We start from the raw sequence: 72089 nt of genomic DNA on the forward strand, positions 1-72089 counted from the left end.
GAGGCTGCTGGGAATGCTCAAGGTACCCATAAAGTGTATTGGGATGAAGGGCTCCTTTATTCAGAGGCTAGAGACCCCAAGCCTGGTGCTACCAGGAGGTTGGTTATACCTCTGCAATTTAGGGGCTTCCTTCTTACCTTGGCCCATGATATTCCTTTAGCAGGACACTTAGGCCAGAACAAGACTTGGGACAGGCTTGTCCCTCACTTTCACTGGCCTCATATGAATGAAGATACAAAGGGGTTTTGTCGCTCCTGTGTTACCTGCCAAGCCAGTGGCAAATCAGGTGGCACAACAAAGGCCCCCCTAATACCACTACCTGTGGTGGGGGTCCCCTTTGAAAGAGTGGGAATAGACATAGTGGGTCCCATGGATCCTCCCACTGCATCTGGGCACAGATTTATACTGGTGGTAGTGGATCATGCCACCAGGTATCCAGAGGCAATTCCCCTTAGGACCACTACAGCTCCTGTGGTGGCCAGGGCCCTGCTGGGAGTATTCTGCAGAGTGGGGTTTCCTAAGGAGGTAGTATCTGACAGAGGTACCAACTTTATGTCAGGATACTTGACAGCTATGTGGAAGGAATGTGGTGTCAACTACAAGTTCACCACCCCTTATCACCCACAATGCAATGGGCTTGTTGAGAGATTCAACAAGACCCTAAAGGGTATGATCAAAGGATTACCTGAAAAGCTCAGGCGAAGATGGGACATCCTTCTACCCTGCCTTCTGTTTGCTTACAGAGAGGTCCCACAAAAAGGAGTTGGCTACAGCCCCTTTGAATTGTTGTTTGGGCACCCTGTGAGAGGCCCACTGTGTTTGGTGAAGGAAGGATGGGAGTTACCTCTCAAAAAGCCCAAGCTAGACATAGTGGACTATGTACTTGGTCTCCGCTCCAGGATGGCTGAGTATATGGAGAAGGCATCCAAAAACCTTGAGGCAAGCCAGGCCTTACAGAAAGCTTGGCATGACCAAAAGGCTGTCTTGGTTGAGTTTCAGCCAGGACAGAAGGTATGGGTGTTGGAGCCAGTGGCCCCAGCAGCACTCCAAGACAAATGGTCTGGACCCCATACAATCCTGGAAAAGAAGGGAGAGGTCACCTACTTGGTCGACCTAGGAACTCCCAGGAGTCCCCACAGGGTACTCCATGTTAACAGGCTTAAAGCATATGTTGACAGGGAAGACATGGGCTTGCTCATGGCTACAGATGAGGGACAGGAGGAAGAGAGTGACCCTCTCCCAGACCTGTTGTCTCAGAACCCTGAAGATGGCTCAGTGGAAGGAGTGACCCTTGGAGGCAACCTCACTGCCCATCAGCAGACTGAATGTAGACAGGTTCTACAATCATTTTCACATATGTTTTCCTTGATACCTAGTCAAACTGACTGGTGTACCCATGTGGTGGACACTGGTGACAGTCTGCCTGTAAAGAACAAGCTTTACAGACAACCTGACCACGTCAGGGACTGTATAAAGGCTGAGGTACATAAAATGCTGGAATTAGGTGTCATTGAACCCTCAGAGAGCCCCTGGGCTAGCCCAGTGGTTCTGGTCCCCAAACCTCACACCAAAGATGGCAAGAGAGAGATGAGGTTCTGTGTGGACTACAGGGGTCTCAATGCTGTCACCAGGACAGATGCACACCCTATTCCAAGGGCAGATGAGCTCATAGACAAACTAGCTTCTGCAAAGTTTTTGAGCACATTTGACTTAACAGCTGGCTATTGGCAAATCAGATTAGCTGAGGAGTCTAAGGCCAAAACAGCATTCTCAACCCCAGGTGGGCACTACCAGTTTGTGGTGATGCCCTTTGGTCTGAAGAATGCACCTGCCACCTTCCAAAGGCTGGTGAACCAAGTCCTTACTGGGTTGGATGACTTTTGCGCAGCATATCTTGATGACATTGCTGTCTTTAGCTCCACCTGGGAGGATCACCTGATCCACCTGAAGAAGGCTCTTGAGGCTCTGCAAAGGGCAGGCCTCACTATCAAGGCTACTAAGTGCCAGATAGGGCAGAGTAAGGCTGTATATTTGGGCCACCTTGTGGGTGGAGGCCAAGTTCAACCACTGGAGAGTAAGATACAATCCATCAAGGACTGGTCCCCTCCAACCACCCAGACTCAAGTTCGAGCTTTCTTGGGCTTGACTGGGTACTACAGGAAGTTTGTTAAGAACTATGGGTCCATTGTGACTCCTCTTAATGATCTGACATCCAAGAAGATGCCCAAAAAGGTTCAGTGGACAGTAAGCTGTCAAAAGGCATTTGATGACCTGAAGGAGGCCATGTGCTCTGCACCTATCCTGAAAAGTCCTGACTACTCCAAAGAGTTTATTGTCCAAACAGATGCTTCTGAGTTGGGTGTGGGAGCTGTGCTGTCACAACTTAATGTAGATGGTCAAGACCAACCCATTGCTTTTATTAGCAGAAGGTTGACCCCCAGAGAGAAGAATTGGTCAGCTATTGAGAGGGAGGCCTTTGCTGTGGTGTGGGCCCTGAAGAAGCTGAGGCCATACTTGTTTGGCACTCACTTCAAGATTCAGACCGACCATAAGCCCCTCTTGTGGCTAAATCAGATGAAGGGTGAAAACCCCAAACTGCTTAGGTGGTCCATTTCCCTACAGGGGAGGGACTTTACAGTGGAGCACCGGCCAGGTACTGACCATGGGAATGCAGATGGTCTCTCCAGGTACTTCCACTTAGGACATGAAGACGAGACTGGTCAAGGCTAGTTTAATGTCCCAGCGTTTGGGGGGGGTTGTGTAGGAGAGTAGGGTCTGCTATCCTATGGTCACCCCAAATTTTTGCTTTTTGCTTCACTGGTTTTTGACATATTGAGGCTGTGGGCCTGCCAATCAGACCCCCAGCCTGCTGTTCTCTCTACTAAATTAAAACTATGCACCCTAGGTGCATAACCAATTGGAAGTGGATCACCCTGTCAGCCCCTGTACCAGTGTACACTAGGTACCCAGGGCATTGGTGTACCCAAGGCCTGCCAGGGGCTGAAGCATGTATTATGCCACCCCAGGCTTGGCCTAACAATCTGACACAACTGGCTGATCACTCAGCTGGGGTAAGTTGGTGTAATCACCTCTTACTTAGGTGTAGTATACCTATACCTAACCTTAAATGGGACACCTGGTAACCTATAAGTCACTCCTATGGAAGGCCTTAACAATCCTGAAGGCAGAGTGCTTGGTTCCATGTTAGATGGTGCTCTGGCATGAGCTGAGCCTGTCTGCAGTGGTCGGAACAACTTCCTTCTACTGTTTCCAGATATCGTCATACCATATACTCTTAAGTGCATTATGAACCTCGCGGTTAAATGCTATCTTTGGTTTGGCTTTATCAAAACATGTCGAGTAAGGTGTCATACGAATTGGAATACTAACCCCTCGCCAATTCTGGCGACGGGGTTAGCATTCCACCCTTCTAGAGGGACACGACATGTACAGTACCTGAAACCCGGGTAAAATCAGACATAGCCTCAGCTCCACAACATGGATGCTGCCACCACAGACACAAGTCTGCCCTCCTGCTGCTGGGAGTCCTTCCAGCTTGGGAGGTGTGGACAAAGGGTTTCCTGCCAGGGGAGGTGCGTGCACCACCCCAGACAGGATTTTGTGTATTGGTCAGGTAGGGCTTGAAAGAAACCAGACATGCCTGTGGCTCACAAGGAGCCTCGGTGCATATGCCAGTTCAAACCGGTCCTGGGGCACACCAGACCCGGGCCTGGGGTGAGCTGGACAAAGGATTGGGGGTGTAACCACCCCCCTTCCTGGTCCCACCCATAGGGAGGGACCTAGCAGGTAGTCCGGCCCCTAGAATCCGCTTAAAGGTAGGAGCTGTGTCCTAAGACTTCAGACATCCTGGAATCAACTTAACACTAAGAAGAAGACGGGAACTTCGACGCTCTGCTGCACAGAGGACTGAAGCCAATCTCCCCTGTGGTCAGGGAGTGACCACCTTGCTAACTCAAGCACCATCCAGCGAATCAACGTCTGCTTTGCCGCCGCCTCCCGCTGGAGCCCGAGCCCAGAGACTGACAAGACCTGGACCTCCAGACCTCTCACCGCCCGATCCACAGTCCCTGAAAAGAGGAGACCCGTGGAGGCACCGAGACACGTGGAGCCAGCCATCTTGAAACGACCACGACAAGCTGACAAGTGCAACAACCGAGGCTCCCTCCAAGTTGTGCTTTGGGATCTGAGAAGCCCAACACCCGAGCAGCATCTGCACCAAAGGTGAGCCCTCCAGCATCTCCACGATCTGCGTGGGGCCCTTCTGCATTTTGCCACTCGACGCGCCTAACTGGTTGCTGGCCCGCTGGCTAGTAGCCATCTTGGCAACGAACTCTACGAAATACACCGCTGGTCTGGTTGCTCCAGACTGGCCCTTGCTCCCCTCCAAAGGAGCAGTCCTTCTGACCTTGCTGGTCAGAACCATCAGCTTATTTCATCTCCTACAACAATTGCTTTTGCCAAGGCCTGTTTGCTTCGATCAAGTCGCCGACACCGCCGACAGCGAGAGCCTGCATGGGACAGCTCGTGAACCGACTCCTGGACGTCGTCGATCTCCAGGGACCACGTGGCTGCAGAGACAAGCTACACCTTTCTTCCTGTTTGCACCCGACATTGCCTGGTACCCACCTGGTGCCACGCCGGTCACTGGCTAGTGGCTGTGAACACTGTCCCCTCTGCTTACAGGTCTTCAACATCTCCGATCCACTCTTGGATCCACTGCATCTCTCCCGGACCGACCGCCTGCAGCATCTTTGTCTTCAGGCTCCACGGAACAGATAGAAGAAACCCGACGCACTTCGAGGCCTATGCACCCGCTTCCTGTGGGTGAGGTAAAGCTGGCACACCTGTGCCCAAGTGTAGTATTACATCTCTAGTGCCTGTGTTCCAAATCTTGAGTTCCTAGTCCATCCGGAAGATCCTCTTTGCAGTAACTTTGTACTTTTTACGCACCCATTGAAACCTATGGGAGCACGCGTGTGACTATTTGCTCTGCACACGCCACCCGTGGACCTCCTGGTCACTAACTGAAGTTAGCTCCTTGTAGGCCCAGCGATTCTAGAGGCCCTAGGCCTTTTCCCTTTTCTGTTCGTGGTACTTATACCACTATTTTAGTATATGGTTTGAGCGGCCACCAGGGCCTATCCATATAAAGTGCAACTTCTGTGTATTCTACTGTAATCTTGTTTGACGATTTGTGCTCCTGTGCTCATAAAGAGACTAGGGGTTACTTTGAGAAATAAATACATATATATTTTGAATATATATCTGTGTGGTGTCCTTTCATTGGTATAAAAGGGGGTTGCATTTGGTAAAACAGCTGGCTTAACACGCTTCACGAGTTTAGCCTCAAAGACTGCTTAGCCTACGCTACCACTAGGGCAGCTAGTCCGAAAAGGTTGACTTACAACCACACCATAAGGGTTGCTTGGCATGGTACAAGGTGATCACTTTAACTAGTGAGCATCATATACCAGGCCAACTTCTCACATTGGTGAGCAGCGGTTGGATTTGAGCTTGCTGTGTTTTACCATTGTAATCTCTTGGTTACCAATTGAAAGATCACATAGGTACCTGTAGGTACATATAAAACAAGATTAGAAATACATAAGTTCTACTGAACTTAGTTGTTGTAGAGCAAAGGGAGTAGCACACCCTGACTACAACTACTAGATAGGTTTAGTAGGTAAACACAAGTGTAGGTAGATTGCAACACATCCACCCACACTTAAGAGCAATGGCCGGGGCACAGGGGTCCACTGTACCCATCTCTGTTGAGAGTGACCGCCAGAGGGCACCATCCAGCTTTGCTACCCTTAATCAGAATGAGCTCAGGCATTTGGCAACTCTTAGAGGCCTTAAACAGCCCAAGAACCCTACCTCTGCTGAGCTCAGAGAACTCTTACAGAATGATGAGAATCAGAGAGAACTCAAGAAAGCTTCCCAGTTAGCCCCCTTAGGGTCAGGAACAGGAGGCCCCCCTACTGAAGATGCTACAGAGGTACCCAGTTCCAATAGCCATCCCTTAGATGAGAATCATACTACAGGGGAGGAAAGTGGTGAGGATACAGAAAGTAGTGATGATGAAGGGAGAACTAGCCCAGTGCCAAGTATTATACTTGGCCCAGCTAAACTAAGGCTATTGGGGACTGACAATGGGTTTACCCCATTGGATCTCCCCAGTGGACTTAACACAGGGCTTGGGAGGCAAAGGAATCGCTCAGGTGACTCCAATGCTTCTCATGGCTCTAGAGGCTCTCAAGGTCACTCCAAGAAAAGGATGACCACCCCTCAGAGGAGGGAACATGAGGCCAGAATGCAGGAAGCCCAGCTGAGGATCAGGAAGCAGGAGCTAGAAGTAGCCCTGATGGAAGAAAAACTGAACAAGGCTAGGCAACCTAGAGAGAGTGGGTCTATACCCACTGGTGGCAGCATTGTCCCTAAGGACAAAGATAGGGTCTTTGATAATAGGAACCTGTCTAAGGTTGTGACTCCCTACAAAAGTGGGGATGACATCCACAAATGGATAACTGCTCTTGAGAGAGCCTGCAAAGTACAGCAGGTTCCTGAAGACCAGTGGGCAGCAATCCTCTGGCTCTCCTTTGAAGGAAGAGGCAGAGACAGACTCCTCACTGTTAGAGAAGAGGATGTCAGAAATTACAGAGTCCTGAAGAGTGTTCTGGTAGATGGGTTAGGCTTAACCACTGAACAATACAGGTTAATGTTCAGAGACACCCAAAAGACACAGACTCAGGACTGGTCTGAATATGTTGAATGTGCCACTAAGGCTTTGGAGGGTTGGTTGCTGGGAAGTAAGGTATCTGATTTTACAGGATTGTATAATTTGATGATGAGAGAACAGATTTTAAATAACTGTCAAAACCAGCAACTGCATCAACACTTGGTTGACTCTGATCTGACCTCTCCCCAAGAATTGGGAAAGAAGGCAGACAAATGGGTCAGAACCAGGGTTAAGCAAAAGAACCAGAACCAGGGCCAAGGGGGTGATCAGAAGAAAACAGACCAAAAGGGTGGAGATCAGAAATCTAAAGACCAGAAGTCTTCAACAGGGCCCCAAACTACTGCTAAGGAGGGTGGGTCCCAACAACAGTCCAAAAAGAAGAAAGAAGGTCAAAAGAAACCCTGGTGCAATCATTGCAAAAATACAACTCACTGGACTAGTGATTGCAAAAAGGGTGGAGCCCCCAACACTGTTGCCCCTAAGGCACCTGCTCCCAGTACTACTGTTAGCAGTGTTGGTCCCCAGACAAAGGGTGTAGTGGGAATCACTATGGGAACTGAAGGAGATTCTGACTTAGACAGAACCCTGACACAGGCAGTCTTGATCTGAGATGGGGACATTGATTTGTCCCTGACTGTGAGCCCCAGTAACCTGGGCAAGTACAGACAGACTCCTTTAATTAATGACAAAGTGGCTCAAGCCTACAGGGACACATGTGCCAGTGTCACTATGGTGACACCAGGCTTTGTGGACCCTGGACAGTACATACCAGGTGAGAACTACCTGGTGACCAATGCCAGCAATGCCACTACTTCACATAATGTGGCAGTTGTTAACTTCTCATGGGGAGGGGTAACTGGCCTCAAAAGGGTTGTGGTTAGTGCAGACCTCCCAGTAGAATGTTTGTTGGGCAATGACCTAGAGAGTTCTCTATGGTCAGAAGTGGAGTACAGGACTCATGCAGAGATGTTAGGTATATCATCACATGTCCTTGCTGTGACCAGGTCACAGGCCAAAAAGTGCCTCACTGAACCTCAGGTCTTGGATCCTGGAACAATGGACCAAGCACCTACCAAGAAGAAGAACAGGAGGGTCAAGGCTGTGCCTTCCCCCCTGCCTCAGAGTGATGATCAGCCTTCCCAGGAAGCTGATCTAGAGGACCCTGAAGGAACTGTCCCTGAAGAGCTTGAACCTGATCAGGTTGAGTTTCTGGGGACAGGGGGACCTTCAAGGGCTGACTTGAGGCAGGCTCAGTTATCCTGTCCCTCTCTTGAACCCCTCAGACAGCTGGCTGCTGCTGAGGCTGCTGGGAATGCTCAAGGTACCCATAAAGTGTATTGGGATGAAGGGCTCCTTTATTCAGAGGCTAGAGACCCCAAGCCTGGTGCTACCAGGAGGTTGGTTATACCTCTGCAAATTAGGGGCTTCCTTCTTACCTTGGCCCATGATATTCCTTTAGCAGGACACTTAGGCCAGAACAAGACTTGGGACAGGCTTGTCCCTCACTTTCACTGGCCTCATATGAATGAAGATACAAAGGGGTTTTGTCGCTCCTGTGTTACCTGCCAAGCCAGTGGCAAATCAGGTGGCACAACAAAGGCCCCCCTAATACCACTACCTGTGGTGGGGGTCCCCTTTGAAAGAGTGGTAATAGACATAGTGGGTCCCATGGATCCTCCCACTGCATCTGGGCACAGATTTATACTGGTGGTAGTGGATCATGCCACCAGGTATCCAGAGGCAATTCCCCTTAGGACCACTACAGCTCCTGTGGTGGCCAGGGCCCTGCTGGGAGTATTCTCCAGAGTGGGGTTTCCTAAGGAGGTAGTATCTGACAGAGGTACCAACTTTATGTCAGGATACTTGACAGCTATGTGGAAGGAATGTGGTGTCAACTACAAGTTCACCACCCCTTATCACCCACAATGCAATGGGCTTGTTGAGAGATTCAACAAGACCCTAAAGGGTATGATCAAAGGATTACCTGAAAAGCTCAGGCGAAGATGGGACATCCTTCTACCCTGCCTTCTGTTTGCTTACAGAGAGGTCCCACAAAAAGGAGTTGGCTACAGCCCCTTTGAATTGTTGTTTGGGCACCCTGTGAGAGGCCCACTGTGTTTGGTGAAGGAAGGATGGGAGTTACCTCTCAAAAAGCCCAAGCTAGACATAGTGGACTATGTACTTGGTCTCCGCTCCAGGATGGCTGAGTATATGGAGAAGGCATCCAAAAACCTTGAGGCAAGCCAGGCCTTACAGAAAGCTTGGCATGACCAAAAGGCTGTCTTGGTTGAGTTTCAGCCAGGACAGAAGGTATGGGTGTTGGAGCCAGTGGCCCCAGCAGCACTCCAAGACAAATGGTCTGGACCCCATACAATCCTGGAAAAGAAGGGAGAGGTCACCTACTTGGTCGACCTAGGAACTCCCAGGAGTCCCCACAGGGGACTCCATGTTAACAGGCTTAAAGCATATGTTGACAGGGCAGACATGGGCTTGCTCATGGCTACAGATGAGGGACAGGAGGAAGAGAGTGACCCTCTCCCAGACCTGTTGTCTCAGAACCCTGAAGATGGCTCAGTGGAAGGAGTGACCCTTGGAGGCAACCTCACTGCCCATCAGCAGACTGAATGTAGACAGGTTCTACAATCATTTTCACATATGTTTTCCTTGATACCTAGTCAAACTGACTGGTGTACCCATGTGGTGGACACTGGTGACAGTCTGCCTGTAAAGAACAAGCTTTACAGACAACCTGACCACGTCAGGGACTGTATAAAGGCTGAGGTACATAAAATGCTGGAATTAGGTGTCATTGAACCCTCAGAGAGCCCCTGGGCTAGCCCAGTGGTTCTGGTCCCCAAACCTCACACCAAAGATGGCAAGAGAGAGATGAGGTTCTGTGTGGACTACAGGGGTCTCAATGCAGTCACCAGGACAGATGCACACCCTATTCCAAGGGCAGATGAGCTCATAGACAAACTAGCTTCTGCAAAGTTTTTGAGCACATTTGACTTAACAGCTGGCTATTGGCAAATCAGATTAGCTGAGGAGTCTAAGGCCAAAACAGCATTCTCAACCCCAGGTGGGCACTACCAGTTTGTGGTGATGCCCTTTGGTCTGAAGAATGCACCTGCCACCTTCCAAAGGCTGGTGAACCAAGTCCTTACTGGGTTGGATGACTTTTGCGCAGCATATCTTGATGACATTGCTGTCTTTAGCTCCACCTGGGAGGATCACCTGATCCACCTGAAGAAGGCTCTTGAGGCTCTGCAAAGGGCAGGCCTCACTATCAAGGCTACTAAGTGCCAGATAGGGCAGAGTAAGGTTGTATATTTGGGCCACCTTGTGGGTGGAGGCCAAGTTCAACCACTGGAGAGTAAGATACAATCCATCAAGGACTGGTCCCCTCCAACCACCCAGACTCAAGTTCGAGCTTTCTTGGGCTTGACTGGGTACTACAGGAAGTTTGTTAAGAACTATGGGTCCATTGTGACTCCTCTTAATGATCTGACATCCAAGAAGATGCCCAAAAAGGTTCAGTGGACAGTAAGCTGTCAAAAGGCATTTGATGACCTGAAGGAGGCCATGTGCTCTGCACCTATCCTGAAAAGTCCTGACTACTCCAAAGAGTTTATTGTCCAAACAGATGCTTCTGAGTTGGGTGTGGGAGCTGTGCTGTCACAACTTAATGTAGATGGTCAAGACCAACCCATTGCTTTTATTAGCAGAAGGTTGACCCCCAGAGAGAAGAATTGGTCAGCTATTGAGAGGGAGGCCTTTGCTGTGGTGTGGGCCCTGAAGAAGCTGAGGCCATACTTGTTTGGCACTCACTTCAAGATTCAGACCGACCATAAGCCCCTCTTGTGGCTAAATCAGATGAAGGGTGAAAACCCCAAACTGCTTAGGTGGTCCATTTCCCTACAGGGGATGGACTTTACAGTGGAGCACCGGCCAGGTACTGACCATGGGAATGCAGATGGTCTCTCCAGGTACTTCCACTTAGGACATGAAGACGAGACTGATCAAGGCTAGTTTAATGTCCCAGCGTTTGGGGGGGGGTTGTGTAGGAGAGTAGGGTCTGCTATCCTATGGTCACCCCAAATTTTTGCTTTTTGCTTCACTGGTTTTTGACATATTGAGGCTGTGGGCCTGCCAATCAGACCCCCAGCCTGCTGTTCTCTCTACTAAATTAAAACTATGCACCCTAGGTGCATAACCAATTGGAAGTGGATCACCCTGTCAGCCCCTGTACCAGTGTACACTAGGTACCCAGGGCATTGGTGTACCCAAGGCCTGCCAGGGGCTGAAGCATGTATTATGCCACCCCAGGCTTGGCCTAACAATCTGACACAACTGGCTGATCACTCAGCTGGGGTAAGTTGGTGTAATCACCTCTTACTTAGGTGTAGTATACCTATACCTAACCTTAAATGGGACACCTGGTAACCTATAAGTCACTCCTATGGCAGGCCTTAACAATCCTGAAGGCAGAGTGCTTGGTTCCATGTGAGATGGTGCTCTGGCATGAGCTGAGCCTGTCTGCAGTGGTCGGAACAACTTCCTTCTACTGTTTCCAGATATCGTCATACCATATACTCTTAAGTGCATTATGAACCTCGCGGTTAAATGCTATCTTTGGTTTGGCTTTATCAAAACATGTCGAGTAAGGTGTCATACGAATTGGAATACTAACCCCTCGCCAATTCTGGCGACGGGGTTAGCATTCCACCCTTCTAGAGGGACACGACATGTACAGTACCTGAAACCCGGGTAAAATCAGACATAGCCTCAGCTCCACAACATGGATGCTGCCACCACAGACACAAGTCTGCCCTCCTGCTGCTGGGAGTCCTTCCAGCTTGGGAGGTGTGGACAAAGGGTTTCCTGCCAGGGGAGGTGCGTGCACCACCCCAGACAGGATTTTGTGTATTGGTCAGGTAGGGCTTGAAAGAAACCAGACATGCCTGTGGCTCACAAGGAGCCTCGGTGCATATGCCAGTTCAAACCGGTCCTGGGGCACACCAGACCCGGGCCTGGGGCGAGCTGGACAAAGGATTGGGGGTGTAACCACCCCCCTTCCTGGTCCCACCCATAGGGAGGGACCTAGCAGGTAGTCCGGCCCCTAGAATCCGCTTAAAGGTAGGAGCTGTGTCCTAAGACTTCAGACATCCTGGAATCAACTTAACACTAAGAAGAAGACGGGAACTTCGACGCTCTGCTGCACAGAGGACTGAAGCCAATCTCCCCTGTGGTCAGGGAGTGACCACCTTGCTAACGCAAGCACCATCCAGCGAATCAACGTCTGCTTTGCCGCCGCCTCCCGCCGGAGCCCGAGCCCAGAGACTGACAAGACCTGGACCTCCAGACCTCTCACCGCCCGATCCACAGTCCCTGAAAAGAGGAGACCCGTGGAGGCACCGAGACACGTGGAGCCAGCCATCTTGAAACGACCACGACAAGCTGACAAGTGCAACAACCGAGGCTCCCTCCAAGTTGTGCTTTGGGATCTGAGAAGCCCAACACCCGAGCAGCATCTGCACCAAAGGTGAGCCCTCCAGCATCTCCACGATCTGCATGGGGCCCTTCTGCATTTTGCCACTCGACCCGCCTAACCGGTTGCTGGCCCGCTGGCTAGTAGCCATCTTGGCGACGAACTCTACGAAATACACCGCTGGTCTGGTTGCTCCAGACTGGCCCTTGCTCCCCTCCAAAGGAGCAGTCCTTCTGACCTTGCTGGTCAGAACCATCAGCTTATTTCATCTCCTACAACAATTGCTTTTGCCAAGGCCTGTTTGCTTCGATCAAGTCGCCGACACTGCCGACAGCGAGAACCTGCGTGATACAGCTCGTGAACCGACTCCTGGACGTCGTCGATCTCCAGGGACCACGTGGCTGCAGAGACAAGCTACACCTTTCTTCCTGTTTGCACCCGACATTGCCTGGTACCCACCTGGTGCCACGCCGGTCACTGGCTAGTGGCTGTGAACACTGTCCCCTCTGCTTACAGGTCTTCAACATCTCCGATCCACTCTTGGATCCACTGCATCTCTCCCGGACCGACCGCCTGCAGCATCTTTGTCTTCAGGCTCCACGGAACAGATAGAAGAAACCCGACGCACTTCGAGGCCTATGCACCCGCTTCCTGTGGGTGAGGTAAAGCTGGCACACCTATGCCCAAGTGTAGTATTACATCTCTAGTGCCTGTGTTCCAAATCTTGAGTTCCTAGTCCATCCGGAAGATCCTCTTTGCAGTAACTTTGTACTTTTTACGCACCCATTGAAACCTAAGGGAGCACGCGTGTGACTATTTGCTCTGCACACGCCACCCGTGGACCTCCTGGTCACTAACTGAAGTTAGCTCCTTGTAGGCCCAGCGATTCTAGAGGCCCTAGGCCTTTTCCCTTTTCTGTTCGTGGTACTTATACCACTATTTTAGTATATGGTTTGAGCGGCCACCAGGGCCTATCCATATAAAGTGCAACTTCTGTGTATTCTACTGTAATCTTGTTTGACGATTTGTGCTCCTGTGCTCATAAAGAGACTAGGGGTTACTTTGAGAAATAAATACATATATATTTTGAATATATATCTGTGTGGTGTCCTTTCATTGGTATAAAAGGGGGTTGCATTTGGTAAAACAGCTGGCTTAACACGCTTCACGAGTTTAGCCTCAAAGACTGCTTAGCCTACGCTACCACTAGGGCAGCTAGTCCGAAAAGGTTGACTTACAACCACACCATAAGGGTTGCTTGGCATGGTACAAGGTGATCACTTTAACTAGTGAGCATCATATACCAGGCCAACTTCTCACAGGAACAGTCCAGCCCGAATTGCCAAGCCATGCCTTCCCTGGACAGGAAACAAGTTTACTAGGACGGGTTTCTGGCATTTCAGCCGTCTTCAGCCAGGCTTGCTTGAATCCAGTGGCAAAGTGAGCAAGGGACTCACGTCTGAGCATACCCTGCCAACTTATGGCGAACAAAGCGGTACAAAAGTGGGTGGTGATGAACGGAGCATCAGAACCAATCAAACACTCACACCCAGTCAACAGATCCGTGTTTGATCCATCACCGTTCTTTAGCCCACTCTGCCACCCCAGTTCAGACATGGCCATATGCAAATCAGTCTGACCCTGTGCCTCATGGGAACAGTCCAGCCCGACCTGCCAAGCAATGCCTTCCCTGGACAGGAAACACGTTTCCTAGGACGGGTTTCTGGCATTTCAGCCGTCTTCAGCCAGGCTTGCTTGAATCCAGTGGCAAAGGGAGCAAGAGACTCACGTCTGACCATACCCTGCCAACTTATGGCGAAAAAAGCGGTACAAAAGGGGGTGGTGATGGACGGAGCATCAGAAGCAATCAAACACTCACACCCAGTCAACAAATCCCACTTTGATCCATCACCGTTCTTTAGCCCACTCTGCCACCCCAGTTCAGACATGGCCATATGCAAATCAGTCTGACCCTGTGCCTCATGGGAACAGTCCAGCCCGAACTGCCAAGCCATGCCTTCCCTGGACCGGAAACAAGCTTCCTAGGACCGGTTTCTGGCATTTCAGCCGTCTTCAGCCAGGCTTGCTTGAATCCAGTGGCAAAGTGATCAAGGGACTCACGTCTGAGCATACCCTGCCAACTTATGGCGAACAAAGCGGTACAAAAGGGGGTGGTGATGGACGGAGCATCAGAACCAATCAAACACTCACACCCAGTCAACAGATCCGATTTTGATCCAACACCGTGCTTTAGCCCACTCTTCCACCCCAGTTCATACATGGCCATATGCAAATCAGTCTGACCCTGTGCCTCATGGGAACAGTCCAGCCTGGACCGGAAACAAGCTTCCTAGGGCCGGTTTCTGGCATTTCAGCCGTCTTCAGCCAGGCTTGCTTGAATCCAGTGGCAAAGTGAGCAAGGGACTCACGTCTGAGCATACCCTGCCAACTTATGGCGAACAAAGCGGTACAAAAGTGGGTGGTGATGAACGGAGCATCAGAACCAATCAAACACTCACACCCAGTCAACAGATCCGTGTTTGATCCATCACCGTTCTTTAGCCCACTCTGCCACCCCAGTTCAGACATGGCCATATGCAAATCAGTCTGACCCTGTGCCTCATGGGAACAGTCCAGCCCGACCTGCCAAGCAATGCCTTCCCTGGACAGGAAACACGTTTCCTAGGACGGGTTTCTGGCATTTCAGCCGTCTTCAGCCAGGCTTGCTTGAATCCAGTGGCAAAGTGAGCAAGGGACTCACGTCTGAGCATACCCTGCCAACTTATGGCGAACAAAGCGGTACAAAAGGGGGTGGTGATGGACGGAGCATCAGAACCAATCAAACACTCACACCCAGTCAACAGATCCGAGTTTGATCCATCACCATTCTTTAGCCCACTCTGCCACCCCAGTTCAGACATGGCCATATGAAAATCAGTCTGACCCTGTGCCTCATGGGAACAGTCCAGCCCGAATTGCCAAGCCATGCCTTCCCTGGACAGGAAACAAGTTTACTAGGACGGGTTTCTGGCATTTCAGCCGTCTTCAGCCAGGCTTGCTTGAATCCAGTGGCAACGTGAGCAAGGGACTCACGTCTGAGCATACCCTGCCAACTTATGGCGAACAAAGCGGTACAAAAGTGGGTGGTGATGAAGGGAGCATCAGAACCAATCAAACACTCACACCCAGTCAACAGATCCGTGTTTGATCCATCACCGTTCTTTAGCCCACTCTGCCACCCCAGTTCAGACATGGCCATATGCAAATCAGTCTGACCCTGTGCCTCATGGGAACAGTCCAGCCCGAATTGCCAAGCAATGCCTTCCCTGGACAGGAAACAGGTTTCCTAGGACGGGTTTCTGGCATTTCAGCCGTCTTCAGCCAGGCTTGCTTGAATCCAGTGGCAAAGTGAGCAAGAGACTCACGTCTGAGCATACCCTGCCAACTTATGGCGAACAAAGCGATACAAAAGGGGGTGGTGATGGACGGAGCATCAGAACCAATCAAACACTCACACCCAGTCAACAGATCCGAGTTTGATCCATCACCGTTCTTTAGCCCACTCTGCCACCCCAGTTCAGACATGGCCATATGCAAATCAGTCTGACCCTGTGCCTCATGGGAACAGTTCAGCCCGAACTGCCAAGCCATGCCTTCCCTGGACCGGAAACAAGCTTCATAGGACCGGTTTCTGGCATTTCAGCCGTCTTCAGCCAGGCTTGCTTGAATCCAGTGGCAAAGTGAGCAAGGGTCTCATGTCTGAGCATACCCTGCCAACTTATGGCGAACAAAGCGGTAAAAAATGGGGGTGGTGATGGACGGAGCATCAGAACCAATCAAACACTCACACCCAGTCAACAGATCCGAGCTTGATCCATCACCAGTCTTTAGCCCACTCTGCCACCCCAGTTCAGACATGGCCATATGCAAATCAGTCTGACCCTGTGCCTCATGGGAACAGTCCAGCCCGAACAGCCAAGCCATGCCTTCCCTGGACCGGAAACAAGCTTCCTAGGACGGGTTTCTGGCATTTCAGCCGTCTTCAGCCAGGCTTGCTTGAATCCAGTGGCAAAGTGAGCAAGGGACTCACGTCTGAGCATAAAATGCCAACTTATGGCGAACAAAGCAGTACAAAAGGGGGTGGTGATGGATGGAGCATCAGAACCCATCAAACACTCACACCCAGTCAACAAATCCGACTTTGATCCATCACCGTTCTTTAGCCAACTCTGCCACCCCAGTTCAGACATGGCCATATGCAAATCAGTCTGACCCTGTGCCTCATGGGAACAGTCCAGCCCGAATTGCCAAGCAATGCCTTCCCTGGACAGGAAACACGTTTCCTAGGACGGGTTTCTGGCATTTCAGCCGTCTTCAGCCAGGCTTGCTTGAATCCAGTGGCAAAGGGAGCAAGAGACTCACGTCTGACCATACCCTGCCAACTTATGGCGAAAAAAGCGGTACAAAAGGGGGTGGTGATGGACGGAGCATCAGAAGCAATCAAACACTCACACCCAGTCAACAGATCCGAGTTTGATCCATCACCGTTCTTTAGCCCACTCTGCCACCCCAGTTCAGACATGGCCATATGAAAATCAGTCTGACCCTGTGCCTCATGGGAACAGTCCAGCCCGAATTGCCAAGCCATGCCTTCCCTGGACAGGAAACAAGTTTACTAGGACGGGTTTCTGGCATTTCAGCCGTCTTCAGCCAGGCTTGCTTGAATCCAGTGGCAAAGTGAGCAAGGGACTCACGTCTGAGCATACCCTGCCAACTTATGGCGAACAAAGCGGTACAAAATAGGGTGGTGATGGACGGAGCATCAGAACCAATCAAACACTCACACCCAGTCAACAGATCCGACGTTGATCCATCACTGTTCTTTAGCCCACTCTGCCACCCCAGTTCAGACATGGCCATTTGAAAATCAGTCTGACCCTGTGCCTCATGGGAACAGTCCAGCCCGAATTGCCAAGGAATGCCTTCCCTGGACAGGAAACACGTTTCCTAGGACGGGTTTCTGGCATTTCAGCCGTCTTCAGCCAGGCTTGCTTGAATCCAGTGGCAAAGTGAGCAAGGGACTCACGTCTGAGCATACCCTGCCAACTTATGGCGAAAAAAGCGGTACAAAAGGGGGTGGTGATGGACGGAGCATCAGAACCCATCAAACACTCACACCCAGTCAACAAATCCCACTTTGATCCATCACCGTTCTTTAGCCCACTCTGCCACCCCAGTTCGGACATGGCCATATGCAAATCAGTCTGACCCTGTGCCTCATGGGAACAGTCCAGCCCGAACTGCCAAGCCATGCCTTCCTTGGACCGGTAACAAGCTTCCGAGGACCGGTTTGCTGGCATTTCAGCCGTCTTCAGCCAGGTTTGCTTGAATCCAGTGGCAAAGTGAGCAAGGGACTCATGTCTGAGCATACCCTGCCAACTTATGGCGAACCAAGCGGTACAAAAGGGGGTGGTGATGGACGGAGCATCAGAATAAAATCAAACACTCACACCCAGTCAACAGATCCGATTTTGATCCATCACCGTGCTTTAGCCCACTCTGCCACCCCAGTTCATACATGGCCATATGCAAATCAGTCTGACCCTGTGCCTCATGGGAACAGTCCAGCCCGAACTGCAAAGCCATGCCTTCCCTGGACCGGAAACAAGCTTCCTAGGGCCGGTTTCTGGCATTTCAGCCGTCTTCAGTCAGGCTTGCTTGAATCCAGTGGCAGAGTGAGCAAGGGACTCACGTCTGAGCATACCCTGCCAACTTATGGCGAACAAAGCGGTACAAAAGGGGGTGGTGATGGACGGAGCATCAGAACCAATCAAACACTCACACCCAGTCAACAGATCCGAGTTTGATCCATCACCGTTCTTTAGCCCACTCTGCCACCCCAGTTCAGACATGGCCATATGCAAATCAGTCTGACCCTGTGCCACATGGGAACAGTCCAGCCCGACCTGCCAAGCAATGCCTTCCCTGGACAGGAAACACGTTTCCTAGGACAGGTTTCTGGCATTTCAGCCGTCTTCAGCCTGGCTTGCTTGAATCCAGTGGCAAAGTGAGCAAGGGACTCACGTCTGAGCATACCCTGCCAACTTATGGCGAACAAAGCGGTACAAAAGGGGGTGGTGATGGACGGAGCATCAGAACCAATCAAACACTCACACCCAGTCAACAGATCCGAGTTTGATCCATCACCATTCTTTAGCCCACTCTGCCACCCCAGTTCAGACATGGCCATATGAAAATCAGTCTGACCCTGTGCCTCATGGGAACAGTCCAGCCCGAATTACCAAGCCATGCCTTCCCTGGACAGGAAACAAGTTTACTAGGACGGGTTTCTGGCATTTCAGCCGTCTTCAGCCAGGCTTGCTTGAATCCAGTGGCAAAGTGAGCAAGGGACTCACGTCTGAGCATACCCTGCCAACTTATGGCGAACAAAGCGGTACAAAAGGAAGTGGCGATGGACGGAGCATCAGAACCAATCAAACACTCACACCCAGTCAACAGATCCGTGTTTGATCCATCACCGTTCTTTAGCCCACTCTGCCACCCCAGTTCAGACATGGCCATATGCAAATCAGTCTGACCCTGTGCCTCATGGGAACAGTCCAGCCCGAATTGCCAAGCAATGCCTTCCCTGGACAGGAAACACGTTTCCTAGGACGGGTTTCTGGCATTTCAGCCGTCTTCAGCCAGGCTTGCTTGAATCCAGTGGCAAAGTGAGCAAGAGACTCACGTCTGAGCATACCCTGCCAACTTATGGCGAACAAAGCGGTACAAAAGGGGGTGGTGATGGACGGAGCATCAGAACCAATCAAACACTCACACCCAGTCAACAGATCCGAGCTTGATCCATCACCAGTCTTTAGCCCACTCTGCCACCCCAGTTCAGACATGGCCATATGCAAATCAGTCTGACCCTGTGCCTCATGGGAACACTCCAGCCCGAACAGCCAAGCCATGCCTTCCCTGGACCGGAAACAAGCTTCCGAGGACCGTTTTCTGGCATTTCAGCCGTCTTCAGCCAGGCTTGCCTGAATCCAGTGGCAAAGTAAGCAAGGGACTCACGTCTGAGCATACCCTGCCAACTTATGGCGAACAAAGCGGTACAAAAGGGGGTGGTGATGGACGGAGCATCAGAACCAATCAAACACTCACACCCAGTCAACAGATCCGAGTTTGATCCATCACCATTCTTTAGCCCACTCTGCCACCCCAGTTCAGACATGGCCATATGAAAATCAGTCTGACCCTGTGCCTCATGGGAACAGTCCAGCCCGAATTGCCAAGCCATGCCTTCCCTGGACAGGAAACAAGTTTACTAGGACGGGTTTCCGGCATTTCAGCCGTCTTCAGCCAGGCTTGCTTGAATCCAGTGGCAAAGTGAGCAAGAGACTCACGTCTGAGCATACCCTGCCAACTTATGGCGAACAAAGCGGTACAAAAGGGGGTGGTGATGGACGGAGCATCAGAACCAATCAAACACTCACACCCAGTCAACAGATCCGAGTTTGATCCATCACCGTTCTTTAGCCCACTCTGCCACCCCAGTTCAGACATGGCCATTTGAAAATCAGTCTGACCCTGTGCCTCATGGGAACAGTCCAGCCCGAATTGCCAAGCCATGCCTTCCCTGGACAGGAACAAGTTTACTAGGACGGGTTTCTGGCATTTCAGCCGTCTTCAGCCAGGCTTGCTTGAATCCAGTGGCAAATTGAGCAAGGGACTCACGTCTGAGCATACCCTGCCAACTTATGGCGAACAAAGCGGTACAAAATAGGGTGGTGATGGACGGAGCATCAGAACCAATCAAACACTCACACCCAGTCAACAGATCCGACTTTGATCCATCACCGTTATTTAGCCCACTCTGCCACCCCAGTTCAGACATGGCCATTTGAAAATCAGTCTGACCCTGTGCCTCATGGGAACAGTCCAGCCCGAATTGCCAAGGAATGCCTTCCCTGGACAGGAAACACGTTTCCTAGGACGGGTTTCTGGCATTTCAGCCGTCTTCAGCCAGGCTTGCTTGAATCCAGTGGCAAAGTGAGCAAGGGACTCACGTCTGAGCATACCCTGCCAACTTATGGCGAACAAAGCAGTACAAAAGGGGGTGGTGATGGATGGAGCATCAGAACCCATCAAACACTCACACCCAGTCAACAAATCCGACTTTGATTCATCACCGTTCTTTAGCCCACTCAGCCACCCCAGTTCAGACATGGCCATGTGCAAATCAGTCTGACCCTGTGCCTCATGGGAACAGTCCAGCCCGAATTGCCAAGCAATGCCTTCCCTGGACAGGAAACACGTTTCCTAGGACGGGTTTCTGGCATTTCAGCCGTCTTCAGCCAGGCTTGCTTGAATCTAGTGGCAAAGGGAGCAAGAGACTCACGTCTGACCATACCCTGCCAACTTATGGCGAAAAAAGCGGTACAAAAGGGGGTGGTGATGGACGGAGCATCAGAAGCAATCAAACACTCACACCCAGTCAACAAATCCCACTTTGATCCATCACCGTTCTTTAGCCCACTCTGCCACCCCAGTTCAGACATGGCCATATGCAAATCAGTCTGACCCTGTGCCTCATGGGAACAGTCCAGCCAGAACTGCCAAGCCATGCCTTCCTTGGACCGGTAACAAGCTTCCTAGGACCGGTTTCTGGCATTTCAGCCGTCTTCAGCCAGGCTTGCTTGAATCCAGTGGCAAAGTGAGCAAGGGACTCACGTCTGAGCATACCCTGCTAACTTATGGCGAACAAAGCGGTACAAAAGGGGGTGGTGATGGACGGAGCATCAGAACCAATCAAACACTCACACCCAGTCAACAGATCCGAGTTTGATCCATCACCGTTCTTTTGCCCACTCTGCCACCCCAGTTCAGACATGGCCATATGCAAAGCAGTCTGACCCTGTGCCTCATGGGAACAGTCCAGCCCGAACTGCCAAGCCATGCCTTCCCTGGACCAGAAACAGGCTTCCTAGGACCGGTTTCTGGCATTTCAGCCGTCTTCAGCCAGGCTTGCTTGAATCCAGTGGCAAAGTGAGCAAGGGACTCACGTCTGAGCATACCCTGCCAACTTATGGTGAACAAAGCGGTACAAAAGGGGGTGGTGATGGACGGAGCATCAGAACCAATCAAACACTCACACCCAGTCAACAGATCCGTGTTTGATCCATCACCGTTCTTAAGCCCACTCTGCCACCCCAGTTCAGACATGGCCATATGCAAATCAGTCTGACCCTGTGCCTCATGGGAGCAGTCCAGCCCGAACTGCCAAGCCATGCCTTCCCTGGACCGGAAACAAGCTTCCTAGTACCGGTTTCTGGCATTTCAGCCGTCTTCAGCCAGGCTTGCTTGAATCCAGTGGCAAAGTGAGCAAGGGACTCACGTCTGAGCATACCCTGCCAACTTATGGCGAACAAAGCGGTACAAAAGGAAGTGGTGATGGACGGAGCATCAGAACCAATCAAACACTCACACTCAGTCAACAGGTCCGAGTTTGATCCATCACCGTTCTTTAGCCCACTCTGCCACCCCTGTTCAGACATGGCCATATGCAAATCAGTCTGACCCTGTGTCTCATGGGAACAGTCCAGCCCGAACTGCCAAGCCATGCCTTCCCTGGACCGGAAACAAGCTTCCTAGGACCGGTTTCTGGCATTTTAGCCGTCTTCAGCCAGGCTTGCTTGAATCCAGTGGCAAAGTGAGCAAGGGACTCACGTCTGAGCATACCCTGCCAACTTATGGCGAACAAAGCGGTACAAAAGGGGGTGGTGATGGACGGAGCATCAGAACCAATCAAACACTCACACCCAGTCAACAGATCCGAGTTTGATCCATCACCGTTCTTTAGCCCATTCTGCCACCCCAGTTCAGACATGGCCATATGCAAATCAGTCTGACCCTGTGCCTCATGGGAGCAGTCCAGCCCGAACTGCCAAGCCATGCCTTCCCTGGACCGGAAACAAGCTTCCTAGTACCGGTTTCTGGCATTTCAGCCGTCTTCAGCCAGGCTTGCTTGAATCTAGTGGCAAAGTGAGCAAGGGACTCAAGTCTGAGCATACCCTGCCAACTTATGGCGAACAAAGCGGTACAAAAGGGGGTGGTGATGGACGGAGCATCAGAACCAATCAAACACACACACCCAGTCAACAGATCCGAGTTTGATCCATCACCGTTCTTTAGCCCACTATGCCACCCCCTTTCAGACATGGCCATATGCAAATCAGTCTGACCCTGTGCCTCATGAGAACAGTCCAGCCTGAACTGCCAAGCCGTGCCTTCCCTGGACCGGAAACAAGCTTTCTAGGACCGGTTTCTGGCATTTCAGCCGTCTTCAGCCAGGCTTGCTTGAATCCAGTGGCCAAGTGAGCAAGGGACTCACGTCCGAGCATACCCTGCCAACTTATGGCGAACAAAGCGGTACAAAAGGAAGTGGTGATGGACGGAGCATCAGAACCAATCAAACACTCACACCCAGTCAACAGATCCGAGTTTGATCAATCACCGTTCTTTAGCCCACTCTGCCACCCCAGTTCAGACATGGCCATATGCAAAGCAGTCTGACCCTGTGCCTCATGGGAACAGTCCAGCCCGAACTGCCAAGCCATGCCTTCCCTGGACCGGAAACAGGCTTCCTAGGACCGGTTTCTGGCATTTCAGCCGTCTTCAGCCAGGCTTGCTTGAATCCAGTGGCAAAGTGAGCAAGGGACTCACGTCTGAGCATACCATGCCAACTTATGGTGAACAAAGCGGTACAAAAGGGGGTGGTGATGGACGGAGCATCAGAACCAATCAAACACTCACACCCAGTCAACAGATCCGTGTTTGATCCATCACCGTTCTTAAGCCCACTCTGCCACCCCAGTTCAGACATGGCCATATGCAAATCAGTCTGACCCTGTGCCTCATGGGAGCAGTCCAGCCCGAACTGCCAAGCCATGCCTTCCCTGGACCGGAAACAAGCTTCCTAGTACCGGTTTCTGGCATTTCAGCCGTCTTCAGCCAGGCTTGCTTGAATCCAGTGGCAAAGTGAGCAAGGGACTCACGTCTGAGCATACCCTGCCAACTTATGGCGAACAAAGCGGTACAAAAGGAAGTGGTGATGGACGGAGCATCAGAACCAATCAAACACTCACACTCAGTCAACAGGTCCGAGTTTGATCCATCACCTTTCTTTAGCCCACTCTGCCACCCCTTTTCAGACATGGCCATATGCAAATCAGTCTGACCCTGTGTCTCATGGGAACAGTCCAGCCCGAACTGCCAAGCCATGCCTTCCCTGGACCGGAAATAAGCTTCCTAGGACCGGTTTCTGGCATTTTAGCCGTCTTCAGCCAGGCTTGCTTGAATCCAGTGGCAAAGTGAGCAAGGGACTCACGTCTGAGCATACCCTGCCAACTTATGGCGAACAAAGCGGTACAAAAGGGGGTGGTGATGGACGGAGCATCAGAACCAATCAAACACTCACACCCAGTCAACAGATCCGAGTTTGATCCATCACCGTTCTTTAGCCCACTCTGCCACCCCAGTTCAGACATGGCCATATGCAAATCAGTCTGACCCTGTGCCTCATGGGAGCAGTCCAGCCCGAACTGCCAAGCCATGCCTTCCCTGGACCGGAAACAAGATTCCTAGTACCGGTTTCTGGCATTTCAGCCGTCTTCAGCCAGGCTTGCTTGAATCTAGTGGCAAAGTGAGCAAGGGACTCACGTCTGAGCATACCCTGCCAACTTATGGCGAACAAAGCGGTACAAAAGGGGGTGGTGATGGACGGAGCATCAGAACCAATCAAACACACACACCCAGTCAACAGATCCGAGTTTGATCCATCACCGTTCTTTAGCCCACTATGCCACCCCCTTTCAGACATGGCCATATGCAAATCAGTCTGACCCTGTGTCTCATGAGAACAGTCCAGCCTGAACTGCCAAGCCGTGCCTTCCCTGGACCGGAAACAAGCTTTCTAGGACCGGTTTCTGGCATTTCAGCCGTCTTCAGCCAGGCTTGCTTGAATCCAGTGGCCAAGTGAGCAAGGGACTCACGTCCGAGCATACCCTGCCAACTTATGGCGAACAAAGCGGTAAAAAAGGAAGTGGTGATGGACGGAGCATCAGAACCAATCAAACACTCACACTCAGTCATCAGATCCAAGTTTGATCCATCACCGTTCTTTAGCCCACTCTGCCACCCCTGTTCAGACATGGCCATATGCAAATCAGTCTGACCCTGTGTCTCATGGGAACAGTCCAGCCCGAACTGCCAAGCCATGCCTTCCCTGGACCGGAAACAAGCTTCCTAGGACCGGTTTCTGGCATTTTAGCCGTCTTCAGCCAGGCTTTCTAGAATCCAGTGGCAAAGTGAGCAAGGGACTCACGTCTGAGCATACCCTGTCAACTTATGGCGAACAAAGCGGTACAAAAGGGGGTGGTGATGGACGGAGCACCAGAAACAATCAAACAATCACACCCAGTCAACAGATCCGAGTTTGATCCATCACCGTTCTTTAGCCCACTCTGCCACCCCAGTTCAGACATGGCCATATGCAAATCAGTCTGACCCTGTGCCTCATGGGAACAGTCCAGCCCGAATTGCCAAGCAATGCCTTCCCTGGACAGGAAACACGTTTCCTAGGACGGGTTTCTGGCATTTCAGCCGTCTTCAGCCAGGCTTGCTTGAATCCAGTGGCAAAGGGAGCAAGAGACTCACGTCTGACCATACCCTGCCAACTTATGGCGAAAAAAGCGGTACAAAAGGGGGTGGTGATGGACGGAGCATCAGAAGCAATCAAACACTCACACCCAGTCAACAAATCCCACTTTGATCCATCACCGTTCTTTAGCCCACTCTGCCACCCCAGTTCAGACATGGCCATATGCAAATCAGTTTGACCCTGTGCCTCATGTGAACAGTCCAGCCCGAACTGCCAAGCCATGCCTTCCCTGGACCGGAAACAAGCTTCCTAGGACCGGTTTCTGGCATTTCAGCCGTCTTCAGCCAGGCTTGCTTGAATCCAGTGGCAAAGTGAGCAAGGGACTCACGTCTGAGCATACCCTGCTAACTTATGGCGAACAAAGCGGTACAAAAGGGGGTGGTGATGGACGGAGCATCAGAACCAATCAAACACTCACACCCAGTCAACAGATCCGATTTTGATCCATCACCGTGCTTTAGCCCACTCTGCCACCCCAGTTCATACATGGCCATATGCAAATCAGTCTGACCCTGTGCCTCATGGGAACAGTCCAGCCCGAACTGCCAAGCCATGCCTTCCCTGGACCGGAAACAAGCTTCCTAGGGCCGGTTTCTGGCATTTCAGCCGTCTTCAGCCAGGCTTGCTTGAATCCAGTGGCAAAGTGAGCAAGGGACTCACGTCTGAGCATACCCTGCCAACTTATGGCGAACAAAGCGGTACAAAAGGGGGTGGTGATGGACGGAGCATCAGAACCAATCAAACACTCACACCCAGTCAACAGATCCGAGTTTGATCCATCACCGTTCTTTAGCCCACTCTGCCACCCCAGTTCAGACCTGGCCATATGCAAAGCAGTCTGACCCTGTGCCTCATGGGAACAGTCCAGCCCGAACTGCCAAGCCATGCCTTCCCTGGACCGGAAACAGGCTTCCTAGGACCGGTTTCTGGCATTTCAGCCGTCTTCAGCCAGGCTTGCTTGAATCCAGTGGCAAAGTGAGCAAGGGACTCACGTCTGAGCATACCCTGCCAACGTATTGTGAACAAAGCGGTACAAAAGGGGGTGGTGATGGACGGAGCATCAGAACCAATCAAACACTCACACCCAGTCAACAGATCCGTGTTTGATCCATCACCGTTCTTAAGCCCACTCTGCCACCCCAGTTCAGACATGGCCATATGCAAATCAGTCTGACCCTGTGCCTCATGGGAGCAGTCCAGCCCGAACTGCCAAGCCATGCCTTCCCTGGACCGGAAACAAGCTTCCTAGTACCGGTTTCTGGCATTTCAGCCGTCTTCAGCCAGGCTTGCTTGAATCTAGTGGTAAAGTGAGCAAGGGACTCACGTCTGAGCATACCCTGCCAACTTATGGCGAACAAAGCGGTACAAAAGGGGGTGGTGATGGACGGAGCATCAGAACCAATCAAACACTCAAACCCAGTCAACAGATCCGAGTTTGATCCATCACCATTCTTTAGCCCACTCTGCCACCCCAGTTCAGACATGGCCATATGAAAATCAGTCTGACCCTGTGTCTCATGGGAACAGTCCAGCCCGAACTGCCAAGCCATGCCTTCCCTGGACCGGAAACAAGCTTCCTAGGACTGGTTTCTGGCATTTTAGCCGTCATCAGCCAGGCTTGCTTGAATCCAGTGGCAAAGTGAGCAAGGGACTCACGTCTGAGCATACCCTGCCAACTTATGGCGAACAAAGCGGTACAAAAGGGGGTGGTGATGGACGGAGCATCAGAACCAATCAAACACACACACCCAGTCAACAGATCCGAATTTGATCCATCACCGTTCTTTAGCCCACTATGCCATCCCCTTTCAGACATGGCCATATGCAAATCAGTCTGACCCTGTGCCTCATGGAGACAGTCTAGCCTGAACTGCCAAGCCGTGCCTTCCCTGGACCGGAAACAAGCTTTCTAGGACCGGTTTCTGGCATTTCAGCCGTCTTCAGCCAGGCTTGCTTGAATCCAGTGGCAAAGTGAGCAAGGGACTCACGTCTGAGCATACCCTGCCAACTTATGGCGAACAAAGCGGTACAAAAGGGTGTGGTGATGGACGGAGCACCAGAAACAATCAAACACTCACACGCAGTCAACAGATCCGAGTTTGATCCATCACCGTTCTTTAGCCCACTCTGCCACCCCAGTTCAGACATGGCCATATGCAAACCAGTCCGACCCTGTGTCTCATGGGAACAGTCCAGCCCGAACTGCCAAGCCATGCCTTCCCTGGACCGGAAACAAGCTTCCTAGGACCGGTTTCTGGCATTTTAGCCGTCTTCAGCCAGGCTTTCTTGAATCCAGTGGCAAAGTGAGCAAGGGACTCACGTCTGAGCATACCCTGCCAACTTATGGCAAACAAAGCGGTACAAAAGGGGGTGGTGATGAACGGAGCACCAGAAACAATCAGACACTCACACCCAGTCAACAGATCCGAGTTTGATCCAACACCGTTCTTTAGCCCACTCTGCCACCCCAGTTCAGACATGGCCATATGCAAATCAGTCTGACCCTGTGCCTCATGGGAACAGTCCAGCCCGAATTGCCAAGCAATGCCTTCCCTGGACAGGAAACACGTTTCCTAGGACGGGTTTCTGGCATTTCAGCCGTCTTCAGCCAGGCTTGCTTGAATCCAGTGGCAAAGGGAGCAAGAGACTCACGTCTGACCATACCCTGCCAACTTATGGCGAACAAAGCGGTACAAAAGGGGGTGGTGATGGACGGAGCATCAGAACCAATCAAACACTCACACCCAGTCAACAGATCCGATTTTGATCCATCACCGTGCTTTAGCCTACTCTGCCACCCCAGTTCATACATGGCCATATGCAAATCAGTCTGACCCTGTGCCTCATGGGAACAGTCCAGCCCGAACTGCCAAGCCATGCCTTCCCTGGACCGGAAACAAGCTTCCTAGGGCCGGTTTTTGGCATTTCAGCCGTCTTCAGCCAGGCTTGCTTGAATCCAGTGGCAAAGTGAGCAAGGGACTCACGTCTGAGCATACCCTGCTAACTTATGGCGAACAAAGCGGTACAAAAGGGGGTGGTGATGGACGGAGCATCAGAACCAATCAAACACTCACAACCAGTCAACAGATCCGAGTTTGATCCATCACCGTTCTTTAGCCCACTCTGCCACCCCAGTTCAGACATGGCCATATGCAAAGCAGTCTGACCCTGTGCCTCATGGGAACAGTCCAGCCCGAACTGCCAAGCCATGCCTTGCCTGGACCGGAAACAGGCTTCCTAGGACCGGTTTCTGGCATTTCAGCCGTCTTCAGCCAGGATTGCTTGAATCCAGTGGCAAAGTGAGCAAGGGACTCACGTCTGAGCATACCCTGCCAACTTATGGTGAACAAAGCGGTACAAAAGGGGGTGGTGATGGACGGAGCATCAGAACCAATCAAACACTCACACCCAGTCAACAGATCCGTGTTTGATCCATCACCGTTCTTAAGCCCACTCTGCCACCCCAGTTCAGACATGGCCATATGCAAATCAGTCTGACCCTGTGCCTCATGGGAGCAGTCCAGCCCGAACTGCCAAGCCATGCCTTCCCTGGACCGGAAACAAGCTTCCTAGTACCGGTTTCTGGCATTTCAGCCGTCTTCAGCCAGGCTTGCTTGAATCCAGTGGCAAAGTGAGCAAGGGACTCACGTCTGAGCATACCCTGCCAACTTATGGCGAACAAAGCGGTACAAAAGGAAGTGGTGATGGACGGAGCATCAGAACCAATCACACACTCACACTCAGTCAACAGATCCGAGTTTGATCCATCACCGTTCTTTAGCCCACTTTGCCACCCATGTTCAGACATGGCCATATGCAAATCAGTCTGACCCTGCGTCTCATGGGAACAGTCCAGCCCGAACTGCCAAGCCATGCCTTCCCTGGACCGGAAACAAGCTTCCTAGGACCGGTTTCTGGCATTTTAGCCGTCTTCAGCCAGGCTTGCTTGAATCCAGTGGCAAAGTGAGCAAGGGACTCACGTCTGAGCATACCCTGCCAACTTATGGCGAACAAAGCGGTACAAAAGGGGGTGGTGATGGACGGAGCATCAGAACCAATCAAACACTCACACCCAGTCAACAGATCCGAGTTTGATCCATCACCGTTCTTTAGCCCACTCTGCCACCCCGGTTCAGACATGGCCATATGCAAATCAGTCTGACCCTGTGCCTCATAGGAGCAGTCCAGCCCGAACTGCCAAGCCATGCCTTCCCTGGACCGGAAACAAGCTTCCTAGTACCGGTTTCTGGCATTTCAGCCGTCTTCAGCCAGGCTTGCTTGAATCCAGTGGCAAAGTGAGCAAGGGACTCACGTCTGAGCATACCCTGCCAACTTATGGCGAACAAAGCGGTACAAAAGGGGGTGGTGATGGACGGAGCATCAGAACCAATCAAACACACACACCCAGTCAACAGATCCGAGTTTGATCCATCACCGTTCTTTAGCCCACTATGCCACCCCCTTTCAGACATGGCCATATGCAAATCAGTCTGACCCTGTGCCTCATGAGAACAGTCCAGCCTGAACTGCCAAGCCGTGCCTTCCCTGGACCGGAAACAAGCTTTCTAAGACCGGTTTCTGGCATTTCAGCCGTCTTCAGCCAGGCTTGCTTGAATCCAGTGGCCAAGTGAGCAAGGGACTCACGTCCGAGCATACCCTGCCAACTTATGGCGAACAAAGCGGTACAAAAGGAAGTGGTGATGGACGGAGCATCAGAACCAATCAAACACTCACACTCAGTCAACAGATCCGAGTTTGATCCATCACCGTTCTTTAGCCCACTCTGCCACCCCTGTTCAGACATGGCCATATGCAAATCAGTCTGACCCTGTGTCTCATGGGAACAGTCCAGCCCGAACTGCCAAGCCATGCCTTCCCTGGACCGGAAACAAGCTTCCTAGGACCGGTTTCTGGCATTTTAGCCGTCTTCAGCCAGGCTTTCTTGAATCCAGTGGCAAAGTGAGCAAGGGACTCACGTCTGAGCATACCCTGCCAACTTATGGCGAACAAAGCGGTAAAAAAGGGGGTGGTGATGGACGGAGCACCAGAAACAATCAAACAATCACACCCAGTCAACAGATCCGAGTTTGATCCATCACCGTTCTTTAGCCCACTCTGCCACCCCAGTTCAGACATGGCCATATGCAAATCAGTCTGACCCTGTGCCTCATGGGAACAGTCCAGCCCGAATTGCCAAGCAATGCCTTCCCTGGACAGGAAACACGTTTCCTAGGACAGGTTTCTGGCATTTCAGCCGTCTTCAGCCAGGCTTGCTTGAATCCAGTGGCAAAGGGAGCAAGAGACTCACGTCTGACCATACCCTGCCAACTTATGGCGAAAAAAGCGGTACAAAAGGGGGTGGTGATGGACGGAGCATCAGAAGCAATCAAACACTCACACCCAGTCAACAAATCCCACTTTGATCCATCACCGTTCTTTAGCCCACTCTGCCACCCCAGTTCAGGCATGGCCATATGCAAATCAGTCTGACCCTGTGCCTCATGTGAACAGTCCAGCCCGAACTGCCAAGCCATGCCTTCCCTGGACCGGAAACAAGCTTCCTAGGACCGGTTTCTGGCATTTCAGCCGTCTTCAGCCAGGCTTGCTTGAATCCAGTGGCAAAGTGAGCAAGGGACTCACGTCTGAGCATACCCTGCTAACTTATGGCGAACAAAGCGGTACAAAAGGGGGTGGTGATGGACGGAGCATCAGAACCAATCAAACACTCACACCCAGTTAACCGATCCGATTTTGATCCATCACCGTGCTTTAGCCCACTCTGCCACCCCAGTTCATACATGGCCATATGCAAAGCAGTCTGACCCTGTGCCTCATGGGAACAGTCCAGCCCGAACTGCCAAGCCATGCCTTCCCTGGACCGGAAACAGGCTTCCTAGGACCGGTTTCTGGCATTTCAGCCGTCTTCAGCCAGGCTTGCTTGAATCCAGTGGCAAAGTGAGCAAGGGACTCACGTCTGAGCATACCCTGCCAACGTATGGTGAACAAAGCGGTACAAAAGGGGGTGGTGATGGACGGAGCATCAGAACCAATCAAACACTCACACCCAGTCAACAGATCCGTGTTTGATCCATCACCGTTCTTAAGCCCACTCTGCCACCCCAGTTCAGACATGGCCATATGCAAATCAGTCTGACCCTGTGCCTCATGGGAGCAGTCCAGCCCGAACTGCCAAGCCATGCCTTCCCTGGACCGGAAACAAGCTTCCTAGTACCGGTTTCTGGCATTTCAGCCGTCTTCAGCCAGGCTTGCTTGAATCCAGTGGAAAAGTGAGCAAGGGACTCACGTCTGAGCATACCCTGCCAACTTATGGCGAACAAAGCGGTACAAAAGGAAGTGGTGATGGACGGAGCATCAGAACCAATCAAACACTCACACTCAGTCAACAGATCCGAGTTTGATCCATCACCGTTCTTTAGCCCACTGTGCCACCCCTGTTCAGACATGGCCATATCCAAATCAGTCTGACCCTGTGTCTCATGGGAACAGTCCAGCCCGAACTGCCAAGCCATGCCTTCCCTGGACCGGAAACAAGCTTCCTAGGACCGGTTTCTGGCATTTTAGCCGTCTTCAGCTAGGCTTGCTTGAATCCAGTGGCAAAGTGAGCAAGGGACTCACGTCTGAGCATACCCTGCCAACTTATGGTGAACAAAGCGGTACAAAAGGGGGTGGTGATGGACGGAGCATCAGAACCAATCAAACACTCACACCCAGTCAACAGATCCGTGTCTGATCCATCACCGTTCTTAAGCTCTGCCACCCCAGTTCAGACATGGCCATATGCAAATCAGTCTATCCTGTGCCTCATGGGAACAGTCCAGCCTGAACTGCCAAGACATACCTTCCCTGGACCGGAAACAAGCTTCCTAGGACTGGTTTGTGGCATTTCAGCCGTCTTCAGCCAGGCCGGCTTGAATCCAGTGGCAAAGTGAGCAAGGGACTCACGTCTGAGCATACCATGCCAACTTATGGCGGACAAAGCGGTACAAAAGGGGGTGGTGATGGACGGAGCATCAGAACCAATCAAACACTCACACCCAGTCAACAGATCCGAGATTGATCCATCACCGTTCTTTGACCCACTCTGCCACCCCAGTTCAGACATGGCCATATGCAAATCAGTCTGACCCTGTGCCTCATGGGAACAGTCCAGCCCGAACTGTCAAGCCATGCCTTCCCTGGACCGGAAACAAGCGTCCTAGGACCGGTTTCTGGCATTTCAGACGTCTTCAGCCAGGCTTGCTTGAATCCAGTGGCAAAGTGAGCAAGGGACTCACGTCTGAGCATACCCTGCCAACTTATGGTGAACAAAGCGGTACAAAAGGGGGTGGTGATGGACGGAGCATCAGAACCAATCAAACACTCACACCCAGTTAACCGATCCGATTTTGATCCATCACCGTGCTTTAGCCCACTCTGCCACCCCAGTTCATACATGGCCATATGCAAAGCAGTCTGACCCTGTGCCTCATGGGAACAGTCCAGCCCGAACTGCCAAGCCATGCCTTCCCTGGACCGGAAACAGGCTTCCTAGGACCGGTTTCTGGCATTTCAGCCGTCTTCAGCCAGGCTTGCTTGAATCCAGTGGCAAAGTGAGCAAGGGACTCACGTCTGAGCATACCCTGCCAACGTATGGTGAACAAAGCGGTACAAAAGGGGGTGGTGATGGACGGAGCATCAGAACCAATCAAACACTCACACCCAGTCAACAGATCCGTGTTTGATCCATCACCGTTCTTAAGCCCACTCTGCCACCCCAGTTCAGACATGGCCATATGCAAATCAGTCTGACCCTGTGCCTCATGGGAGCAGTCCAGCCCGAACTGCCAAGCCATGCCTTCCCTGGACCGGAAACAAGCTTCCTAGTACCGGTTTCTGGCATTTCAGCCGTCTTCAGCCAGGCTTGCTTGAATCCAGTGGAAAAGTGAGCAAGGGACTCACGTCTGAGCATACCCTGCCAACTTATGGCGAACAAAGCGGTACAAAAGGAAGTGGTGATGGACGGAGCATCAGAACCAATCAAACACTCACACTCAGTCAACAGATCCGAGTTTGATCCATCACCGTTCTTTAGCCCACTGTGCCACCCCTGTTCAGACATGGCCATATCCAAATCAGTCTGACCCTGTGTCTCATGGGAACAGTCCAGCCCGAACTGCCAAGCCATGCCTTCCCTGGACCGGAAACAAGCTTCCTAGGACCGGTTTCTGGCATTTTAGCCGTCTTCAGCTAGGCTTGCTTGAATCCAGTGGCAAAGTGAGCAAGGGACTCACGTCTGAGCATACCCTGCCAACTTATGGTGAACAAAGCGGTACAAAAGGGGGTGGTGATGGACGGAGCATCAGAACCAATCAAACACTCACACCCAGTCAACAGATCCGTGTCTGATCCATCACCGTTCTTAAGCTCTGCCACCCCAGTTCAGACATGGCCATATGCAAATCAGTCTACCCTGTGCCTCATGGGAACAGTCCAGCCTGAACTGCCAAGACATACCTTCCCTGGACCGGAAACAAGCTTCCTAGGACTGGTTTGTGGCATTTCAGCCGTCTTCAGCCAGGCCGGCTTGAATCCAGTGGCAAAGTGAGCAAGGGACTCACGTCTGAGCATACCATGCCAACTTATGGCGGACAAAGCGGTACAAAAGGGGGTGGTGATGGACGGAGCATCAGAACCAATCAAACACTCACACCCAGTCAACAGATCCGAGATTGATCCATCACCGTTCTTTGACCCACTCTGCCACCCCAGTTCAGACATGGCCATATGCAAATCAGTCTGACCCTGTGCCTCATGGGAACAGTCCAGCCCGAACTGTCAAGCCATGCCTTCCCTGGACCGGAAACAAGCGTCCTAGGACCGGTTTCTGGCATTTCAGACGTCTTCAGCCAGGCTTGCTTGAATCCAGTGGCAAAGTGAGCAAGGGACTCACGTCTGAGCATACCCTGCCAACTTATGGTGAACAAAGCGGTACAAAAGGGGGTGGTGATGGACGGAGCATCAGAACCAATCAAACACTCATACCCAGTCAACAGATCCGAGTTTGATCCATCACCGTTCTTTAACCCACTCTGCCACCCCAGTTCAGACATGGCCATATGCAAATCAGTCTGACCCTGTGCCTCACGGGAACAGTCCAGCCCGAACTGCCAAGCCATGCCTTCCCTGGACCGGAAACAAGCTTCCTAGGACCGGCTTCTGGCATTTCAGCCGTCTTCAGCCAGGGTAGCTTGAATCCAGTGGCAAAGTGAGCAAGGGACTCACGTCTGAGCATACCCTGCCAACTTATGGCGAACAAAGGTGGTACAAAAGGGGGTGGTGATGGACGGAGCACCAGAAACAATCAAACACTCACACCCAGTCAACAGATCCGAGTTTGATCCATCACCGTTCTTTAGCCCACTCTGCCACCCCAGTTCAGACAAGGTCATATGCAAATCAGTCTGACCCTGTGTATAATGGGAACAGTCCAGCCCAAATTGCCAAGCAATGCCTTCCCTGGACAGGAAACACGTTTCCTGGGACGGGTTTCTGGCATTTCAGCCGTCTTCAGCCAGGCTTGCTTGAATCCAGTGGCAAAGGGAGCAAGAGACTCACGTCTGACCATACCCTGCCAACTTATGGCGAAAAAAGGGGTACAAAAGGGGGTGGTGATGGACGGAGCATCAGAAGCAATCAAACACTCACACCCAGTCAACAAATCCCACTTTGATCCATCACCCTTCTTTAGCCCACTCTGCCACCCCAGTTCAGACATGGCCGTATGCAAATCAGTCTGACCCTGTGCCTCATGTGAACAGTCCAGCCCGAACTGCCAAGCCATGCCTTCCCTGGACCGGAAACAAGCTTCCTAGGACCGGTTTCTGGCATTTCAGCCGTCTTCAGCCAGGCTTGCTTGAATCCAGTGGCAAAGTGAGCAAGGGACTCACGTCTGAGCATACCCTGCAAACTTATGGCGAACAAAGCGGTACAAAAGGGGGTGGTGATGGACGGAGCATCAGAACCAATCAAACACTCACACCCAGTCAACAGATCCGATTTTGATCCATCACCGTGCTTTAGCCCACTCTGCCACCCCAGTTCATACATGGCCATATGCAAATCAGTCTGACCCTGTGCCTCATGGGAACAGTCCAGCCCGAACTGCCAAGCCATGCCTTCCCTGGACCGGAAACAAGCTTCCTAGGGCCGGTTTCTGGCATTTCAGCCGTCTTCAGCCAGGCTTGCTTGAATCCAGTGGCAAAGTGAGCAAGGGACTCACGTCTGAGCATACCCTGCCAACTTATGGCGAACAAAGCGGTACAAAAGGGGGTGGTGATGGACGGAGCATCAGAACCAATCAAACACTCACACCCAGTCAACAGATGCGAGTTTGATCCATCACCGTTCTTTAGCCCACTCTGCCACCCTAGTTCAGACATGGCCATATGCAAAGCAGTCTGACCCTGTGCCTCATGGGAACAGTCCAGCCCGAACTGCCAAGCCATGCCTTCCCTGTACCGGAAACAGGCTTCCTAGGACCGGTTTCTGGCATTTCAGCCGTCTTCAGCTAGGCTTGCTTGAATCCAGTGGCAAAGTGAGCAAGGGACTCACGTCTGAGCATACCCTGCCAACTTATGGTGAACAAAGCGGTACAAAAGGGGGTGGTGATGGACGGAGCATCAGAACCAATCAAACACTCACACTCAGTCAACAGATCCGAGTTTGATCCATCACCGTTCTTTAGCCCACTCTGCCACCCCTGTTCAGACATGGCCATATGCAAATCAGTCTGACCCTGTGTCTCATGGGAACAGTCCAGCCCGAACTGCCAAGCCATGCCTTCCCTGGACCGGAAACAAGCTTCCTAGGACCGGTTTGTGGCATTTCAGCCGTCTTCAGCCAGGCTTGCTTGAATCCAGTGGCAAAGTGAGCAAGGGACTCACGTCTGAGCATACCCTGCCATCTTATGGCGGTCAAAGCGGTACAAAAGGGGGTGGTGATGGACGGAGCATCAGAAACAATCAAACACTCACACCCAGTCAACAGATCCGAGTTTGATCCATCACCTTGCTTTAGCCCACTCTGCCACCCCAGTTCAGACAAGGCCATATGCAGATCAGTCTGACCCTGTGCCTCATGGGAACAGTCCAGCCCGAATTGCCAAGCCATGCCTTCCCTGGACAGGAAACAAGCTTCCTAGGACGGGTTTTTGGCATTTCAGAAGTCTTCAGCCAGGCTTGCTTGAATCCAGTGGCAAAGTGAGCAAGGGACTCACGTCTGAGCATACCCTGCCAACTTATGGCGAACAAAGCGGTACAAAAGGGAGTGGTGATGGACGGAGCATCAGAACCAATCAAACACTCACACCCATTCAACAGATCCGACTTTGATCCATCACCGTTCTTTAGCTCACTCTGCCACCCAAGTTCAGACATGGCCATATGAAAATCAGTCTGACCCTGTGCCTCATGGGAACAGTCCAGCCTGAATTGCCAAGCAATGCCTTCCCTGGACAGGAAACACGTTTCATAGGCCGGGTTTCTGGCATTTCAGCCGTCTTCACCCAGGCTTGCTTGAATCCAGTGGCAAAGTGAGCAAGGGCCTCACGTCTGAGCATACCCTGCCAACTTATGGCGAACAAAGCGGTACAAAAGGCGGTGGTGATGGACGGAGCATCAGAACCAATCAAACACTCACCCAGTCAACAAATCCGACTTTGATCCATCACCGTTCTTTAGCCCACTCTGCCACCCTAGTTCAGACATGGCCATATGCAAATCAGTCTGACCGTGTGCCTCATGGGAACAGTTCAACCCAAACTGCCAAGCCATGCCTTCCCTGGACCGGAAACAAGCTTCCAATGACCGGTTTCTGGCATTTCAGCCGTCTTCAGCCAGGCTTGCTTGAATCCAGTGTCAAAGGGAGCAAGGGACTCACGTCTGAGCATACCCTGCCAACTTATGGCGAACAAAGCAGTACAAAAGGGGGTGGTGATGGACGGAGCATCAGAAACAATCAAACACTCACACCCAGTCAACAGATACGAGTTTGATCCATCACCGATCTTTAGCCCACTCTGCCACCCCAGTTCGGACATGGCCGTATGCAAATCAGTCTGACCCTGTGCCTCATGGGAACAGTCCAGCCCGAACTGCCAAGCCATGCCTTCCCTGGACTGGAAACAAGCTTCCTAGGACCGGTTTCTGGCATTTCAGCCGTCTTCAGCCAGGCTTGCTTGAATCCAGTGGCAAAGTGGGCAAAGGACTCACGTCTGAGCATACCCTGCCAACTTATGGCGAACAAAGCAGTACAAAAGGGGGTGGTGATGGACGGAGCATCAGAACCAATCAAACACTCACACCCAGTCAACATATCCGAGTTTGATCCATCACCGTGCTTTAGCCCACTCTGCCACCCCAGTTCAGACATGGCCACGTGCAAATCAGTCTGACCCTGTGCCTCATGGGAACAGTCCAGCCCGAACTGTCAAGCCATGCCTTCCCTGGACCGGAAACAAGCGTCCTAGGACCGGTTTCTGGCATTTCAGACGTCTTCAGCCAGGCTTGCTTGAATCCAGTGGCAAAGTGAGCAAGGGTCTCACGTCTGAGCATACCCTGCCAACTTATGGCGAACAAAGCGGTACAAAAGGGGGTGGTGATGGACGGAGCATCAGAACCAATCAAACACTCACACCCAGTCAACAGATCCAAGTTTGATCCATCACCGTTCTTTAGCCCACTCTGCCACCCCGGTTCAGACATGGCCATATGCAAATCAGTCTGACCCTGTGCCTCATAGGAGCAGTCCAGCCCGAACTGCCAAGCCATGCCTTCCCTGGACCGGAAACAAGCTTCCTAGTACAGGTTTCTGGCATTTCAGCCGTCTTCAGCCAGGCTTGCTTGAATCCAGTGGCAAAGTGAGCAAGGGACTCACGTCTGAGCATACCCTGCCAACTTATGGCGAACAAAGCGGTACAAAAGGGGGTGGTGATGGACGGAGCATCAGAACCAATCAAACACACACACCCAGTCAACAGATCCGAGTTTGATCCATCACCGTTCTTTAGCCCACTATGCCACCCCCTTTCAGACATGGCCATATGCAAATCAGTCTGACCCTGTGCCTCATGAGAACAGTCCAGCCTGAACTGCCAAGCCGTGCCTTCCCTGGACCGGAAACAAGCTTTCTAGGACCGGTTTCTGGCATTTCAGCCGTCTTCAGCCAGGCTTGCTTGAATCCAGTGGCCAAGTGAGCAAGGGACTCACGTCCGAGCATACCCTGCCAACTTATGGCGAACAAAGCGGTACAAAAGGAAGTGGTGATGGACGGAGCATCAGAACCAATCAAACACTCACACTCAGTCAACAGATCCGAGTTTGATCCATCACCGTTCTTTAGCCCACTCTGCCACCCCTGTTCAGACATGGCCATATGCAAATCAGTCTGACCCTGTGTCTCATGGGAACAGTCCAGCCCGAACTGCCAAGCCATGCCTTCCCTGGACCGGAAACAAGCTTCCTAGGACCGGTTTCTGGCATTTTAGCCGTCTTCAGCCAGGCTTTCTTGAATCCAGTGGCAAAGTGAGCAAGGGACTCACGTCTGAGCATACCCTGCCAACTTATGGCGAACAAAGCGGTAAAAAAGGGGGTGGTGATGGACGGAGCACCAGAAACAATCAAACAATCACACCCAGTCAACAGATCCGAGTTTGATCCATCACCGTTCTTTAGACCACTCTGCCACCCCAGTTCAGACATGGCCATATGCAAATCAGTCTGACCCTGTGCCTCATGGGAACAGTCCAGCCCGAATTGCCAAGCAATGCCTTCCCTGGACAGGAAACACGTTTCCTAGGACGGGTTTCTGGCATTTCAGCCGTCTTCAGCCAGGCTTGCTTGAATCCAGTGGCAAAGGGAGCAAGAGACTCACGTCTGACCATACCCTGCCAACTTATGGCGAAAAAAGCGGTACAAAAGGGGGTGGTGATGGACGGAGCATCAGAAGCAATCAAACACTCACACCCAGTCAACAAATCCCACTTTGATCCATCACCGTTCTTTAGCCCACTCTGCCACCCCAGTTCAGGCATGGCCATATGCAAATCAGTCTGACCCTGTGCCTCATGTGAACAGTCCAGCCCGAACTGCCAAGCCATGCCTTCCCTGGACCGGAAACAAGCTTCCTAGGACCGGTTTCTGGCATTTCAGCCGTCTTCAGCCAGGCTTGCTTGAATCCAGTGGCAAAGTGAGCAAGGGACTCACGTCTGAGCATACCCTGCTAACTTATGGCGAACAAAGCGGTACAAAAGGGGGTGGTGATGGACGGAGCATCAGAACCAATCAAACACTCACACCCAGTCAACCGATCCGATTTTGATCCATCACCGTGCTTTAGCCCACTCTGCCACCCCAGTTCATACATGGCCATATGCAAAGCAGTCTGACCCTGTGCCTCATGGGAACAGTCCAGCCCGAACTGCCAAGCCATGCCTTCCCTGGACCGGAAACAGGCTTCCTAGGACCGGTTTCTGGCATTTCAGCCGTCTTCAGCCAGGCTTGCTTGAATCCAGTGGCAAAGTGAGCAAGGGACTCACGTCTGAGCATACCCTGCCAACGTATGGTGAACAAAGCGGTACAAAAGGGGGTGGTGATGGACGGAGCATCAGAACCAATCAAACACTCACACCCAGTCAACAGATCCGTGTTTGATCCATCACCGTTCTTAAGCCCACTCTGCCACCCCAGTTCAGACATGGCCATATGCAAATCAGTCTGACCCTGTGCCTCATGGGAGCAGTCCAGCCCGATCTGCCAAGCCATGCCTTCCCTGGACCGGAAACAAGCTTCCTAGTACCGGTTTCTGGCATTTCAGCCGTCTTCAGCCAGGCTTGCTTGAATCCAGTGGCAAAGTGAGCAAGGGACTCACGTCTGAGCATACCCTGCCAACTTATGGCAAACAAAGCGGTACAAAAGGAAGTGGTGATGGACGGAGCATCAGAACCAATCAAACACTCACACTCAGTCAACAGATCCGAGTTTGATCCATCACCGTTCTTTAGCCCACTGTGCCACCCCTGTTCAGACATGGCCATATCCAAATCAGTCTGACCCTGTGTCTCATGGGAACAGACCAGCCCGAACTGCCAAGCCATGCCTTCCCTGGACCGGAAACAAGCTTCCTAGGACCGGTTTCTGGCATTTTAGCCGTCTTCAGCCAGGCTTGCTTGAATCCAGTGGCAAAGTGAGCAAGGGACTCACGTCTGAGCATACCCTGCCAACTTATGGTGAACAAAGCGGTACAAAAGGGGGTGGTGATGGACGGAGCATCAGAACCAATCAAACACTCACACCCAGTCAACAGATCCGTGTCTGATCCATCACCGTTCTTAAGCTCTGCCACCCCAGTTCAGACATGGCCATATGCAAATCAGTCTACCCTGTGCCTCATGGGAACAGTCCAGCCTGAACTGCCAAGCCATACCTTCCCTGGACCGGAAACAAGCTTCCTAGGACTGGTTTGTGGCATTTCAGCCGTCTTCAGCCAGGCTTGCTTGAATCCAGTGGCAAAGTGAGCAAGGGACTCACGTCTGAGCATACCATGCCAACTTATGGCAGACAAAGCGGTACAAAAGGGGGTGGTGATGGACGGAGCATCAGAACCAATCCAACACTCACACCCAGTCAACAGATCCGAGATTGATCCATCACCGTTCTTTGACCCACTCTGCCACCCCAGTTCAGACATGGCCATATGCAAATCAGTCTGACCCTGTGCCTCATGGGAACAGTCCAGCCCGAACTGTCAAGCCATGCCTTCCCTGGACCGGAAACAAGCGTCCTAGGACCGGTTTCTGGCATTTCAGACGTCTTCAGCCAGGCTTGCTTGAATCCAGTGGCAAAGTGAGCAAGGGACTCACGTCTGAGCATACCCTGCCAACTTATGGTGAACAAAGCGGTACAAAAGGGGGTGGTGATGGACGGAGCATCAGAACCAATCAAACACTCATACCCAGTCAACAGATCCGAGTTTGATCCATCACCGTTCTTTAACCCACTCTGCCACCCCAGTTCAGACATGGCCATATGCAAATCAGTCTGACCCTGTGCCTCACGGGAACAGTCCAGCCCGAACTGCCAAGCCATGCCTTCCCTGGACCGGAAACAAGCTTCCTAGGACCGGCTTCTGGCATTTCAGCCGTCTTCAGCCAGGGTAGCTTGAATCCAGTGGCAAAGTGAGCAAGGGACTCACGTCTGAGCATAACCTGCTAACTTATGGCGAACAAAGCGGTACAAAAGGGGGTGGTGATGGACGGAGCATCAGAACCAATCAAACACTCACACCCAGTCAACAGATCCGAGTTTGATCCATCACCGTTCTTTAGCCCACTCTGCCACCCCAGTTCAGACATGGCCATATGCAAAGCAGTCTGACCCTGTGCCTCATGGGAACAGTCCAGCCCGAACTGCCAAGCCATGCCTTGCCTGGACCGGAAACAGGCTTCCTAGGACCGGTTTCTGGCATTTCAGCCGTCTTCAGCCAGGCTTGCTTGAATCCAGTGGCAAAGTGAGCAAGGGACTCACGTCTGAGCATACCCTGCCAACTTATGGTGAACAAAGCGGTACAAAAGGGGGTGGTGATGGACGGAGCATCAGAACCAATCAAACACTCACACCCAGTCAACAGATCCGTGTTTGATCCATCACCGTTCTTAAGCCCACTCTGCCACCCCAGTTCAGACATGGCCATATGCAAATCAGTCTGACCCTGTGCCTCATGGGAGCAGTCCAGCCCGAACTGCCAAGCCATGCCTTCCCTGGACCGGAAACAAGCTTCCTAGTACCGGTTTCTGGCATTTCAGCCGTCTTCAGCCAGGCTTGCTTGAATCCAGTGGCAAAGTGAGCAAGGGACTCACGTCTGAGCATACCCTGCCAACTTATGGCGAACAAAGCGGTACAAAAGGAAGTGGTGATGGACGGAGCATCAGAACCAATCACACACTCACACTCAGTCAACAGATCCGAGTTTGATCCATCACTGTTCTTTAGCCCACTTTGCCACCCCTGTTCAGACATGGCCATATGCAAATCAGTCTGACCCTGCGTCTCATGGGAACAGTCCAGCCCGAACTGCCAAGCCATGCCTTCCCTGGACCGGAAACAAGCTTCCTAGGACCGGTTTCTGGCATTTTAGCCGTCTTCAGCCAGGCTTGCTTGAATCCAGTGGCAAAGTGAGCAAGGGACTCACGTCTGAGCATACCCTGCCAACTTATGGCGAACAAAGCGGTACAAAAGGGGGTGGTGATGGACGGAGCATCAGAACCAATCAAACACTCACACCCAGTCAACAGATCCGAGTTTGATCCATCACCGTTCTTTAGCCCACTCTGCCACCCCGGTTCAGACATGGCCATATGCAAATCAGTCTGACCCTGTGCCTCATAGGAGCAGTCCAGCCCGAACTGCCAAGCCATGCCTTCCCTGGACCGGAAACAAGCTTCCTAGTACCGGTTTCTGGCATTTCAGCCGTCTTCAGCCAGGCTTGCTTGAATCTAGAGGCAAAGTGAGCAAGGGACTCACGTCTGAGCATACCCTGCCAACTTATGGCGAACAAAGCGGTACAAAAGGGGGTGGTGATGGACGGAGCATCAGAACCAATCAAACACACACACCCAGTCAACAGATCCGAGTTTGATCCATCACCGTTCTTTAGCCCACTATGCCACCCCCTTTCAGACATGGCCATATGCAAATCAGTCTGACCCTGTGCCTCATGAGAACAGTCCAGCCTGAACTGCCAAGCCGTGCCTTCCCTGGACCGGAAACAAGCTTTCTAGGACCGGTTTCTGGCATTTCAGCCGTCTTCAGCCAGGCTTGCTTGAATCCAGTGGCCAAGTGAGCAAGGGACTCACGTCCGAGCATACCCTGCCAACTTATGGCGAACAAAGCGGTACAAAAGGAAGTGGTGATGGACGGAGCATCAGAACCAATCAAACACTCACACTCAGTCAACAGATCCGAGTTTGATCCATCACCGTTCTTTAGCCCACTCTGCCACCCCTGTTCAGACATGGCCATATGCAAATCAGTCTGACCCTGTGTCTCATGGGAACAGTCCAGCCCGAACTGCCAAGCCATGCCTTCCCTGGACCGGAAACAAGCTTCCTAGGACCGGTTTCTGGCATTTTAGCCGTCTTCAGCCAGGCTTTCTTGAATCCAGTGGCAAAGTGAGCAAGGGACTCACGTCTGAGCATACCCTGCCAACTTATGGCGAACAAAGCGGTAAAAAAGGGGGTGGTGATGGACGGAGCACCAGAAACAATCAAACAATCACACCCAGTCAACAGATCCGAGTTTGATCCATCACCGTTCTTTAGACCACTCTGCCACCCCAGTTCAGACATGGCCATATGCAAATCAGTCTGACCCTGTGCCTCATGGGAACAGTCCAGCCCGAATTGCCAAGCAATGCCTTCCCTGGACAGGAAACACGTTTCCTAGGACGGGTTTCTGGCATTTCAGCCGTCTTCAGCCAGGCTTGCTTGAATCCAGTGGCAAAGGGAGCAAGAGACTCACGTCTGACCATACCCTGCCAACTTATGGCGAAAAAAGCGGTACAAAAGGGGGTGGTGATGGACGGAGCATCAGAAGCAATCAAACACTCACACCCAGTCAACAAATCCCACTTTGATCCATCACCGTTCTTTAGCCCACTCTGCCACCCCAGTTCAGGCATGGCCATATGCAAATCAGTCTGACCCTGTGCCTCATGTGAACAGTCCAGCCCGAACTGCCAAGCCATGCCTTCCCTGGACCGGAAACAAGCTTCCTAGGACCGGTTTCTGGCATTTCAGCCGTCTTCAGCCAGGCTTGCTTGAATCCAGTGGCAAAGTGAGCAAGGGACTCACGTCTGAGCATACCCTGCTAACTTATGGCGAACAAAGCGGTACAAAAGGGGGTGGTGATGGACGGAGCATCAGAACCAATCAAACACTCACACCCAGTCAACCGATCCGATTTTGATCCATCACCGTGCTTTAACCCACTCTGCCACCCCAGTTCATACATGGCCATATGCAAAGCAGTCTGACCCTGTGCCTCATGGGAACAGTCCAGCCCGAACTGCCAAGCCATGCCTTCCCTGGACCGGAAACAGGCTTCCTAGGACCGGTTTCTGGCATTTCAGCCGTCTTCAGCCAGGCTTGCTTGAATCCAGTGGCAAAGTGAGCAAGGGACTCACGTCTGAGCATACCCTGCCAACGTATGGTGAACAAAGCGGTACAAAAGGGGGTGGTGATGGACGGAGCATCAGAACCAATCAAACACTCACACCCAGTCAACAGATCCGTGTTTGATCCATCACCGTTCTTAAGCCCACTCTGCCACCCCAGTTCAGACATGGCCATATGCAAATCAGTCTGACCCTGTGCCTCATGGGAGCAGTCCAGCCCGATCTGCCAAGCCATGCCTTCCCTGGACCGGAAACAAGCTTCCTAGTACCGGTTTCTGGCATTTCAGCCGTCTTCAGCCAGGCTTGCTTGAATCCAGTGGCAAAGTGAGCAAGGGACTCACGTCTGAGCATACCCTGCCAACTTATGGCGAACAAAGCGGTACAAAAGGAAGTGGTGATGGACGGAGCATCAGAACCAATCAAACACTCACACTCAGTCAACAGATCCGAGTTTGATCCATCACCGTTCTTTAGCCCACTGTGCCACCCCTGTTCAGACATGGCCATATCCAAATCAGTCTGACCCTGTGTCTCATGGGAACAGTCCAGCCCGAACTGCCAAGCCATGCCTTCCCTGGACCGGAAACAAGCTTCCTAGGACCGGTTTCTGGCATTTTAGCCGTCTTCAGCCAGGCTTGCTTGAATCCAGTGGCAAAGTGAGCAAGGGACTCACGTCTGAGCATACCCTGCCAACTTATGGTGAACAAAGCGGTACAAAAGGGGGTGGTGATGGACGGAGCATCAGAACCAATCAAACACTCACACCCAGTCAACAGATCCGTGTCTGATCCATCACCGTTCTTAAGCTCTGCCACCCCAGTTCAGACATGGCCATATGCAAATCAGTCTACCCTGTGCCTCATGGGAACAGTCCAGCCTGAACTGCCAAGCCATACCTTCCCTGGACCGGAAACAAGCTTCCTAGGACTGGTTTGTGGCATTTCAGCCGTCTTCAGCCAGGCTTGCTTGAATCCAGTGGCAAAGTGAGCAAGGGACTCACGTCTGAGCATACCATGCCAACTTATGGCGGACAAAGCGGTACAAAAGGGGGTGGTGATGGACGGAGCATCAGAACCAATCAAACACTCACACCCAGTCAACAGATCCGAGATTGATCCATCACCGTTCTTTGACCCACTCTGCCACCCCAGTTCAGACATGGCCATATGCAAATCAGTCTGACCCTGTGCCTCATGGGAACAGTCCAGCCCGAACTGTCAAGCCATGCCTTCCCTGGACCGGAAACAAGCGTCCTAGGACCGGTTTCTGGCATTTCAGACGTCTTCAGCCAGGCTTGCTTGAATCCAGTGGCAAAGTGAGCAAGGGACTCACGTCTGAGCATACCCTGCCAACTTATGGTGAACAAAGCGGTACAAAAGGGGGGGGTGATGGACGGAGCATCAGAACCAATCAAACACTCATACCCAGTCAACAGATCCGAGTTTGATCCATCACCGTTCTTTAACCCACTCTGCCACCCCAGTTCAGACATGGCCATATGCAAATCAGTCTGACCCTGTGTATAATGGGAACAGTCCAGCCCAAATTGCCAAGCAATGCCTTCCCTGGACAGGAAACACGTTTCCTGGGACGGGTTTCTGGCATTTCAGCCGTCTTCAGCCAGGCTTGCTTGAATCCAGTGGCAAAGGGAGCAAGAGACTCACGTCTGACCATACCCTGCCAACTTATGGCGAAAAAAGCGGTACAAAAGGGGGTGGTGATGGACGGAGCATCAGAAGCAATCAAACACTCACACCCAGTCAACAAATCCCACTTTGATCCATCACCGTTCTTTAGCCCACTCTGCCACCCCAGTTCAGACATGGCCGTATGCAAATCAGTCTGACCCTGTGCCTCATGTGAACAGTCAGCCCGAACTGCCAAGCCATGCCTTCCCTGGACCGGAAACAAGCTTCCTAGGACCGGTTTCTGGCATTTCAGCCGTCTTCAGCCAGGCTTGCTTGAATCCAGTGGCAAAGTGAGCAAGGGACTCACGTCTGAGCATACCCTGCAAACTTATGGCGAACAAAGCGGTACAAAAGGGGGTGGTGATGGACGGAGCATCAGAACCAATCAAACACTCACACCCAGTCAACAGATCCGATTTTGATCCATCACCGTGCTTTAGCCCACTCTGCCACCCCAGTTCATACATGGCCATATGCAAATCAGTCTGACCCTGTGCCTCATGGGAACAGTCCAGCCCGAACTGCCAAGCCATGCCTTCCCTGGACCGGAAACAAGCTTCCTAGGGCCGGTTTCTGGCATTTCAGCCGTCTTCAGCCAGGCTTGCTTGAATCCAGTGGCAAAGTGAGCAAGGGACTCACGTCTGAGCATACCCTGCCAACTTATGGCGAAAAAAGCGGTACAAAAGGGGGTGGTGATGGACGGAGCATCAGAACCAATCAAACACTCACACCCAGTCAACAGATGCGAGTTTGATCCATCACCGTTCTTTAGCCCACTCTGCCACCCCAGTTCAGACATGGCCATATGCAAAGCAGTCTGACCCTGTGCCTCATGGGAACAGTCCAGCCCGAACTGCCAAGCCATGCCTTCCCTGTACCGGAAACAGGCTTCCTAGGACCGGTTTCTGGCATTTCAGCCGTCTTCAGCTAGGCTTGCTTGAATCCAGTGGCAAAGTGAGCAAGGGACTCACGTCTGAGCATACCCTGCCAACTTATGGTGAACAAAGCGGTACAAAAGGGGGTGGTGATGGACGGAGCATCAGAACCAATCAAACACTCACACTCAGTCAACAGATCCGAGTTTGATCCATCACCGTTCTTTAGCCCACTCTGCCACCCCTGTTCAGACATGGCCATATGCAAATCAGTCTGACCCTGTGTCTCATGGGAACAGTCCAGCCCGAACTGCCAAGCCATGCCTTCCCTGGACCGGAAACAAGCTTCCTAGGACCGGTTTGTGGCATTTCAGCCGTCTTCAGCCAGGCTTGCTTGAATCCAGTGGCAAAGTGAGCAAGGGACTCACGTCTGAGCATACCCTGCCATCTTATGGTGGACAAAGCGGTACAAAAGGGGGTGGTGATGGACGGAGCATCAGAAACAATCAAACACTCACACCCAGTCAACAGATCCGAGTTTGATCCATCACCTTGCTTTAGCCCACTCTGCCACCCCAGTTCAGACAAGGCCATATACAGATCAGTCTGACCCTGTGCCTCATGGGAACAGTCCAGCCCGAATTGCCAAGCCATGCCTTCCCTGGACAGGAAACAAGCTTCCTAGGACGGGTTTCTGGCATTTCAGAAGTCTTCAGCCAGGCTTGCTTGAATCCAGTGGCAAAGTGAGCAAGGGACTCACGTCTGAGCATACCCTGCCAACTTATGGCGAACAAAGCGGTACAAAAGGGAGTGGTGATGGACGGAGCATCAGAACCAATCAAACACTCACACCCATTCAACAGATCCGACTTTGATCCATCACCGTTCTTTAGCTCACTCTGCCACCCAAGTTCAGACATGGCCATATGAAAATCAGTCTGACCCTGTGCCTCATGGGAACAGTCCAGCCCGAATTGCCAAGCAATGCCTTCCCTGGACAGGAAACACGTTTCATAGGCCGGGTTTCTGGCATTTCAGCCGTCTTCACCCAGGCTTGCTTGAATCCAGTGGCAAAGTGAGCAAGGGCCTCACGTCTGAGCATACCCTGCCAACTTATGGCGAACAAAGCGGTACAAAAGGGGGTGGTGATGGACGGAGCATCAGAACCAATCAAACACACACACCCAGTCAACAGATCCGAGTTTGATCCATCACCGTTCTTTAGCCCACTATGCCACCCCCTTTCAGACATGGCCATATGCAAATCAGTCTGACCCTGTGCCTCATGAGAACAGTCCAGCCTGAACTGCCAAGCCGTGCCTTCCCTGGACCGGAAACAAGCTTTCTAGGACCGGTTTCTGGCATTTCAGCCGTCTTCAGCCAGGCTTGCTTGAATCCAGTGGCCAAGTGAGCAAGGGACTCACGTCCGAGCATACCCTGCCAACTTATGGCGAACAAAGCGGTACAAAAGGAAGTGGTGATGGACGGAGCATCAGAACCAATCAAACACTCACACTCAGTCAACAGATCCGAGTTTGATCCATCACCGTTCTTTAGCCCACTCTGCCACCCCTGTTCAGACATGGCCATATGCAAATCAGTCTGACCCTGTGTCTCATGGGAACAGTCCAGCCCGAACTGCCAAGCCATGCCTTCCCTGGACCGGAAACAAGCTTCCTAGGACCGGTTTCTGGCATTTTAGCCGTCTTCAGCCAGGCTTTCTTGAATCCAGTGGCAAAGTGAGCAAGGGACTCACGTCTGAGCATACCCTGCCAACTTATGGCGAACAAAGCGGTAAAAAAGGGGGTGGTGATGGACGGAGCACCAGAAACAATCAAACAATCACACCCAGTCAACAGATCCGAGTTTGATCCATCACCGTTCTTTAGACCACTCTGCCACCCCAGTTCAGACATGGCCATATGCAAATCAGTCTGACCCTGTGCCTCATGGGAACAGTCCAGCCCGAATTGCCAAGCAATGCCTTCCCTGGACAGGAAACACGTTTCCTAGGACGGGTTTCTGGCATTTCAGCCGTCTTCAGCCAGGCTTGCTTGAATCCAGTGGCAAAGGGAGCAAGAGACTCACGTCTGACCATACCCTGCCAACTTATGGCGAAAAAAGCGGTACAAAAGGGGGTGGTGATGGACGGAGCATCAGAAGCAATCAAACACTCACACCCAGTCAACAAATCCCACTTTGATCCATCACCGTTCTTTAGCCCACTCTGCCACCCCAGTTCAGGCATGGCCATATGCAAATCAGTCTGACCCTGTGCCTCATGTGAACAGTCCAGCCCGAACTGCCAAGCCATGCCTTCCCTGGACCGGAAACAAGCTTCCTAGGACCGGTTTCTGGCATTTCAGCCGTCTTCAGCCAGGCTTGCTTGAATCCAGTGGCAAAGTGAGCAAGGGACCCACGTCTGAGCATACCCTGCTAACTTATGGCGAACAAAGCGGTACAAAAGGGGGTGGTGATGGACGGAGCATCAGAACCAATCAAACACTCACACCCAGTCAACCGATCCGATTTTGATCCATCACCGTGCTTTAGCCCACTCTGCCACCCCAGTTCATACATGGCCATATGCAAAGCAGTCTGACCCTGTGCCTCATGGGAACAGTCCAGCCCGAACTGCCAAGCCATGCCTTCCCTGGACCGGAAACAAGCTTCCTAGGACCGGTTTCTGGCATTTCAGCCGTCTTCAGCCAGGCTTGCTTGAATCCAGTGGCAAAGTGAGCAAGGGACTCACGTCTGAGCATACCCTGCCAACTTATGGCGAACAAAGCGGTACAAAAGGAAGTGGTGATGGACGGAGCATCAGAACCAATCAAACACTCACACTCAGTCAACAGATCCGAGTTTGATCCATCACCGTTCTTTAGCCCACTGTGCCACCCCTGTTCAGACATGGCCATATCCAAATCAGTCTGACCCTGTGTCTCATGGGAACAGTCCAGCCCGAACTGCCAAGCCATGCCTTCCCTGGACCGGAAACAAGCTTCCTAGGACCGGTTTCTGGCATTTTAGCCGTCTTCAGCCAGGCTTGCTTGAATCCAGTGGCAAAGTGAGCAAGGGACTCACGTCTGAGCATACCCTGCCAACTTATGGTGAACAAAGCGGTACAAAAGGGGGTGGTGATGGACGGAGCATCAGAACCAATCAAACACTCACACCCAGTCAACAGATCCGTGTCTGATCCATCACCGTTCTTAAGCTCTGCCACCCCAGTTCAGACATGGCCATATGCAAATCAGTCTACCCTGTGCCTCATGGGAACAGTCCAGCCTGAACTGCCAAGCCATACCTTCCCTGGACCGGAAACAAGCTTCCTAGGACTGGTTTGTGGCATTTCAGCCGTCTTCAGCCAGGCTTGCTTGAATCCAGTGGCAAAGTGAGCAAGGGACTCACGTCTGAGCATACCATGCCAACTTATGGCGGACAAAGCGGTACAAAAGGGGGTGGTGATGGACGGAGCATCAGAACCAATCAAACACTCACACCCAGTCAACAGATCCGAGATTGATCCATCACCGTTCTTTGACCCACTCTGCCACCCCAGTTCAGACATGGCCATATGCAAATCAGTCTGACCCTGTGCCTCATGGGAACAGTCCAGCCCGAACTGTCAAGCCATGCCTTCCCTGGACCGGAAACAAGCGTCCTAGGACCGGTTTCTGGCATTTCAGACGTCTTCAGCCAGGCTTGCTTGAATCCAGTGGCAAAGTGAGCAAGGGACTCACGTCTGAGCATACCCTGCCAACTTATGGTGAACAAAGCGGTACAAAAGGGGGTGGTGATGGACGGAGCATCAGAACCAATCAAACACTCATACCCAGTCAACAGATCCGAGTTTGATCCATCACCGTTCTTTAACCCACTCTGCCACCCCAGTTCAGACATGGCCATATGCAAATCAGTCTGACCCTGTGCCTCACGGGAACAGTCCAGCCCGAACTGCCAAGCCATGCCTTCCCTGGACCGGAAACAAGCTTCCTAGGACCGGCTTCTGGCATTTCAGCCGTCTTCAGCCAGGGTAGCTTGAATCCAGTGGCAAAGTGAGCAAGGGACTCACGTCTGAGCATACCCTGCCAACTTATGGCGAACAAAGGTGGTACAAAAGGGGGTGGTGATGGACGGAGCACCAGAAACAATCAAACACTCACACCCAGTCAACAGATCCGAGTTTGATCCATCACCGTTCTTTAGCCCACTCTGCCACCCCAGTTCAGACAAGGTCATTTGCAAATCAGTCTGACCCTGTGTATAATGGGAACAGTCCAGCCCAAATTGCCAAGCAATGCCTTCCCTGGACAGGAAACACGTTTCCTGGGACGGGTTTCTGGCATTTCAGCTGTCTTCAGCCAGGCTTGCTTGAATCCAGTGGCAAAGGGAGCAAGAGACTCACGTCTGACCATACCCTGCCAACTTATGGCGAAAAAAGCGGTACAAAAGGGGGTGGTGATGGACGGAGCATCAGAAGCAATCAAACACTCACACCCAGTCAACAAATCCCACTTTGATCCATCACCGTTCTTTAGCCCACTCTGCCACCCCAGTTCAGACATGGCCGTATGCAAATCAGTCTGACCCTGTGCCTCATGTGAACAGTCAGCCCGAACTGCCAAGCCATGCCTTCCCTGGACCGGAAACAAGCTTCCTAGGACCGGTTTCTGGCATTTCAGCCGTCTTCAGCCAGCCTTGCTTGAATCCAGTGGCAAAGTGAGCAAGGGACTCACGTCTGAGCATACCCTGCAAACTTATGGCGAACAAAGCGGTACAAAAGGGGGTGGTGATGGACGGAGCATCAGAACCAATCAAACACTCACACCCAGTCAACAGATCCGATTTTGATCCATCACCGTGCTTTAGCCCACTCTGCCACCCCAGTTCATACATGGCCATATGCAAATCAGTCTGACCCTGTGCCTCATGGGAACAGTCCAGCCCGAACTGCCAAGCCATGCCTTCCCTGGACCGGAAACAAGCTTCCTAGGGCCGGTTTCTGGCATTTCAGCCGTCTTCAGCCAGGCTTGCTTGAATCCAGTGGCAAAGTGAGCAAGGGACTCACGTCTGAGCATACCCTGCCAACTTATGGTGAACAAAGCGGTACAAAAGGGGGTGGTGATGGACGGCGCATCAGAACCAATCAAACACTCACACTCAGTCAACAGATCCGAGTTTGATCCATCACCGTTCTTTAGCCCACTCTGCCACCCCTGTTCAGACATGGCCATATGCAAATCAGTCTGACCCTGTGTCTCATGGGAACAGTCCAGCCCGAACTGCCAAGCCATACCTTCCCTGGACCGGAAACAAGCTTCCTAGGACCGGTTTGTGGCATTTCAGCCGTCTTCAGCCAGGCTTGCTTGAATCCAGTGGCAAAGTGAGCAAGGGACTCACGTCTGAGCATACCCTGCCATCTTATGGTGGACAAAGCGGTACAAAAGGGGGTGGTGATGGACGGAGCATCAGAAACAATCAAACACTCACACCCAGTCAACAGATCCGAGTTTGATCCATCACCTTGCTTTAGCCCACTCTGCCACCCCAGTTCAGACAAGGCCATATACAGATCAGTCTGACCCTGTGCCTCATGGGAACAGTCCAGCCCGAATTGCCAAGCCATGCCTTCCCTGGACAGGAAACAAGCTTCCTAGGACGGGTTTCTGGCATTTCAGAAGTCTTCAGCCAGGCTTGCTTGAATCCAGTGGCAAAGTGAGCAAGGGACTCACGTCTGAGCATACCCTGCCAACTTATGGCGAACAAAGCGGTACAAAAGGGAGTGGTGATGGACGGAGCATCAGAACCAATCAAACACTCACACCCATTCAACAGATCCGACTTTGATCCATCACCGTTCTTTAGCTCACTCTGCCACCCAAGTTCAGACATGGCCATATGAAAATCAGTCTGACCCTGTGCCTCATGGGAACAGTCCAGCCCGAATTGCCAAGCAATGCCTTCCCTGGACAGGAAACACGTTTCATAGGCCGGGTTTCTGGCATTTCAGCCGTCTTCACCCAGGCTTGCTTGAATCCAGTGGCAAAGTGAGCAAGGGACTCACGTCTGAGCATACCCTGCCAACTTATGGCGAACAAAGGTGGTACAAAAGGGGGTGGTGATGGACGGAGCACCAGAAACAATCAAACACTCACACCCAGTCAACAGATCCGAGTTTGATCCATCACCGTTCTTTAGCCCACTCTGCCACCCCAGTTCAGACAAGGTCATATGCAAATCAGTCTGACCCTGTGTATAATGGGAACAGTCCAGCCCAAATTGCCAAGCAATGCCTTCCCTGGACAGGAAACACGTTTCCTGGGACGGGTTTCTGGCATTTCAGCCATCTTCAGCCAGGCTTGCTTGAATCCAGTGGCAAAGGGAGCAAGAGACTCACGTCTGACCATACCCTGCCAACTTATGGCGAAAAAAGCGGTACAAAAGGGGGTGGTGATGGACGGAGCATCAGAAGCAATCAAACACTCACACCCAGTCAACAAATCCCACTTTGATCCATCACCGTTCTTTAGCCCACTCTGCCACCCCAGTTCAGACATGGCCGTATGCAAATCAGTCTGACCCTGTGCCTCATGTGAACAGTCAGCCCGAACTGCCAAGCCATGCCTTCCCTGGACCGGAAACAAGCTTCCTAGGACCGGTTTCTGGCATTTCAGCCGTCTTCAGCCAGGCTTGCTTGAATCCAGTGGCAAAGTGAGCAAGGGACTCACGTCTGAGCATACCCTGCAAACTTATGGCGAACAAAGCGGTACAAAAGGGGGTGGTGATGGACGGAGCATCAGAACCAATCAAACACTCACACCCAGTCAACAGATCCGATTTTGATCCATCACCGTGCTTTAGCCCACTCTGCCACCCCAGTTCATACATGGCCATATGCAAATCAGTCTGACCCTGTGCCTCATGGGAACAGTCCAGCCCGAACTGCCAAGCCATGCCTTCCCTGGACCGGAAACAAGCTTCCTAGGGCCGGTTTCTGGCATTTCAGCCGTCTTCAGCCAGGCTTGCTTGAATCCAGTGGCAAAGTGAGCAAGGGACTCACGTCTGAGCATACCCTGCCAACTTATGGTGAACAAAGCGGTACAAAAGGGGGTGGTGATGGACGGAGCATCAGAACCAATCAAACACTCACACTCAGTCAACAGATCCGAGTTTGATCCATCACCGTTCTTTAGCCCACTCTGCCACCCCTGTTCAGACATGGCCATATGCAAATCAGTCTGACCCTGTGTCTCATGGGAACAGTCCAGCCCGAACTGCCAAGCCATGCCTTCCCTGGACCGGAAACAAGCTTCCTAGGACCGGTTTGTGGCATTTCAGCCGTCTTCAGCCAGGCTTGCTTGAATCCAGTGGCAAAGTGAGCAAGGGACTCACGTCTGAGCATACCCTGCCATCTTATGGTGGACAAAGCGGTACAAAAGGGGGTGGTGATGGACGGAGCATCAGAAACAATCAAACACTCACACCCAGTCAACAGATCCGAGTTTGATCCATCACCTTGCTTTAGCCCACTCTGCCACCCCAGTTCAGACAAGGCCATATACAGATCAGTCTGACCCTGTGCCTCATGGGAACAGTCCAGCCCGAATTGCCAAGCCATGCCTTCCCTGGACAGGAAACAAGCTTCCTAGGACGGGTTTCTGGCATTTCAGAAGTCTTCAGCCAGGCTTGCTTGAATCCAGTGGCAAAGTGAGCAAGGGACTCACGTCTGAGCATACCCTGCCAACTTATGGCGAACAAAGCGGTACAAAAGGGAGTGGTGATGGACGGAGCATCAGAACCAATCAAACACTCACACCCATTCAACAGATCCGACTTTGATCCATCACCGTTCTTTAGCTCACTCTGCCACCCAAGTTCAGACATGGCCATATGAAAATCAGTCTGACCCTGTGCCTCATGGGAACAGTCCAGCCCGAATTGCCAAGCAATGCCTTCCCTGGACAGGAAACACGTTTCATAGGCCGGGTTTCTGGCATTTCAGCCGTCTTCACCCAGGCTTGCTTGAATCCAGTGGCAAAGTGAGCAAGGGCCTCACGTCTGAGCATACCCTGCCAACTTATGGCGAACAAAGCGGTACAAAAGGCGGTGGTGATGGACGGAGCATCAGAACCAATCAAACACTCGCACCCAGTCAACAAATCCGACTTTGATCCATCACCGTTCTTTAGCCCACTCTGCCACCCTAGTTCAGACATGGCCATATGCAAATCAGTCTGACCGTGTGCCTCATGGGAACAGTTCAACCCAAACTGCCAAGCCATTCCTTCCCTGGACCGGAAACAAGCTTCCAATGACCGGTTTCTGGCATTTCAGCCGTCTTCAGCCAGGCTTGCTTGAATCCAGTGGCAAAGTGAGCAAGGGACTCACGTCTGAGCATACCCTGCCAACTTATGGCGAACAAAGCAGTACAAAAGGGGGTGGTGATGGACGGAGCATCAGAAACAATCAAACACTCACACCCAGTCAACAGATACGAGTTTGATCCATCACCGATCTTTAGCCCACTCTGCCACCCCAGTTCGGACATGGCCGTATGCAAATCAGTCTGACCCTGTGCCTCATGGGAACAGTCCAGCCCGAACTGCCAAGCCATGCCTTCCCTGGACCGGAAACAAGCTTCCTAGGACCGGTTTCTGGCATTTCAGCCGTCTTCAGCCAGGCTTGCTTGAATCCAGTGGCAAAGTGGGCAAAGGACTCACGTCTGAGCATACCCTGCCAACTTATGGCGAACAAAGCAGTACAAAAGGGGGTGGTGATGGACGGAGCATCAGAACCAATCAAACACTCACACCCAGTCAACATATCCGAGTTTGATCCATCACCGTGCTTTAGCCCACTCTGCCACCCCAGTTCAGACATGGCCATATGCAAATCAGTCTGACCCTGTGCCTCATGGGAACAGTCCAGCCCGAACTGTCAAGCCATGCCTTCCCTGGACCGGAAACAAGCGTCCTAGGACCGGTTTCTGGCATTTCAGACGTCTTCAGCCAGGCTTGCTTGAATCCAGTGGCAAAGTGAGCAAGGGACTCACGTCTGAGCATACCCTGCCAACTTATGGTGAACAAAGCGGTACAAAAGGGGGTGGTGATGGACGGAGCATCAGAACCAATCAAACACTCATACCCAGTCAACAGATCCGAGTTTGATCCATCACCGTTCTTTAACCCACTCTGCCACCCCAGTTCAGACATGGCCATATGCAAATCAGTCTGACCCTGTGCCTCACGGGAACAGTCCAGCCCGAACTGCCAAGCCATGCCTTCCCTGGACCGGAAACAAGCTTCCTAGGACCGGCTTCTGGCATTTCAGCCGTCTTCAGCCAGGGTAGCTTGAATCCAGTGGCAAAGTGAGCAAGGGACTCACGTCTGAGCATACCCTGCCAACTTATGGCTAACAAAGGTGGTACAAAAGGGGGTGGTGATGGACGGAGCACCAGAAACAATCAAACACTCACACCCAGTCAACAGATCCGAGTTTGATCCATCACCGTTCTTTAGCCCACTCTGCCACCCCAGTTCAGACAAGGCCATATGCAAATCAGTCTGACCCTGTGTATAATGGGAACAGTCCAGCCCAAATTGCCAAGCAATGCCTTCCCTGGACAGGAAACACGTTTCCTGGGACGGGTTTCTGGCATTTCAGCCGTCTTCAGCCAGGCTTGCTTGAATCCAGTGGCAAAGGGAGCAAGAGACTCACGTCTGACCATACCCTGCCAACTTATGGCGAAAAAAGCGGTACAAAAGGGGGTGGTGATGGACGGAGCATCAGAAGCAATCAAACACTCACACCCAGTCAACAAATCCCACTTTGATCCATCACCGTTCTTTAGCCCACTCTGCCACCCCAGTTCAGACATGGCCATATGCAAATCAGTCTGACCCTGTGCCTCATGTGAACAGTCCAGCCCGAACTGCCAAGCCATGCCTTCCCTGGACCGGAAACAAGCTTCCTAGGACCGGTTTCTGGCATTTCAGCCGTCTTCAGCCAGGCTTGCTTGAATCCAGTGGCAAAGTGAGCAAGGGACTCACGTCTGAGCATACCCTGCAAACTTATGGCGAACAAAGCGGTACAAAAGGGGGTGGTGATGGACGGAGCATCAGAACCAATCAAACACTCACACCCAGTCAACAGATCCGATTTTGATCCATCACCGTGCTTTAGCCCACTCTGCCACCCCAGTTCATACATGGCCATATGCAAATCAGTCTGACCCTGTGCCTCATGGGAACAGTCCAGCCCGAACTGCCAAGCCATGCCTTCCCTGGACCGGAAACAAGCTTCCTAGGGCCGGTTTCTGGCATTTCAGCCGTCTTCAGCCAGGCTTGCTTGAATCCAGTGGCAAAGTGAGCAAGGGACTCACGTCTGAGCATACCCTGCCAACTTATGGCGAACAAAGCGGTACAAAAGGGGGTGGTGATGGACGGAGCATCAGAACCAATCAAACACTCACACCCAGTCAACAGATGCGAGTTTGATCCACCACCGTTCTTTAGCCCACTCTGCCACCCCAGTTCAGACATGGCCATATGCAAAGCAGTCTGACCCTGTGCCTCATGGGAACAGTCCAGCCCGAACTGCCAAGCCATGCCTTCCCTGGACCGGAAACAGGCTTCCTAGGACCGGTTTCTGGCATTTCAGCCGTCTTCAGCCAGGCTTGCTTGAATCCAGTGGCAAAGTGAGCAAGGGACTCACGTCTGAGCATACCCTGCCAACTTATGGTGAACAAAGCGGTACAAAAGGGGGTGGTGATGGACGGAGCATCAGAACCAATCAAACACTCACACTCAGTCAACAGATCCGAGTTTGATCCATCACCGTTCTTTAGCCCACTCTGCCACCCCTGTTCAGACATGGCCATATGCAAATCAGTCTGACCCTGTGTCTCATGGGAACAGTCCAGCCCGAACTGCCAAGCCATGCCTTCCCTGGACCGGAAACAAGCTTCCTAGGACCGGTTTCTGGCATTTTAGCCGTCTTCAGCCAGGCTTGCTTGAATCCAGTGGCAAAGTGAGCAAGGGACTCACGTCTGAGCATACCCTGCCAACTTATGGCGAACAAAGCGGTACAAAAGGGGGTGGTGATGGACGGAGCATCAGAAACAATCAAACACTCCCACCCAGTCAACAGATCCGAGTTTGATCCATCACCGTTCTTTAGCCCACTCTGCCACCCCTGTTCAGACATGGCCATATGCAAATCAGTCTGACCCTGTGTCTCATGGGAACAGTCCAGCCCGAACTGCCAAGCCATGCCTTCCCTGGACCGGAAACAAGCTTCCTAGGACCGGTTTGTGGCATTTCAGCCGTCTTCAGCCAGGCTTGCTTGAATCCAGTGGCAAAGTGAGCAAGGGACTCACGTCTGAGCATACCCTGCCATCTTATGGTGGACAAAGCGGTACAAAAGGGGGTGGTGATGGACGGAGCATCAGAAACAATCAAACACTCACACCCAGTCAACAGATCCGAGTTTGATCCATCACCTTGCTTTAGCCCACTATGCCACCCCAGTTCAGACAAGGCCATATACAGATCAGTCTGACCCTGTGCCTCATGGGAACAGTCCAGCCCGAATTGCCAAGCCATGCCTTCCCTGGACAGGAAACAAGCTTCCTAGGACGGGTTTCTGGCATTTCAGAAGTCTTCAGCCAGGCTTGCTTGAATCCAGTAGCAAAGTGAGCAAGGGACTCACGTCTGAGCATACCCTGCCAACTTATGGCGAACAAAGCGGTACAAAAGGGAGTGGTGATGGACGGAGCATCAGAACCAATCAAACACTCACACCCATTCAACAGATCCGACTTTGATCCATCACCGTTCTTTAGCTCACTCTGCCACCCAAGTTCAGACATGGCCATATGAAAATCAGTCTGACCCTGTGCCTCATGGGAACAGTCCAGCCCGAATTGCCAAGCAATGCCTTCCCTGGACAGGAAACACGTTTCATAGGCCGGGTTTCTGGCATTTCAGCCGTCTTCACCCAGGCTTGCTTGAATCCAGTGGCAAAGTGAGCAAGGGCCTCACGTCTGAGCATACCCTGCCAACTTATGGCGAACAAAGCGGTACAAAAGGCGGTGGTGATGGACGGAGCATCAGAACCAATCAAACACTCGCACCCAGTCAACAAATCCGACTTTGATCCATCACCGTTCTTTAGCCCACTCTGCCACCCTAGTTCAGACATGGCCATATGCAAATCAGTCTGACCGTGTGCCTCATGGGAACAGTTCAACCCAAACTGACAAGCCATTCCTTCCCTGGACCGGAAACAAGCTTCCAATGACCGGTTTCTGGCATTTCAGCCGTCTTCAGCCAGGCTTGCTTGAATCCAGTGGCAAAGTGAGCAAGGGACTCACGTCTGAGCATACCCTGCCAACTTATGGCGAACAAAGCAGTACAAAAGGGGGTGGTGATGGACGGAGCATCAGAAACAATCAAACACTCACACCCAGTCAACAGATACGAGTTTGATCCATCACCGATCTTTAGCCCACTCTGCCACCCCAGTTCGGACATGGCCGTATGCAAATCAGTCTGACCCTGTGCCTCATGGGAACAGTCCAGCCCGAACTGCCAAGCCATGCCTTCCCTGGACCGGAAACAAGCTTCCTAGGACCGGTTTCTGGCATTTCAGCCGTCTTCAGCCAGGCTTGCTTGAATCCAGTGGCAAAGTGGGCAAAGGACTCACGTCTGAGCATACCCTGCCAACTTATGGCGAACAAAGCTGTACAAAAGGGGGTGGTGATGGACGGAGCATCAGAACCAATCAAACACTCACACCCAGTCAACATATCCGAGTTTGATCCATCACCGTGCTTTAGCCCTCTCTGCCACCCCAGTTCAGACATGGCCATATGCAAATCAGTCTGACCCTGTGCCTCATGGGAACAGTCCAGCCCGAACTGTCAAGCCATGCCTTCCCTGGACCGGAAACAAGCGTCCTAGGACCGGTTTCTGGCATTTCAGACGTCTTCAGCCAGGCTTGCTTGAATCCAGTGGCAAAGTGAGCAAGGGACTCACGTCTGAGCATACCCTGCCAACTTATGGTGAACAAAGCGGTACAAAAGGGGGTGGTGATGGACGGAGCATCAGAACCAATCAAACACTCATACCCAGTCAACAGATCCGAGTTTGATCCATCACCGTTCTTTAACCCACTCTGCCACCCCAGTTCAGACATGGCCATATGCAAATCAGTCTGACCCTGTGCCTCACGGGAACAGTCCAGCCCAAACTGCCAAGCCATGCCTTCCCTGGACCGGAAACAAGCTTCCTAGGACCGGCTTCTGGCATTTCAGCCTTCTTCAGCCAGGGTAGCTTGAATCCAGTGGCAAAGTGAGCAAGGGACTCACGTCTGAGCATACCCTGCCAACTTATGGCTAACAAAGGTGGTACAAAAGGGGGTGGTGATGGACGGAGCACCAGAAACAATCAAACACTCACACCCAGTCAACAGATCCGAGTTTGATCCATCACCGTTCTTTAGCCCACTCTGCCACCCCAGTTCAGACAAGGCCATATGCAAATCAGTCTGACCCTGTGTATAATGGGAACAGTCCAGCCCAAATTGCCAAGCAATGCCTTCCCTGGACAGGAAACACGTTTCCTGGGACGGGTTTCTGGCATTTCAGCCGTCTTCAGCCAGGATTGCTTGAATCCAGTGGCAAAGGGAGCAAGAGACTCACGTCTGACCATACCCTGCCAACTTATGGCGAAAAAAGCGGTACAAAAGGGGGTGGTGATGGACGGAGCATCAGAAGCAATCAAACACTCACACCCAGTCAACAAATCCCACTTTGATCCATCACCGTTCTTTAGCCCACTCTGCCACCCCAGTTCAGACATGGCCATATGCAAATCAGTCTGACCCTGTGCCTCATGTGAACAGTCCAGCCCGAACTGCCAAGCCATGCCTTCCCTGGACCGGAAACAAGCTTCCTAGGACCGGTTTCTGGCATTTCAGCCGTCTTCAGCCAGGCTTGCTTGAATCCAGTGGCAAAGTGAGCAAGGGACTCACGTCTGAGCATACCCTGCCAACTTATGGCGAACAAAGCGGTACAAAAGGGGGTGGTGATGGACGGAGCATCAGAACCAATCAAACACTCACACCCAGTCAACAGATGCGAGTTTGATCCATCACCGTTCTTTAGCCCACTCTGCCACCCCAGTTCAGACATGGCCATATGCAAAGCAGTCTGACCCTGTGCCTCATGGGAACAGTCCAGCCCGAACTGCCAAGCCATGCCTTCCCTGGACCGGAAACAGGCTTCCTAGGACCGGTTTCTGGCATTTCAGCCGTCTTCAGCCAGGCTTGCTTGAATCCAGTGGCAAAGTGAGCAAGGGACTCACGTCTGAGCATACCCTGCCAACTTATGGTGAACAAAGCGGTACAAAAGGGGGTGGTGATGGACGGAGCATCAGAACCAATCAAACACTCACACTCAGTCAACAGATCCGAGTTTGATCCATCACCGTTCTTTAGCCCACTCTGCCACCCCTGTTCAGACATGGCCATATGCAAATCAGTCTGACCCTGTGTCTCATGGGAACAGTCCAGCCCGAACTGCCAAGCCATGCCTTCCCTGGACCGGAAACAAGCTTCCTAGGACCGGTTTCTGGCATTTTAGCCGTCTTCAGCCAGGCTTGCTTGAATCCAGTGGCAAAGTGAGCAAGGGACTCACGTCTGAGCATACCCTGCCAACTTATGGCGGACAAAGCGGTACAAAAGGGGGTGGTGATGGACGGAGCATCAGAAACAATCAAACACTCACACCCAGTCAACAGATCCGAGTTTGATCCATCACCTTGCTTTAGCCCACTCTGCCACCCCAGTTCAGACAAGGCCATATGCAGATCAGTCTGACCCTGTGCCTCATGGGAACAGTCCAGCCCGAATTGCCAAGCCATGCCTTCCCTGGACAGGAAACAAGCTTCCTAGGACGGGTTTCTGGCATTTCAGAAGTCTTCAGCCAGGCTTGCTTGAATCCAGTGGCAAAGTGAGCAAGGGACTCACGTCTGAGCATACCCTGCCAACTTATGGCGAACAAAGCGGTACAAAAGGGGGTGGTGATGGACGGAGCATCAGAAACAATCAAACACTCACACCCAGTCAACAGATCCGAGTTTGATCCATCACCGTTCTTTAGCCCACTCTGCCACCCCAGTTCAGACATGGCCATATGCAAATCAGTCTGACCCTGTGCCTCATGGGAATAGTCCAGCCCGAACTGCCAAGCCATACCTTCCCTGGACCGGAAACAAGCTTCCTAGGACCGGTTTGTGGCATTTCAGCCGTCTTCAGCCAGGCTTGCTTGAATCCAGTGGCAAAGTGAGCAAGGGACTCACGTCTGAGCATACCATGCCAACTTATGGCAGACAAAGCGGTACAAAAGGGGGTGGTGATGGACGGAGCATCAGAAACAATCAAACACTCACACCCAGTCAACAGATCCGAGTTTGATCCATCACCTTGCTTTAGCCCACTCTGCCACCCCAGTTCAGACAAGGCCATATGCAGATCAGTCTGACCCTGTGCCTCATGGGAACAGTCCAGCCCGAATTGCCAAGCCATGCCTTCCCTGGACAGGAAACAAGCTTCCTAGGATGGGTTTCTGGCATTTCAGAAGTCTTCAGCCAGGCTTGCTTGAATCCAGTGGCAAAGTGAGCAAGGGACTCACGTCTGAGCATACCCTGCCAACTTATGGCGAACAAAGCGGTACAAAAGGAAGTGGTGATGGACGGAGCATCAGAACCAATCAAACACTCACACCCATTCAACAGATCCGACTTTGATCCATCACCGTTCTTTAGCTCACTCTGCCACCCAAGTTCAGACATGGCCATATGAAAATCAGTCTGACCCTGTGCCTCATGGGAACAGTCCAGCCCGAATTGCCAAGCAATGCCTTCCCTGGACAGGAAACACGTTTCCTAGGCCGGGTTTCTGGCATTTCAGCCGTCTTCACCCAGGCTTGCTTGAATCCAGTGGCAAAGTGAGCAAGGGCCTCACGTCTGAGCATACCCTGCCAACTTATGGCGAACAAAGCGGTACAAAAGGGGGTGGTGATGGACGGAGCATCAGAAACAATCAAACACTCACACCCAGTCAACAGATCCGAGTTTGATCCATCACCGATCTTTAGCCCACTCTGCCAGTTCGGACATGGCCGTATGCAAATCAGTCTGACCCTGTGCCTCATGGGAACAGTCCAGCCCGAACTGCCAAGCCATGCCTTCCCTGGACCGGAAACAAGCTTCCTAGGACCGGTTTCTGGCATTTCAGCCGTCTTCAGCCAGGCTTGCTTGAATCCAGTGGCAAAGTGGGCAAAGGACTCACGTCTGAGCATACCCTGCCAACTTATGGCAAACAAAGCAGTACAAAAGGGGGTGGTGATGGACGGAGCATCAGAACCAATCAAACACTCACACCCAGTCAACAGATCCGAGTTTGATCCATCACCGTGCTTTAGCCCACTCTGCCACCCCAGTTCAGACATGGCCATATGCAAATCAGTCTGACCCTGTGCCTCATGGGAACAGTCCAGCCCGGATTGCCAAGACATGCCTTCCCTGGACCGGAAACAAGCTTCCTAGGACCGGTTTCTGGCATTTTAGCCGTCTTCAGCCAGGCTTGCTTGAATCCAGTGGCAAAGTGAGCAAGGGACTCACGTCTGAGCATACCCTGCCAACTTATGGCGAACAAAGCGGTACAAAAGGGGGTGGTGATGGACGGAGCATCAGAAACAATCAAACACTCACACCCAGTCAACAGATCCGAGTTTGATCCATCACCGTTCTTTAGCCCACTCTGCCACCCCAGTTCAGACATGGCCATATGCAAATCAGTCTGACCCTGTGCCTCATGGGAACAGTCCAGCCCGAACTGGCAAGCCATACCTTCCCTGGACCGGAAACAAGCTTCCTAGGACCGGTTTCTGGCATTACAGCCGTCTTCAGTCAGGCTTGGTTGAATCCAGTGGCAAAGTGAGCAAGGGACTCACGTCTGAGCATACCCTGCCAACTTATGGCGGACAAAGCGGTACAAAAGGGGATGGTGATGGACGGAGCATCAGAAAGAATCAAACACTCACACCAAGTCTACAGATCCGAGTTTGATCCATCACCGTTCTTTAGCCCACTCTGCCACCCCAGTTCAGACATGGCCATATGCAAATCAGTCTGACCCTGTGCCTCATGGGAACAGTCCAGACCGAATTGCCAAGCCATGCCTTCCCTGGACAGGAAACAAGCTTCCTAGGATGGGTTTCTGGCATTTCAGCCGTCTTCAGCCAGGCTTGCTTGAATCCAGTGGCAAAGTGAGCAAGGGACTCACGTCTGAGCATACCCTGCCAACTTATGGCGAACAAAGCGGTACAAAAGGGGGTGGTGATGAACGGAGCATCAGAACCAATCAAACACTCCCACCCATTCAACAGATCCGAGTTTGATCCATCACCGTTCTTTAGCCCACTCTGCCACCCCAGTTCAGACATGGCCATATCCAAATCAGTCTGACCCTGTATCTCATGGGAACAGTCCAGCCCGAACTGCCAAGCCATGCCTTCCCTGGACCGGAAACAAGCTTCCTAGGACCGGTTTCTGGCATTTTAGCCGTCTTCAGCCAGGCTTGCTTGAATCCAGTGGCAAAGTGAGCAAGGGACTCACGTCTGATCAGACCCTGCCAACTTATGGCGAACAAAGCGGTACAAAAGGGGGTGGTGATGGACGGAGCATCAGAAACTATCAAACACTCACACCCAGTCAACAGATCCGAGTTTGATCCATCACCGTTCTTTAGCCCACTCTGCCACCCCAGTTCAGACATGGCCATATGCAAATCAGTCTGACCCTGTGCCTCATGGGAACAGTCCAGCCCGAACTGCCAAGCCATACCTTCCCTGGACCGGAAACAAGCTTCCTAGGACCGGTTTCTGGCATTTCAGCCGTCTTCAGCCAGGCTTGGTTGAATCCAGTGGCAAAGTGAGCAAGGGACTCACGTCTGAGCATACCCTGCCAACTTATGGTGAACAAAGCGGTACAAAAGGGGGTGGTGATGGACGGAGCATCAGAAACAATCAAACACTCACACCCAGTCAACAGATCGAGTTTGATCCATCACCGTTCTTTAGCCCACTCTGCCACCCCAGTTCAGACATGGCCATATGCAAATCAGTCTGACCCTGTGCCTCATGGGGACACTCCAGCCCGAACTGCCAAGCCATGCCTTCCCTGGACCGGAAACAAGCTTCCTAGGACCGGTTTGTGGCATTTCAGCCGTCTTCAGCCAGGCTTGCTTGAATCCAGTGGCAAAGTGAGCAAGGGACTCACGTCTGAGCATACCCTGCCAACTTATGGCGAACAAAGTGGTACAAAAGGGGGTGGTGATGGACGGAGCATCAGAACCAATCAAACACTCATACCCAGTCAACAGATCCGAGTTTGGTCCATCACCGTTCTTTAGCCCACTCTGCCACCCCAGTTCAGACATGGCCATATGCAAATCAGTCTGACCCTGTGCCTCATGGGAACAGTCCAGCCCGAATTGCCAAGCCATGCCTTCCCTGGACAGGAAACAAGCTTCCTAGGACGGGTTTCTGGCATTTCAGCCGTCTTCAGCCAGGCTTGCTTGAATCCAGTGGCAAAGTGAGCAAGGGACTCACGTCTGAGCATACCCTGCCAACTTATGGCGAACAAAGCGGTACAAAAGGGGGTGGTGATGGACGGAGCATCGGAACCAATCAAACACTCACACCCAGTCAACAGATCCGACTTTGATCCATCACCGTTCTTTAGCTCACTCTGCCACCCAAGTTCAGACATGGCCATATGAAAATCAGTCTGACCATGTGCCTCATGGGAACAGTCCAGCCCGAATTGCCAAGCAATGCCTCCCCTGGACAGGAAACACATTTCCTAGGCCGGGTTTCTTGCATTTCAGCCGTCTTCAGCCAGGCTTGCTTGAATCCAGTGGCAATGTGAGCAAGGGACTCACGTCTGAGCATAACCTGCCAACTTATGGTGAACAAAGCGGTACAAAAGGGGGTGGTGATGGACGGAGCATCAGAAACAATCAAACACTCACACCCAGTCAACAGATCCGAGTTTGATCCATCACCTTGCTTTAGCCCACTCTGCCACCCCAGTTCAGACATGGCCATATGCAAATCAGTCTGACCCTGTGCCTCATGGGAACAGTCCAGCCTGAATTGCCAAGCCATGCCTTCCCTGGACAGGAAACAAGCTTCCTAGGACGGGTTTCTGGCATTTCAGAAGTCTTCAGCCAGGCTTGCTTGAATCCAGTGGCAAAGTGAGCAAGGGACTCACGTCTGAGCATACCCTGCCAACTTATGGCGAACAAAGCGGTACAAAAGGGAGTGGTGATGGACGGAGCATCAGAACCAATCAAACACTCACACCCATTCAACAGATCCGACTTTGATCCATCAACGTTCTTTAGCTCACTCTACCACCCAAGTTCAGACATGGCCATATGAAAATCAGTCTGACCCTGTGCCTCATGGGAACAGTCCAGCCCGAATTGCCAAGCAATGCCTTCCCTGGACAGGAAACACGTTTCCTAGGCCGGGTTTCTGGCATTTCAGCCGTCTTCACCCAGGCTTGCTTGAATCCAGTGGCAAAGTGAGCAAGGGCCTCACGTCTGAGCATACCCTGCCAACTTATGGCGAACAAAGCGGTACAAAAGGCGGTGGTGATGGACGGAGCATCAGAACCAATCAAACACTCACACCCAGTCAACAAATCCGACTTTGAACCATCACCGTTCTTTAGCCCACTCTGCCACCCTAGTTCAGACATGGCCATATGCAAATCAGTCTGACCCTGTGCCTCATGGGAACAGTTCAACCCAAACTGCCAAGCCATGCCTTCCCTGGACCGGAAACAAGCTTCCAATGACCGGTTTCTGGCATTTCAGCCGTCTTCAGCCAGGCTTGCTTGAATCCAGTGGCAAAGTGAGCAAGGGACTCACGTCTGAGCATACCCTGCCAACTTATGGCGAACAAAGCGGTACAAAAGGGGGTGGTGATGGACGGAGCATCAGAAACAATCAAACACTCACACCCAGTCAACAGATTCGAGTTTGATCCATCACCGTTCTTTAGCCCACTCTGCCACCCCAGTTCAGACATGGCCATATGCAAATCAGTCTGACCCTGTGCCTCATGGGAACAGTCCAGCCCGAACTGCCAAGCCATACCTTCCCTGGACCGGAAACAAGCTTCCTAGGACCGGTTTCTGGCATTTCAGCCGTCTTCAGCCAGGCTTGGTTGAATCCAGTTGCAAAGTGAGCAAGGGACTCACGTCTGAGCATACCCTGCCAACTTATGGCGGACAAAGCGGTACAAAAGGGGATGGTGATGGACGGAGCATCAGAAACAATCAAACACTCACACCCAGTCTACAGATCCGAGTTTGATCCATCACCGTTCTTTAGCCCACTCTGCCACCCCAGTTCAGACATGGCCATATGCAAATCAGTCTGACCCTGTGCCTCATGGGAACAGTCCAGACCGAATTGCCAAGCCATGCCTTCCCTGGACAGGAAACAAGCTTCCTAGGACGGGTTTCTGGCATTTCAGCCGTCTTCAGCCAGGCTTGCTTGAATCCAGTGGCAAAGTGAGCAAGGGACTCACGTCTGAGCATACTCTGCCAACTTATGGCGAACAAAGCGGTACAAAAGGGGGTGGTGATGGACGGAGCATCAGAACCAATCAAACACTCACACCCAATCAACAAATCCGACTTTGATCCATCACCGTTCTTTAGCCCAATCTGCCACCCTAGTTCAGACATGGCCATATGCAAATCAGTCTGACCCTGTGCCTCATGGGAACAGTCCAGCCCAAACTGCCAAGCCATGCCTTCCCTGGACCGGAAACAAGCTTCCAAGGACCGGTTTCTGGCATTTCAGCCGTCTTCAGCCAGGCTTGCTAGAATCCAGTGGCAAAGTGAGCAAGGGACTCACGTCTGAGCATACCCTGCCAACTTATGGCGAACAAAGCGGTACAAAAGGGGGTGGTGATGGACGGAGCATCAGAAACAATCAAACACTCACACCCAGTCTACAGATCCGAGTTTGATCCATCACCGTTCTTTAGCCCACTCTGCCACCCCAGTTCAGACATGGCCATATGAAAATCAGTCTGACCCTGTGCCTCATTGGAACAGTCCAGCCCAAACTGCCAAGCCATGCCTTCCCTGGACCGGAAACAAGCTTCCAAGGACGGGTTTCTGGCATTTCAGCCGTCTTCAGCCAGGCTTGCTTGAATCCAGTGGCAAAGTGAGCAAGGGACTCACGTCTGAGCATACCCTGCCAACTTATGGCGAACAAAGCGGTACAAAAGGGGGTGGTGATGGACGGAGCATCAGAACCAATCAAACACTCACACCCAATCAACAAATCCGACTTTGATCCATCACCGTTCTTTAGCCCAATCTGCCACCCTAGTTCAGACATGGCCATATGCAAATCAGTCTGACCCTGTGCCTCATGGGAACAGTCCAGCCCAAACTGCCAAGCCATGCCTTCCCTGGACCGGAAACAAGCTTCCAAGGACCGGTTTCTGGCATTTCAGCCGTCTTCAGCCAGGCTTGCTAGAATCCAGTGGCAAAGTGAGCAAGGGACTCACGTCTGAGCATACCCTGCCAACTTATGGCGAAGAAAGCGGTACAAAAGGGGGTGGTGATGGACGGAGCATGAGAAACAATCAAACACTCACACCCAGTCAACAGATCCGAGTTTGATCCATCACCGTTCTTTAGCCCACTCTGCCACCCCAGTTCAGACATGGCCATATGCAATTCAGTCTGACCCTTTGCCTCATGGGGACACTCCAGCCCGAACTGCCAAGCCATGCCTTCCCTGGACCGGAAACAAGCTTCCTAGGACCGGTTTGTGGCATTTCAGCCGTCTTCAGCCAGGCTTGCTTCAATCCAGTGGCAAAGTGAGCAAGGGACTCACGTCTGAGCATACCCTGCCAACTTATGGCGAACAAAGCGGTACAAAAGGGGGTGGTGATGGACGGAGCATCAGAAACTATCAAACACTCACACCCAGTCAACAGATCCGAGTTTGATCCATCACCGTTCTTTAGCCCACTCTGCCACCCCAGTTCAGACATGGCCATATGCAAATCAGTCTGACCCTGTGCCTCATGGGAACAGTCCAGCCCGAATTGCCAAGCCATGCCTTCCCTGGACAGGAAACAAGCTTCCTAGGACGGGTTTCTGGCATTTCAGCTGTCTTCAGCCAGGCTTGCTTGAATCCAGTGGCAAAGTGAGCAAGGGACTCACGTCTGAGCATACCCTGCCAACTTATGGTGAACAAAGCGGTACAAAAGGGGGTGGTGATGGACGGAACATCAGAACCAATCAAAGACTCACACCGAGTCAACAAATCCGACTTTGATCCATCACCGTTCTTTAGCCCACTCTGCCACCCCAGTACAGACATGGCCATATGCAAATCAGTCTGACCATGTGTCTCATGGGAACAGTCCAGCCCGAACTGCCAAGCCATGCCTTCCCTGGACCGGAAACTAGCTTCCTAGAACCAGTTTCTGGCATTTCAGCCGTCTTCAGCCAGGCTTGCTTGAATCAAGTGGCAAAGTGAGGAAGGGACTCACGTCTGAGCATACCCTGCCAACTTATGGCGAACAAAGCAGTACAAAAGGGGGTGGTGATGGACGGAGCATCAGAACCAATCAAACACTCACACCCAGTCAACATATCCGAGTTTGATCCATCACCATTCTTTAGCCCAATCTGCCACCCGAGTTCAGACATGGCCATATGCAAATCAGTCTGACCCTGTGCCTCATGGGAACAGTCCAGCCCGAACTGCCAAGCCATGCCTTCCCTGGACCAGAAACAAGCTTCCTAGGGCCGGTTTCTGGCATTTCAGCCGTCTTCAGCCAGGCTTGCTTGAATCCAGTGGCAAAGTGAGCAAGGGACTCACGTCTGAGCATACCCTGCCAACTTATGGCGAACAAAGCGGTACAAAAGGGGGTGGTGATGGACGGAGCATCAGAACCAATCAAACACTCACACCCAGTCAACAGATCCGAGTTTGATCCATCACCGTTCTTTAGCCCACTCTGCCACCCCAGTTCAGACATGGTCATATGCAAAGCAGTCTGACCCTGTGCCTCATGGGAACAGTCCAGCCCGAACTGCCAAGCCATGCCTTCCCTGGACCAGAAACAAGCTTCCTAGGACCGGTTTCTGGCATTTCAGCCGTCTTCAGCCAGGCTTGCTTGAATCCAGTGGCAAAGTGAGCAAGGGACTCACGTCTGAGCATACCCTGCCAACTTATGGCGAACAAAGCGGTACAAAATGGGGTGGTGATGGACGGAGCATGAGAAACAATCAAACACTCACACCCAGTCAACAGATCCGAGTTTGATCCATCACCGTTCTTTAGCCCACTCTGCCACCCCAGTTCAGACATGGCCATATGCAATTCAGTCTGACCCTTTGCCTCATGGGGACACTCCAGCCTGAACTGCCAAGCCATGCCTTCCCTGGACCGGAAACAAGCTTCCTAGGACCGGTTTGTGGCATTTCAGCCGTCTTCAGCCAGGCTTGCTTCAATCCAGTGGCAAAGTGAGCAAGGGACTCACGTCTGAGCATACCCTGCCAACTTATGGCGAACAAAGCGGTACAAAAGGAAGTGGTGATGGACGGAGCATCAGAACCAATCAAACACTCACACCCAGTCAACAGATCCGAGTTTGATCCATCACCGTTCTTTAGCCCACTCTGCCACCCCAGTTCAGACATGGCCATATGCAACTCAGTCTGACCCTGTGTCTCATGGGAACAGTCCAGCCCGAACTGCCAAGCCATGCCTTCCGTGGACCGGAAACAAGCTTCCTAGGACCGGTTTCTGGCATTTTAGCCGTCTTCAGCCAGGCTTGCTTGAATCCAGTGGCAAAGTGAGCAAGGGACTCACGTCTGAGCAGACCCTGCCAACTTATGGCGAACAAAGCGGTACAAAAGGGGGTGGTGATGGACGGAGCATCAGAAACTATCAAACACTCACACCCAGTCAACAGATCCGAGTTTGATCCATCACCGTTCTTTAGCCCACTCTGCCACCCCAGTTCAGACATGGCCATATGCAAATCAGTCTGACCCTGTGTCTCATGGGAACAGTCCAGCCCGAACTGCCAAGCCATACCTTCCCTGGACCGGAAACAAGCTTCCTAGGACCGGTTTCTGGCATTTCAGCCGTCTTCAGCCAGGCTTAGTTGAATCCAGTGGCAAAGTGAGCAATGGACTCACGTCTGAACATACCCTGCCAACTTATGGTGAACAAAGCGGTACAAAAGGGGGTGCTGATGGACGGAGCATCAGAACCAATCAAACACTCATACCCAGTCAACAGATCCGAGTTTGGTCCATCACCGTTCTTTAGCCCACTCTGCCACCCCAGTTCAGACATGGCCATATACAAATCAGTCTGACCCTGTGCCTCTTGGGAACAGTCCAGCCCGAATTGCCAAGCCATGCCTTCCCTGGACAGGAAACAAGCTTCCTAGGACGGGTTTCTGGCATTTCAGCCGTCTTCAGCCAGGCTTGCTTGAATCCAGTGGCAAAGTGAGCAAGGGACTCACGTCTGAGCATACCCTGCCAACTTATGGCGAACAAAGCGGTACAAAAGGGGGTGGGGATGGACGGAGCATCAGAACCAATCAAACACTCACACCCAGTCAACAGATCCGACTATGATCCATCACCGTTCTTTAGATCACTCTGCCACCCAAGTTCAGATATGGCCATATGCAAATCAGTCTGACCCTGTGCCTCATGGGAACAGTCCAGCCCGAATTGCCAAGCCATGCCTTCCCTGGACAGGAAACAAGCTTCCTAGGACGGGTTTCTGGCATTTCAGCCGTCTTCAGCCAGGCTTGCTTGAATCCAGTGGCAAAGTGAGCAAGGGACTCACGTCTGAGCATACCTTATGGCGAACAAAGCGGTACAAAAGGGGGTGGTGATGGACGGAGCATCGGAACCAATCAAACACTCACACCCAGTCAACAGATCCGACTTTGATCCATCACCGTTCTTTAGCTCACTCTGCCACCCAAGTTCAGACATGGCCATATGAAAATCAGTCTGACCCTGTGCCTCATGGGAACAGTCCAGCCCGAATTGCCAAGCAATGCCTCCCCTGGACAGGAAACACGTTTCCTAGGCTGGGTTTCTGGCATTTCAGCCGTCTTCAGCCAGGCTTGCTTGAATCCAGTGGCAATGTGAGCAAGGGACTCACGTCTGAGCATACC

The sequence above is a fragment of the Triturus cristatus genome, chromosome 1_1 (assembly GCF_964204655.1).
Source record: "Triturus cristatus chromosome 1_1, aTriCri1.1, whole genome shotgun sequence".
Taxonomy (NCBI): domain Eukaryota; kingdom Metazoa; phylum Chordata; class Amphibia; order Caudata; family Salamandridae; genus Triturus; species Triturus cristatus.